General features: G+C 41.0%; 6 protein-coding genes across 6 annotated transcripts; all 6 read right to left on the bottom strand.

The window, feature by feature from the left end:
- Window positions 1-14,414: 14,414 nt before the first annotated feature.
- On the bottom strand, window positions 14,415-17,942 carry LOC306782659 (uncharacterized protein; the record flags this gene model as incomplete). Its single annotated transcript, XM_079276103.1, has 5 exons — window positions 14,415-15,223; window positions 15,595-15,874; window positions 16,295-16,449; window positions 16,904-17,189; window positions 17,882-17,942. 5 exons carry the CDS (start codon window positions 17,940-17,942, stop codon window positions 15,076-15,078), a joined length of 930 nt encoding a protein of 309 aa, XP_079132229.1. The 3' UTR covers window positions 14,415-15,075.
- Window positions 17,943-25,492: 7,550 nt separating this feature from the next.
- On the bottom strand, window positions 25,493-28,565 carry LOC306782657 (uncharacterized protein; the record flags this gene model as incomplete). The annotated part of the gene is made up of 5 exons (XM_079276101.1): window positions 28,304-28,565; window positions 27,320-27,605; window positions 26,711-26,865; window positions 26,012-26,291; window positions 25,493-25,640 (listed from the first exon to the last, which is right to left on the bottom strand). Exons 1-5 carry the CDS (start codon window positions 28,383-28,385, stop codon window positions 25,493-25,495), a joined length of 951 nt encoding a protein of 316 aa, XP_079132227.1. The 5' UTR covers window positions 28,386-28,565.
- A 1,464-nt stretch (window positions 28,566-30,029) lies between these two features.
- LOC306782656 (uncharacterized protein) lies at window positions 30,030-33,588 on the bottom strand (the record flags this gene model as incomplete). Its single annotated transcript, XM_079276100.1, has 5 exons — window positions 30,030-30,884; window positions 31,256-31,535; window positions 31,956-32,095; window positions 32,550-32,835; window positions 33,528-33,588. The coding sequence occupies 5 exons, from the start codon at window positions 33,586-33,588 to the stop codon at window positions 30,737-30,739; spliced, it is 915 nt and encodes a 304-aa protein (XP_079132226.1). The 3' UTR covers window positions 30,030-30,736.
- A 2,346-nt stretch (window positions 33,589-35,934) lies between these two features.
- Window positions 35,935-36,927, bottom strand: LOC306782655 (fucolectin-1-like; the record flags this gene model as incomplete). Its single annotated transcript, XM_079276099.1, has 3 exons — window positions 35,935-36,082; window positions 36,454-36,733; window positions 36,891-36,927. 3 exons carry the CDS (start codon window positions 36,925-36,927, stop codon window positions 35,935-35,937), a joined length of 465 nt encoding a protein of 154 aa, XP_079132225.1.
- Window positions 36,928-41,045: 4,118 nt separating this feature from the next.
- Window positions 41,046-42,038, bottom strand: LOC306782654 (fucolectin-1-like; the record flags this gene model as incomplete). The annotated part of the gene is made up of 3 exons (XM_079276098.1): window positions 41,046-41,193; window positions 41,565-41,844; window positions 42,002-42,038. The coding sequence occupies 3 exons, from the start codon at window positions 42,036-42,038 to the stop codon at window positions 41,046-41,048; spliced, it is 465 nt and encodes a 154-aa protein (XP_079132224.1).
- Window positions 42,039-51,485: 9,447 nt separating this feature from the next.
- Window positions 51,486-54,403, bottom strand: LOC306782653 (uncharacterized protein; the record flags this gene model as incomplete). Its single annotated transcript, XM_079276097.1, has 5 exons — window positions 54,297-54,403; window positions 53,313-53,598; window positions 52,704-52,858; window positions 52,005-52,284; window positions 51,486-51,633 (listed from the first exon to the last, which is right to left on the bottom strand). The coding sequence occupies exons 1-5, from the start codon at window positions 54,376-54,378 to the stop codon at window positions 51,486-51,488; spliced, it is 951 nt and encodes a 316-aa protein (XP_079132223.1). The 5' UTR covers window positions 54,379-54,403.
- Window positions 54,404-72,089: the final 17,686 nt, after the last annotated feature.

Genomic DNA, 72,089 nt, shown 5'->3' with positions numbered 1-72,089 from the left:
TTGGTTATCTTAACAGAAAACACTTTGTGGGTTTTGCGCAGGTCCAGTCGCCACCAGGGGTTGATGTCGTTCTTTGTGTGAGTGCAGGAGCCGTGCGCCCACTTGCTGCTGGGATTCCCATCATTGGCGTTAGATGCAATGCCAAACATGTACAGTGAGGACTGTGAGGCTTTTCCTCCGAGGGCCAGGTTCTCTCCTGCAAAAGACAATGCACATACAACATGTGTGACTTCTGATGCTGTTTTTGTTTTTCTTGCAATGTTCAATTTAACATCTCCAATGACTCGTCAAGAAAATGTGAATAAATTTGCAGACATAATATCGGACAAAAACAGATGACCCCCTTCACAGACTGTACTTGGTGGCGCAGACCCTCCCGGCCCCTCCCCATTCGCTGACTTTGGTCAAGCAAGATAACGTCTCGTAGCTTTCCTTATCGAGGGTCGCTACAATATGATTATTTTGAATGCAAATGTAGCCTATAAGCATTCAATGTGAATAACATGAAAAACATAAAAATAGTTTTCATATTTTAGGTTTTATCTACTGGCTGACACCACAGTGTATAGATGCGAGGTCACTGCATACTAATTCATGTAACAGCTCAAATGCTCACCAGTCGGGGCCCGGTACCCGTAGACTTCCACTTCACAGAGTGTGAGGTATTTCTGTGAACCCGGTAAAACCACAGTCACGTAACGTCCCTCCACACGTTCAGTGAAAGTCAGAGTAACCGATTCGCCTGCCGCCGTTCTAGTAATTTTACCAGCCCTAACAGAGAGAGAGGGAGAAAACAGCACATGAATCACATGTTAAACCTGGAGTCCTTTGACATGAAGATGAAAGAAACAAGCTTGTTTTTTGATTCTTGAAAGTTGAATTCTCCTCACGTATTAGCATAATGATACTTGGAAAAAACACTGACATTTATATACTGTATATATTTGTGGAAATAACATCTGAAGGTGCCACATATCTATCGCCTCCACATGGCGATAGCTGAGCCTGCAGCTTGCAGCTAACTGTGCTAACAGCGCAAACAGAGTCTTCGTGAGCGGGAACCAGAAAGTGGGCGCTACACTGCTGCGTCGTGAACGAGCCAGTGGCGCACGCTCACATGCACAAAAACACCGAGCGGAGGGGAAAATGAGCATGATTCACAGACGTACTTACAAGAAAAAAAGCAGAATAAAAGTATTTTTAATTGCGGGATATATTTTCTTACAGTGGGTTTGCGGCACCGTTGTTATCTAAAGAGTTGCCGATGTGAATCTTTGCCCCGTTGATCCTGTTCTCGCAGCAGTCTCCTCTGTTGGTGATGGTGACGGAGGTGACGATGTAGGACTCCAGCAGGTCCACTCTCCACCAGGGGTAGGACTCTTGGTTAGTGCAGCTGCATGATCCCGAGGCATAAGTACCCTCACGGTTTCCATCAATAGCATTGTAAGCAGCTCCAAACGAGTCCGTCCAACGGCTTGACTGGGTCGCCTTTCCACGCAAGGCCACGTTCTCTGGGAGAGAGACGGTTGAAAAACACAAGAGATATAAAGGAAGATCGTTTGTGAATTGTTCAGCATGAATCTGTGTCCAACAACGTATTACTCCATGGCTCAGTGTGATATAGACCATGTGTTTCAACATGATATACTCTAGGTTTATACTTAAACCATCAGCTCACTGTTATGTAGTCAACTATAGTGCGTTTGTGTATTTGGTTGTTTGCACGTGTTGCCAGATTGATGAATTAGTTCCTCTGTGATTAATTGTTGTGGAATTGGTGGAAAGATGTGTTGATTTGTTTGTGTCTCTTTGCATGTGTTTCCTTAAGTCTGATGAGCCACATGGCAACTTTTTGCTCATTGCTAAATCCTGCAGGAAGTTGTTGCAGACAAGTTTGCAGAAAAGAGGAAGTTGTTCTGCCAATGCAGTTTAATTTGAGGAGGGAAATTCATTTTTATGAACAACACAAGTACGATTTCAAAAACATAAACTGTATAAAAAACTCAAATTAAGTCCAAAAAAAAGTCTTGCTTCTTTTCACCACAACTCCAATGATTTTGGAGAAAAAAACTAAACTCCCGACAGTTAAAAAGTTAAGTTTTATAAATATACTATAAATGTACTTTCTTGCTAACAAAACAGACCTACGTGCACCTCCTGGTGATGATTGACAATAAAGACGTCACACATACTCTCAGATCGTACTCACCATGAGTGTAAGCTGAGCGTGTCTCCAGGAGCAGCAGGAGAACCAAAACGCTGAGTTTCATTCTTCTGTTTGAGAGAATCATTTATAAACCATATTATTTTAGATGACACGTCTTATTATTCATTATTACTTGTGTAATATGTGTCCGATTAGAATTCTGGAGGAGTGATTATAACAACAATCTTGAAATACTCAGAAAGTGATGCAGGAAGATGATCTGATGCAACAAAGAAATGAAAAGTGTGACCTGGAGTCCCCAACAGTCGGATGATTCAATGAAGAAGAAAAAAGCTTCCAAACACCTAAAACCTAAACAGTTCCCGTGCTCTTTATATGCGTCTCGGTGAAACCGTATCCAACCAATCATCAGAAATCATATTCATCTTCAACTCTGATCCAATCACATGCCATCGGTTGACTCCCATGCACATGTATTTCCCTTCCCTGAACTCGTGACTCAATTTCAGAAGTACATCTACAGAAGTGTGTCAAAGATCACACACATCAATTCATTACCGATGATATTGGTTCAAGACTTTGTACTGTACTTTCAATTTTGAGGTACTTTACATGATTTTTCCCATTTTATACTACTTTATACTTTAATATCTACACTACTCCTCAGAGGGAAATATTGCACTTTTGACTCCACTTAACTTGTATGAAAACTGAAGTTAATGTGCAGATTATGATTTCACAATCAAAACATGATCAACGTGATTAAACTGCTGTAATAATATTCTGTATGATAATAATAATATAACACTCTTATAAGGGGCTACTCTGTGACGTGTACTTTTGATACTTTAATTACATTTGCTTTTCGTACTTCCGTTCTTATATTTCAGTAACATTTTGAATGCAAGACTTTGACTTGTAACAGAGTGTTCTTCACAGAGTGGTGTTGTTACTTCACTGGAGTAACTCGTATGAGTTCTTTTTCTATCATTGCTTACTGGACATCCTGCACGACCTCTGCAGACCATGGCTTGATTAAAATGGACCGTTACAGCAGGAGGATTGGTTGAGAATGGATAAATAATCAGCACTTCATAAACTGCTGAAGTATAATACGGAGATACAACAACAACTTCAGTTCAGAGAAGCAAAGCTGTCGGTCCAGCCTGATGCTCCTCACTCAAGACTTCACTCTGTGATACTTTAAAGGTGTTTGTGTGGTTTTGGAGAGGTCTTTCGCGATGTGCTCTTGAACTGCCATCTGAGGAAAAATAGCTGGTGTCAGCCTTTTTCTATGTGCTTGTGACCTGAAGAATTTGACCGCTAATGCTGAAAATGCTTAGTTGCAGATCTTCTTTTTTTTGCGCAATGTGCTCATTCCCAAAAACGTCATTTTTTTTTGCCAGCATCACTTTAACTGTCTCTCTGTTTCAACATCTCAAATGCTCTGTGTCAGAGCCATTTTGTTGTTTTTGCTGTTGTACAACCTCCCACCACATGGGGGCGTAGTTCCGGTGTGAATCAGGGCACAGGTAATATAATCAGTGGGGTCAGTGGACACAGGTGCTTGCTAATAGGCAGAAGCAAACAGTTTTTGACCGTGCACATTTAAGGAATGTAAATGTGATGATTTATTGATTTATGGAGAAAATGGACAACTGGAGAGAAAGTGGTGGAACTCTGTTCATGTGAGAAATAAAATTCCTATATTGGAAACTGGACTTCGTTATTTATGGCACGCGTCAGAACAAACATTTCAGCAACCGTAGTGACTTTTTTTATTGGGAAGCAACGGTCACTACAATAACAGTTACACATTCAATGCATACCACATACAGTCAATGACTCATATAATCAGAGTAGTAAGCAGGATGATGGAAGACTAATAACAGCAGCAGTGGATATAATACAGTATTAATGATGATACCAGCATTGATGGTATCAGTAATAGCAACAGAAATGTGATTAATAATAACAATGATAGCAGCAGTAGGCGTCAGCAGGGCCATGGCAGGAGGTACGACCACGGTCCAGGTGTAACCACGATCCGTGGCGAAGAAGCAAAGTTAGTAATGTGCATGAATGGGACACAAATTCATTCAGAAGGAGGTAGAGAAGAGCAGAGAGGAGCTCAGTGCATCCTATGAAGTCCCCCAGCAGTCTAGGCCTACAGCATCATATCGAGCGGCTGGTCCAAGGCAAACCTGCGAGTGTGTCTGCCCCCAGGACTGAAACTTAGGGAAAAGTGGAGGCTGTGTTGATGATTTAATTGTATTTCAGTATTGATGACAGACAGTTCTATCATGCAGCAGGTAGTGACAGTAAACAAAAGGTTTGGTAAAAAACAACTCAACAGCATTAGAAATGAAAACATACGCACCAGGTAGTGCCCTAAATAAATCTCACAATGGAATCAATGTCATAGTTTACAAAAGAAGTGATTTTTGATGATTGTTTTTTATTGTGAACTTCTTCATATCTAATCCAGGGGAGAGCCATACACCTCCACCTCACACAGAGTCAGAAACTCTTCTCTTGGGATGACGACGGTGACATAACGACCGTCCATCCCATTACACTGGAACTCACCGACACCACCTGATGGGATACTTGTGATCACAGCACACCTGGCAGAAGAAACAGAAAGGTTGGTCTCTGTCGCTTTAACAAAGAGCACAAAGCAGTAATGTAAATGTACTTTACTACTGTAAAGTAAAGGGCTTGCTCGGTCAGAGGTGGAGCTTGGAGCGAAGCCGATTATGTTTTGTAAGTGATGGTCTCAAGTTTATTTTGTGATACCAGATGTTTTTTTCTAAAATACTTGATTTTCTGGCCACATGGGGGCAGCACAACAAAGTAAAATCAATACGTAGATATTATCACCTTAAAAAACAGATATTTGAGTCTGTAACAAAGAGCAGCTGTAAAGTAAATACAAATGTATCTCAAGATGTAAATGAAGAAACCATGGATTTTAAACGAACAGGTTGTAAACTACCTGGGGTTGTTGTTGCCGAAGTTGTCGAGGGAATCTCCAATGTGGATCTCGGCTCCATTGAGTCGGTCCGAGTCTTCCTCTCGGTTGGTTATCTTAACAGAAAACACTTTGTGGGTTTTGCGCAGGTCCAGTCGCCACCAGGGGTTGATGTCGTTCTTTGTGTGAGTGCAGGAGCCGTGCGCCCACTTGCTGCTGGGATTCCCATCATTGGCGTTAGATGCAATGCCAAACATGTACAGTGAGGACTGTGAGGCTTTTCCTCCGAGGGCCAGGTTCTCTCCTGCAAAAGACAATGCACATACAACATGTGTGACTTCTGATGCTGTTTTTGTTTTTCTTGCAATGTTCAATTTAACATCTCCAATGACTCGTCAAGAAAATGTGAATAAATTTGCAGACATAATATCGGACAAAAACAGATGACCCCCTTCACAGACTGTACTTGGTGGCGCAGACCCTCCCGGCCCCTCCCCATTCGCTGACTTTGGTCAAGCAAGATAACGTCTCGTAGCTTTCCTTATCGAGGGTCGCTACAATATGATTATTTTGAATGCAAATGTAGCCTATAAGCATTCAATGTGAATAACATGAAAAACATAAAAATAGTTTTCATATTTTAGGTTTTATCTACTGGCTGACACCACAGTGTATAGATGCGAGGTCACTGCATACTAATTCATGTAACAGCTCAAATGCTCACCAGTCGGGGCCCGGTACCCGTAGACTTCCACTTCACAGAGTGTGAGGTATTTCCGTGAACCCGGTAAAACCACAGTCACGTAACGTCCCTCCACACGTTTAGTGAAAGTCAGAGTAACCGTTCTAGTAATTTTACCAGCCCTAACAGAGAGAGAGGGAGAAAACAGCACATGAATCACATGTTAAACCTGTAGTCCTTCGACATGAAGATGAAAGAAACAAGCTTGTTTTTTGATTCTTGAAAGTTGAATTCTCCTCACGTATTAGCATAATGATACTTGGAAAAAACACTGACATTTATATACTGTATATATTTGTGGAAATAACATCTGAAGGTGCCACATATCTATCGCCTCCGCATGGCGATAGCTGAGCCTGCAGCTTGCAGCTAACTGTGCTAACAGCGCAAACAGAGTTTTCGTGAGGGGGAACCAGAAAGTGGGCGCTACACTGCTGCGTCGTGAACGAGCCAGTGGCGCACGCTCACATGCACAAAAACACCGAGCGGAGGGGAAAATGAGCATGATTCACAGACGTACTTACAAGAAAAAAAGCAGAATAAAAGTATTTTTAATTGCGGGATATATTTTCTTACAGTGGGTTTGCGGCACCGTTGTTATCTAAAGAGTTGCCGATGTGAATCTTTGCCCCGTTGATCCTGTTCTCGCAACAGTCTCCTCTGTTGGTGATGGTGACGGAGGTGACGATGTAGGACTCCAGCAGGTCCACTCTCCACCAGGGGTTGGACTCTTGGTTAGTGCAGCTGCATGATCCCGAGGCATAAGTACCCTCACGGTTTCCATCAATAGCATTGTAAGCAGCTCCAAACGAGTCCGTCCAACGGCTTGACTGGGTCGCCTTTCCACGCAAGGCCACGTTCTCTGGGAGAGAGACGGTTGAAAAACACAAGAGATATAAAGGAAGATCGTTTGTGAATTGTTCAGCATGAATCTGTGTCCAACAACGTATTACTCCATGGCTCAGTGTGATATAGACCATGTGTTTCAACATGATATACTCTAGGTTTATACTTAAACCATCAGCTCACTGTTATGTAGTCAACTATAGTGCGTTTGTGTATTTGGTTGTTTGCACGTGTTGCCAGATTGATGAATTAGTTCCTCTGTGATTAATTGTTGTGGAATTGGTGGAAAGATGTGTTGATTTGTTTGTGTCTCTTTGCATGTGTTTCCTTAAGTCTGATGAGCCACATGGCAACTTTTTGCTCATTGCTAAATCCTGCAGGAAGTTGTTGCAGACAAGTTTGCAGAAAAGAGGAAGTTGTTCTGCCAATGCAGTTTAATTTGAGGAGGGAAATTCATTTTTATGAACAACACAAGTACGATTTCAAAAACATAAACTGTATAAAAAACTCAAATTAAGTCCAAAAAAAAGTCTTGCTTCTTTTCACCACAACTCCAATGATTTTGGAGAAAAAAACTAAACTCCCGACAGTTAAAAAGTTAAGTTTTATAAATATACTATAAATGTACTTTCTTGCTAACAAAACAGACCTACGTGCACCTCCTGGTGATGATTGACAATAAAGACGTCACACATACTCTCAGATCGTACTCACCATGAGTGTAAGCTGAGCGTGTCTCCAGGAGCAGCAGGAGAACCAAAACGCTGAGTTTCATTCTTCTGTTTGAGAGAATCATTTATAAACCATATTATTTTAGATGACACGTCTTATTATTCATTATTACTTGTGTAATATGTGTCCGATTAGAATTCTGGAGGAGTGATTATAACAACAATCTTGAAATACTCAGAAAGTGATGCAGGAAGATGATCTGATGCAACAAAGAAATGAAAAGTGTGACCTGGAGTCCCCAACAGTCGGATGATTCAATGAAGAAGAAAAAAGCTTCCAAACACCTAAAACCTAAACAGTTCCCGTGCTCTTTATATGCGTCTCGGTGAAACCGTATCCAACCAATCATCAGAAATCATATTCATCTTCAACTCTGATCCAATCACATGCCATCGGTTGACTCCCATGCACATGTATTTCCCTTCCCTGAACTCGTGACTCAATTTCAGAAGTACATCTACAGAAGTGTGTCAAAGATCACACACATCAATTCATTACCGATGATATTGGTTCAAGACTTTGTACTGTACTTTCAATTTTGAGGTACTTTACATGATTTTTCCCATTTTATACTACTTTATACTTTAATATCTACACTACTCCTCAGAGGGAAATATTGCACTTTTGACTCCACTTAACTTGTATGAAAACTGAAGTTAATGTGCAGATTATGATTTCACAATCAAAACATGATCAACGTGATTAAACTGCTGTAATAATATTCTGTATGATAATAATAATATAACACTCTTATAAGGGGCTACTCTGTGACGTGTACTTTTGATACTTTAATTACATTTGCTTTTCGTACTTCCGTTCTTATATTTCAGTAACATTTTGAATGCAAGACTTTGACTTGTAACAGAGTGTTCTTCACAGAGTGGTGTTGTTACTTCACTGGAGTAACTCGTATGAGTTCTTTTTCTATCATTGCTTACTGGACATCACGACCTCTGCAGACCATGGCTTGATTAAAATGGACCGTTACAGCAGGAGGATTGGTTGAGAATGGATAAATAATCAGCACTTCATAAACTGCTGAAGTATAATACGGAGATACAACAACAACTTCAGTTCAGAGAAGCAAAGCTGTCGGTCCAGCCTGATGCTCCTCACTCAAGACTTCACTCTGTGATACTTTAAAGGTGTTTGTGTGGTTTTGGAGAGGTCTTTCGCGATGTGCTCTTGAACTGCCATCTGAGGAAAAATAGCTGGTGTCAGCCTTTTTCTATGTGCTTGTGACCTGAAGAATTTGACCGCTAATGCTGAAAATGCTTAGTTGCAGATCTTCTTTTTTTTTTTGCGGAATGTGCTCATTCCCAAAAACGTAATTTTTTTTTGCCAGCATCACTTTAACTGTCTCTCTGTTTCAACATCTCAAATGCTCTGTGTCAGAGCCATTTTGTTGTTTTTGCTGTTGTACAACCTCCCACCACATGGGGGCGTAGTGCCGGTGTGAATCAGGGCACAGGTAATATAATCAGTGGGGTCAGTGGACACAGGTGCTTGCTAATAGGCAGAAGCAAACAGTTTTTGACCGTGCACATTTAACGAATGTAAATGTGATGATTTATTGATTTATGGAGAAAATGGACAACTGGAGAGAAAGTGGTGGAACTCTGTTCATGTGAGAAATAAAATGCCTGTATTGGAAACTGGACTTCGTTATTTATGGCACGCGTCAGAACAAACATTTCAGCAACTGTCGTGACTTTTTTTATTGGGAAGCAACGGTCACTACAATAACAGTTCCACATTCAATGCATACGACATACAGTCAATGACGCATATAATCAGAGCAGTAAGCAGGATGATGGAAGAATAATAACAGCAGCAGTGGATATAATACAGTATTAATGATAATACCAGCATTGATGGTATCAGTAATAGCAACAGAAATGTGATTAATAATAACAATGATAGCAGCAGTAGGCGTCAGCAGGGCCATGGCAGGAGGTACGACCACGGTCCAGGTGTAACCACGATCCGTGGCGAAGAAGCAAAGTTAGTAATGTGCATGAATGGGACACAAATTCATTCAGAAGGAGGTAGAGAAGAGCAGAGAGGAGCTCAGTGCATCCTATGAAGTCCCCCAGCAGTCTAGGCCTACAGCATCATGTCGAGCGGCTGGTCCAAGGCAAACCTGCGAGTGTGTCTGCCCCCAGGACTGAAACTTAGGGAAAAGTGGAGGCTGTGTTGATGATTTAATTGTATTTCAGTATTGATGACAGACAGTTGTATCATGCAGCAGGTAGTGACAGTAAACAAAAGGTTTGGTAAAAAAACAACTCAACAGCATTAGAAATTAAAACTTACGCACCAGGTAGTGCCCGAAATAAATCTCACAATGGAATCAATGTCATAGTTTACAAAAGAAGTGATTTTTGATGATTGTTTTTTATTGTGAACTTCTTCATATCTAATCCAGGGGAGAGCCATACACCTCCACCTCACACAGAGTCAGAAACTCTTCTCTTGGGATGACGACGGTGACATAACGACCGTCCATCCCATTACACTGGAACTCACCGACACCACCTGATGGGATACTTGTGATCACAGCACACCTGGCAGAAGAAACAGAAAGGTTGGTCTCTGTCGCTTTAACAAAGAGCACAAAGCAGTAATGTAAATGTACTTTACTAATGTAAAGTAAAGGGCTTGCTCGGTCAGAGGTGGAGCTTGGAGCGAAGCCGATTATGTTTTGTAAGTGATGGTCTCAAGTTTATTTTGTGATACCAGATGTTTTTTTCTAAAATACTTGATTTTCTGGCCACATGGGGGCAGCACAACAAAGTAAAATCAATACGTAGATATTATCACCTTAAAAAACAGATATTTGAGTCTGTAACAAAGAGCAGCTGTAAAGTAAATACAAATGTATTTCAAGATGTAAATGAAGAAACCATGGATTTTAAACGAACAGGTTGTAAACTACCTGGGGTTGTTGTTGCCGAAGTTGTCGAGGGAATCTCCAATGCGGATCTCGGCTCCATTGAGTCGGTCCGAGTCTTCCTCTCGGTTGGTTATCTTAACAGAAAACACTTTGTGGGTTTTGCGCAGGTCCAGTCGCCACCAGGGGTTGATGTCGTTCTTTGTGTGAGTGCAGGAGCCGTGCGCCCACTTGCTGCTGGGATTCCCATCATTGGCGTTAGATGCAATGCCAAACATGTACAGTGAGGACTGTGAGGCTTTTCCTCCGAGGGCCAGGTTCTCTCCTGCAAAAGACAATGCACATACAACATGTGTGACTTCTGATGCTGTTTTTGTTTTTCTTGCAATGTTCAATTTAACATCTCCAATGACTCGTCAAGAAAATGTGAATAAATTTGCAGACATAATATCGGACAAAAACAGATGACCCCCTTCACAGACTGTACTTGGTGGCGCAGACCCTCCCGGCCCCTCCCCATTCGCTGACTTTGGTCAAGCAAGATAACGTCTCGTAGCTTTCCTTATCGAGGGTCGCTACAATATGATTATTTTGAATGCAAATGTAGCCTATAAGCATTCAATGTGAATAACATGAAAAACATAAAAATAGTTTTCATATTTTAGGTTTTATCTACTGGCTGACACCACAGTGTATAGATGCGAGGTCACTGCATACTAATTCATGTAACAGCTCAAATGCTCACCAGTCGGGGCCCGGTACCCGTAGACTTCCACTTCACAGAGTGTGAGGTATTTCTGTGAACCCGGTAAAACCACAGTCACGTAACGTCCCTCCACACGTTTAGTGAAAGTCAGAGTAACCGTTCTAGTAATTTTACCAGCCCTAACAGAGAGAGAGGGAGAAAACAGCACATGAATCACATGTTAAACCTGGAGTCCTTCGACATGAAGATGAAAGAAACAAGCTTGTTTTTTGATTCTTGAAAGTTGAATTCTCCTCACGTATTAGCATAATGATACTTGGAAAAAACACTGACATTTACATACTGTATATATTTGTGGAAATAACATCTGAAGGTGCCACATATCTATCGCCTCCGCATGGCGATAGCTGAGCCTGCAGCTTGCAGCTAACTGTGCTAACAGCGCAAACAGAGTCTTCGTGAGCGGGAACCAGAAAGTGGGCGCTACACTGCTGCGTCGTGAACGAGCCAGTGGCGCACGCTCACATGCACAAAAACACCGAGCGGAGGGGAAAATGAGGATGATTCACAGACGTACTTACAAGAAAAAAAGCAGAATAAAAGTATTTTTAATTGCGGGATATATTTTCTTACAGTGGGTTTGCGGCACCGTTGTTATCTAAAGAGTTGCCGATGTGAATCTTTGCCCCGTTGATCCTGTTCTCGCAACAGTCTCCTCTGTTGGTGATGGTGACGGAGGTGACGATGTAGGACTCCAGCAGGTCCACTCTCCACCAGGGGTTGGACTCTTGGTTAGTGTGGCTGCATGATCCCAAACCATAAGAACCCTCACGGTTTCCATCAATAGCATTGTAAGCAGCTCCAAACGAGTCCCCCCAACGGCTTGACTGGGTCGCCTTTCCACGCAAGGCCACGTTCTCTGGGAGAGAGACGGTTGAAAAACACAAGAGATATAAAGGAAGATCGTTTGTGAATTGTTCAGCATGAATCTGTGTCCAACAACGTATTACTCCATGGCTCAGTGTGATATAGACCATGTGTTTCAACATTCTATACTCTAGGTTTATACTTAAACCATCAGCTCACTGTTATGTAGTCAACTATTGTGCGTTTGTGTATTTGGTTGTTTGCACGTGTTGCCAGATTGATGAATTAGTTTCTCTGTGATTAATTGTTGTGGAATTGGTGGAAAGATGTGTTGATTTGTTTGTGTCTCTTTGCATGTGTTTCCTTAAGTCTGATGAGCCACATGGCAACTTTTTGCTCATTGCTAAATCCTGCAGGAAGTTGTTGCAGACAAGTTTGCAGAAAAGAGGAAGTTGTTCTGCCAATGCAGTTTAATTTTAGGAGGGAAATTCATTTTTATGAACACAAGTACGATATCAAAAACATAAAAACTGTATAAAAAACTAAAATTAAGTCCAAAAAAAAGTCTTGCTTCTTTTCACCACAACTCCAATAATTTTGGAGAAAAAAACTAAACTCCCGACAGTTAAAAAGTTCTATAAATATACTATAAATGTACTTTCTTGCTAACAAAACAGACCTACGTGCACCTCCTGGTGATGATTGACAATAAAGACGTCACACATACTCTCAGATCGTACTCACCATGAGTGTAAGCTGAGCGTGTCTCCAGGAGCAGCAGGAGAACCAAAACGCTGAGTTTCATTCTTCTGTTTGAGAGAATCATTTATAAACCATATTATTTTAGATGACACGTCTTATTATTCATTATTACTTGTGTAATATGTGTCCGATTAGAATTCTGGAGGAGTGATTATAACAACAATCTTGAAATACTCAGAAAGTGATGCAGGAAGATGATCTGATGCAACAAAGAAATGAAAAGTGTGACCTGGAGTCCCCAACAGTCGGATGGTTCAATGAAGAAGAAAAAAGCTTCCAAACACCTAAAACATAAACAGTTCCCGTGCTCTTTATATGCGTCTCGGTGAAACCGTATCCAACCAATCATCAGAAATCATATTCATCTTCAACTCTTATCCAATCACATGCCATCGGTTGACTCCCATGCACGTGTATTTCCCTTCCCTGAACTCGTGACTCAATTTCAGAAGTACATCTACAGAAGTGTGTCAAAGATCACACACATCAATTCATTACCGATGATATTGGTTCAAGACTTTGTACTGTACTTTCAATTTTGAGGTACTTTACATGATTTTTCCCATTTTATACTACTTTATACTTTAATATCTACACTACTCCTCAGAGGGAAATATTGCACTTTTGACTCCACTTAACTTGCATGAAAACTGAAGTTAATGTGCAGATTATGATTTCACAATCAAAACATGATCAACGTGATTAAACTGCTGTAATAATATTCTGTATGATAATAATAATATAACACTCTCATAAGGGGCTACTCTGTGACGTGTACTTTTGATACTTTAATTACATTTGCTTTTCGTACTTCCGTTCTTATATTTCAGTAACATTTTGAATGCAAGACTTTGACTTGTAACAGAGTGTTCTTCACAGAGTGGTGTTGTTACTTCACTGGAGTAACTCGTATGAGTTCTTTTTCTATCATTGCTTACTGGACATCCTGCACGACCTCTGCAGACCATGGCTTGATTAAAATGGACCGTTACAGCAGGAGGATTGGTTGAGAATGGATAAATAATCAGCACTTCATAAACTGCTGAAGTATAATACGGAGATACAACAACAACTTCAGTTCAGAGAAGCAAAGCTGTCGGTCCAGCCTGATGCTCCTCACTCAAGACTTCACTCTGTGATACTTTAAAGGTGTTTGTGTGGTTTTGGAGCGGTCTTTCGCAATGTGCTCTTGAACTGCCATCTGAGGAAAAATAGCTGGTGTCAGCCTTTTTCTATGTGCTTTTGACCTGAAGAATTTGACCGCTAATGCTGAAAATGCTTAGTTGCAGATATTTTTTTTTTGCGCAATGTGCTCATTCCCAAAAACGTAATTTTTTTTTGCCAGCATCACTTTAACTGTCTCTCTGCTTCAACATCTCAAATGCTCTGTGTCAGAGCCATTTTGTTGTTTTTGCTGTTGTACAACCTCCCACCACATGGGGGCGTAGTGCCGGTGTGAATCAGGGCACAGGTAATATAATCAGTGAGGTCAGTGGACACAGGTGCTTGCTAATAGGCAGAAGCAAACAGGTTTTGACCGTGCACATTTAACGAATGTAAATGTGATGATTTATTGATTTATGGAGAAAATGGACAACTGAAGAGAAAGTGCTGGAACTCTGTTCATGTGAGAAATAAAATGCCTGTATTGGAAACTGGACTTCGTTATTTATGGCACGCGTCAGAACAAACATTTCAGCAACTGTCGTGACTTTTTTTATTGAGAAGCAACGGTCACTACAATAACAGTTACACATTCAATGCATACGACATACAGTCAATGACTCATATAATCAGAGTAGTACGCAGGATGATGGAAGAATAATAACAGCAGCAGTGGATATAATACAGTATTAATGATGATACCAGCATTGATGGTATCAGTAATAGCAACAGAAATGTGATTAATAATAACAATGATAGCAGCAGTAGGCGTCAGCAGGGCCATGGCAGGAGGTACGACCACGGTCCAGGTGTAACCACGATCCGTGGCGAAGAAGCAAAGTTAGTAATGTGCATGAATGGGACACAAATTCATTCAGAAGGAGGTAGAGAAGAGCAGAGAGGAGCTCAGTACAGCATCATATCGAGCGGCTGGTCCAAGGCAAACCTGCGAGTGTGTCTGCCCCCAGGACTGAAACTTAGGGAAAAGTGGAGGCTGTGTTGATGATTTAATTGTATTTCAGTATTGATGACAGACAGTTCTATCATGCAGCAGGTAGTGACAGTAAACAAAAGGTTTGGTAAAAAAACAACTCAACAGCATTAGAAATTAAAACTTACGCACCAGGTAGTGCCGGAAATAAATCTCACAATGGAATCAATGTCATAGTTTACAAAAGAAGTGATTTTTGATGATTGTTTTTTATTGTGAACTTCTTCATATCTAATCCAGGGGAGAGCCATACACCTCCACCTCACACAGAGTCAGAAACTCTTCTCTTGGGATGACGACGGTGACATAACGACCGTCCATCCCATTACACTGGAACTCACCGACACCACCTGATGGGATACTTGTGATCACAGCACACCTGGCAGAAGAAACAGAAAGGTTGGTCTCTGTCGCTTTAACAAAGAGCACAAAGCAGTAATGTAAATGTACTTTACTAATGTAAAGTAAAGGGCTTGCTCGGTCAGAGGTGGAGCTTGGAGCGAAGCCGATTATGTTTTGTAAGTGATGGTCTCAAGTTTATTTTGTGATACCAGATGTTTTTTTCTAAAATACTTGATTTTCTGGCCACATGGGGGCAGCACAACAAAGTAAAATCAATACGTAGATATTATCACCTTAAAAAACAGATATTTGAGTCTGTAACAAAGAGCAGCTGTAAAGTAAATACAAATGTATCTCAAGATGTAAATGAAGAAACCATGGATTTTAAACGAACAGGTTGTAAACTACCTGGGGTTGTTGTTGCCGAAGTTGTCGAGGGAATCTCCAATGCGGATCTCGGCTCCATTGAGTCGGTCCGAGTCTTCCTCTCGGTTGGTTATCTTAACAGAAAACACTTTGTGGGTTTTGCGCAGGTCCAGTCGCCACCAGGGGTTGATGTCGTTCTTTGTGTGAGTGCAGGAGCCGTGCGCCCACTTGCTGCTGGGATTCCCATCATTGGCGTTAGATGCAATGCCAAACATGTACAGCGAGGACTGTGAGGCTTTTCCTCCGAGGGCCAGGTTCTCTCCTGCAAAAGACAATGCACATACAACATGTGTGACTTCTGATGCTGTTTTTGTTTTTCTTGCAATGTTCAATTTAACATCTCCAATGACTCGTCAAGAAAATGTGAATAAATTTGCAGACATAATACAGGACAAAAACAGATGACCCCCTTCACAGACTGTACTTGGTGGCGCAGACCCTCCCGGCCCCTCCCCATTCGCTGACTTTGGTCAAGCAAGATAACGTCTCGTAGCTTTCCTTATCGAGGGTCGCTACAATATGATTATTTTGAATGCAAATGTAGCCTATAAGCATTCAATGTGAATAACATGAAAAACATAAAAATAGTTTTCATATTTTAGGTTTTATCTACTGGCTGACACCACAGTGTATAGATGCGAGGTCACTGCATACTAATTCATGTAACAGCTCAAATGCTCACCAGTCGGGGCCCGGTACCCGTAGACTTCCACTTCACAGAGTGTGAGGTATTTCTGTGAACCCGGTAAAACCACAGTCACGTAACGTCCCTCCACACGTTTAGTGAAAGTCAGAGTAACCGATTCGCCTGCCGCCGTTCTAGTAATTTTACCAGCCCTAACAGAGAGAGAGGGAGAAAACAGCACATGAATCACATGTTAAACCTGTAGTCCTTTGACATGAAGATGAAAGAAACAAGCTTGTTTTTTGATTCTTGAAAGTTGAATTCTCCTCACGTATTAGCATAATGATACTTGGAAAAAACACTGACATTTATATACTGTATATATTTGTGGAAATAACATCTGAAGGTGCCACATATCTATCGCCTCCGCATGGCGATAGCTGAGCCTGCAGCTTGCAGCTAACTGTGCTAACAGCGCAAACAGAGTCTTCGTGAGCGGGAACCAGAAAGTGGGCGCTACACTGCTGCGTCGTGAACGAGCCAGTGGCGCACGCTCACATGCACAAAAACACCGAGCGGAGGGGAAAATGAGCATGATTCACAGACGTACTTACAAGAAAAAAAGCAGAATAAAAGTATTTTTAATTGCGGGATATATTTTCTTACAGTGGGTTTGCGGCACCGTTGTTATCTAAAGAGTTGCCGATGTGAATCTTTGCCCCGTTGATCCTGTTCTCGCAGCAGTCTCCTCTGTTGGTGATGGTGACGGAGGTGACGATGTAGGACTCCAGCAGGTCCACTCTCCACCAGGGGTTGGACTCTTGGTTAGTGCAGCTGCATGATCCCGAGGCATAAGTACCCTCACGGTTTCCATCAATAGCATTGTAAGCAGCTCCAAACGAGTCCGTCCAACGGCTTGACTGGGTCGCCTTTCCACGCAAGGCCACGTTCTCTGGGAGAGAGACGGTTGAAAAACACAAGAGATATAAAGGAAGATCGTTTGTGAATTGTTCAGCATGAATCTGTGTCCAACAACGTATTACTCCATGGCTCAGTGTGATATAGACCATGTGTTTCAACATTCTATACTCTAGGTTTATACTTAAACCATCAGCTCACTGTTATGTAGTCAACTATCGTGCGTTTGTGTATTTGGTTGTTTGCACGTGTTGCCAGATTGATGAATTAGTTTCTCTGTGATTAATTGTTGTGGAATTGGTGGAAAGATGTGTTGATTTGTTTGTGTCTCTTTGCATGTGTTTCCTTAAGTCTGATGAGCCACATGGCAACTTTTTGCTCATTGCTAAATCCTGCAGGAAGTTGTTGCAGACAAGTTTTCAGAAAAGAGGAAGTTGTTCTGCCAATGCAGTTTAATTTGAGGAGGGAAATTCATTTTTATGAACACAAGTACGATTTCAAAAACATAAAAACTGTATAAAAAACTCAAATTAAGTCCAAAAAAAAGTCTTGCTTCCTTTCACCACAACTCAAATAATTTTGGAGAAAAAAACTAAACTCCCGACAGTTAAAAAGTTCTATAAATATACTATAAATGTACTTTCTTGCTAACAAAACAGACCTACGTGCACCTCCTGGTGATGATTGACAATAAAGACGTCACACATACTCTCAGATCGTACTCACCATAAGTGTAAGCTGAGCGTGTCTCCAGGAGCAGCAGGAGAACCAAAACGCTGAGTTTCATTCTTCTGTTTGAGAGAATCATTTATAAACCATATTATTTTAGATGACACGTCTTATTATTCATTATTACTTGTGTAATATGTGTCCGATTAGCATTCTGGAGGAGTGATTATAACAACAATCTTGAAATACTCAGAAAGTGATGCAGGAAGATGATCTGATGCAACAAAGAAATGAAAAGTGTGACCTGGAGTCCCCAACAGTCGGATGATTCAATGAAGAAGAAAAAAGCTTCCAAACACCTAAAACCTAAACAGTTCCCGTGCTCTTTATATGCGTCTCGGTGAAACCGTATCCAACCAATCATCAGAAATCATATTCATCTTCAACTCTGATCCAATCACATGCCATCGGTTGACTCCCATGCACATGTATTTCCCTTCCCTGAACTCGTGACTCAATTTCAGAAGTACATCTACAGAAGTGTGTCAAAGATCACACACATCAATTCATTACCGATGATATTGGTTCAAGACTTTGTACTGTACTTTCAATTTTGAGGTACTTTACATGATTTTTCCCATTTTATACTACTTTGTACTTTAATATCTACACTACTCCTCAGAGGGAAATATTGCACTTTTGACTCCACTTAACTTGTATGAAAACTGAAGTTAATGTGCAGATTATGATTTCACAATCAAAACATGATCAACGTGATTAAACTGCTGTAATAATATTCTGTATGATAATAATAATATAACACTCTTATAAGGGGCTACTCTGTGACGTGTACTTTTGATACTTTAATTACATTTGCTTTTCGTACTTCCGTTCTTATATTTCAGTAACATTTTGAATGCAAGACTTTGACTTGTAACAGAGTGTTCTTCACAGAGTGGTGTTGTTACTTCACTGGAGTAACTCGTATGAGTTCTTTTTCTATCATTGCTTACTGGACATCCTGCACGACCTCTGCAGACCATGGCTTGATTAAAATGGACCGTTACAGCAGGAGGATTGGTTGAGAATGGATAAATAATCAGCACTTCATAAACTGCTGAAGTATAATACGGAGATACAACAACAACTTCAGTTCAGAGAAGCAAAGCTGTCGGTCCAGCCTGATGCTCCTCACTCAAGACTTCACTCTGTGATACTTTAAAGGTGTTTGTGTGGTTTTGGAGAGGTCTTTCGCGATGTGCTCTGGAACTGCCATCTGAGGAAAAATAGCTGGTGTCAGCCTTTTTCTATGTGCTTTTGACCTGAAGAATTTGACCGCTAATGCTGAAAATGCTTAGTTGCAGATCTTTTTTTTTTGCGCAATGTGCTCATTCTCAAAAACGTCATTTTTTTTTGCCAGCATCACTTTAACTGTCTCTCTGTTTCAACATCTCAAATGTTGTTGTTTTTGCTGTTGTACAACCTCCCACCACATGGGGGCGTAGCAGGTGTGAATCAGGGCACAGGTAATATAATCAGTGGGGTCAGTGGACACAGGTGCTTGCTAATAGGCAGAAGCAAACAGGTTTTGACCGTGCACATTTAAGGAATGTAAATGTGATGATTTATTGATTTATGGAGAAAATGGACAACTGGAGAGAAAGTGGTGGAACTCTGTTCATGTGAGAAATAAAATGCCTGTATTGGAAACTGGACTTCGTTATTTATGGCACGCGTCAGAACAAACATTTCAGCAACCGTCGTGACTTTTTTTATTGGGAAGCAACGGTCACTACAATAACAGTTACACATTCAATGCATACCACATACAGTCAATGACTCATAATCAGAGTAGTAAGCAGGATGATGGAAGAATAATAACAGCAGCAGTGGATAAAATACAGTATTAATGATGATACCAGCATTGATGGTATCAGTAATAGCAACAGAAATGTGATTAATAATAACAATGATAGCAGCAGTAGGCGTCAGCAGGGCCATGGCAGGAGGTACGACCACGGTCCAGGTGTAACCACGATCCGTGGCGAAGAAGCAAAGTTAGTAATGTGCATGAATGGGACACAAATTCATTCAGAAGGAGGTAGAGAAGAGCAGAGAGGAGCTCAGTACAGCATCATATCGAGCGGCTGGTCCAAGGCAAACCTGCGAGTGTGTCTGCCCCCAGGACTGAAACTTAGGGAAAAGTGGAGGCTGTGTTGATGATTTAATTGTATTTCAGTATTGATGACAGACAGTTTTATCATGCAGCAGGTAGTGACAGTAAACAAAAGGTTTGGTAAAAAACAACTCAACAGCATTAGAAATTAAAACTTACGCACCAGGTAGTGCCCGAAATAAATCTCACAATGGAATCAATGTCATAGTTTACAAAAGAAGTGATTTTTGATGATTGTTTTTTATTGTGAACTTCTTCATATCTAATCCAGGGGAGAGCCATACACCTCCACCTCACACAGAGTCAGAAACTCTTCTCTTGGGATGACGACGGTGACATAACGACCGTCCATCCCATTACACTGGAACTCACCGACACCACCTGATGGGATACTTGTGATCACAGCACACCTGGCAGAAGAAACAGAAAGGTTGGTCTCTGTCGCTTTAACAAAGAGCACAAAGCAGTAATGTAAATGTACTTTACTAATGTAAAGTAAAGGGCTTGCTCGGTCAGAGGTGGAGCTTGGAGCGAAGCCGATTATGTTTTGTAAGTGATGGTCTCAAGTTTATTTTGTGATACCAGATGTTTTTTTCTAAAATACTTGATTTTCTGGCCACATGGGGGCAGCACAACAAAGTAAAATCAATACGTAGATATTATCACCTTAAAAAACAGATATTTGAGTCTGTAACAAAGAGCAGCTGTAAAGTAAATAGAAATGTATCTCAAGATGTAAATGAAGAAACCATGGATTTTAAACGAACAGGTTGTAAACTACCTGGGGTTGTTGTTGCCGAAGTTGTCGAGGGAATCTCCAATGTGGATCTCGGCTCCATTGAGTCGGTCCGAGTCTTCCTCTCGGTTGGTTATCTTAACAGAAAACACTTTGTGGGTTTTGCGCAGGTCCAGTCGCCACCAGGGGTTGATGTCGTTCTTTGTGTGAGTGCAGGAGCCGTGCGCCCACTTGCTGCTGGGATTCCCATCATTGGCGTTAGATGCAATGCCAAACATGTACAGTGAGGACTGTGAGGCTTTTCCTCCGAGGGCCAGGTTCTCTCCTGCAAAAGACAATGCACATACAACATGTGTGACTTCTGATGCTGTTTTTGTTTTTCTTGCAATGTTCAATTTAACATCTCCAATGACTCGTCAAGAAAATGTGAATAAATTTGCAGACATAATACAGGACAAAAACAGATGACCCCCTTCACAGACTGTACTTGGTGGCGCAGACCCCCCCGGCCCCTCCCCATTCGCTGACTTTGGTCAAGCAAGATAACGTCTCGTAGCTTTCCTTATCGAGGGTCGCTACAATATGATTATTTTGAATGCAAATGTAGCCTATAAGCATTCAATGTGAATAACATGAAAAACATAAAAATAGTTTTCATATTTTAGGTTTTATCTACTGGCTGACACCACAGTGTATAGATGCGAGGTCACTGCATACTAATTCATGTAACAGCTCAAATGCTCACCAGTCGGGGCCCGGTACCCGTAGACTTCCACTTCACAGAGTGTGAGGTATTTCTGTGAACCCGGTAAAACCACAGTCACGTAACGTCCCTCCACACGTTTAGTGAAAGTCAGAGTAACCGTTCTAGTAATTTTACCAGCCCTAACAGAGAGAGAGGGAGAAAACAGCACATGAATCACATGTTAAACCTGGAGTCCTTCGACATGAAGATGAAAGAAACAAGCTTGTTTTTTGATTCTTGAAAGTTGAATTCTCCTCACGTATTAGCATAATGATACTTGGAAAAAACACTGACATTTACATACTGTATATATTTGTGGAAATAACATCTGAAGGTGCCACATATCTATCGCCTCCACATGGCGATAGCTGAGCCTGCAGCTTGCAGCTAACTGTGCTAACAGCGCAAACAGAGTCTTCGTGAGGGGGAACCAGAAAGTGGGCGCTACACTGCTGCGTCGTGAACGAGCCAGTGGCGCACGCTCACATGCACAAAAACACAGAGCGGAGGGGAAAATGAGCATGATTCACAGACGTACTTACAAGAAAAAAAGCAGAATAAAAGTATTTTTAATTGCGGGATATATTTTCTTACAGTGGGTTTGCGGCACCGTTGTTATCTAAAGAGTTGCCGATGTGAATCTTTGCCCCGTTGATCCTGTTCTCGCAGCAGTCTCCTCTGTTGGTGATGGTGACGGAGGTGACGATGTAGGACTCCAGCAGGTCCACTCTCCACCAGGGGTAGGACTCTTGGTTAGTGCAGCTGCATGATCCCGAGGCATAAGTACCCTCACGGTTTCCATCAATAGCATTGTAAGCAGCTCCAAACGAGTCCGTCCAACGGCTTGACTGGGTCGCCTTTCCACGCAAGGCCACGTTCTCTGGGAGAGAGACGGTTGAAAAACACAAGAGATATAAAGGAAGATCGTTTGTGAATTGTTCAGCATGAATCTGTGTCCAACAACGTATTACTCCATGGCTCAGTGTGATATAGACCATGTGTTTCAACATTATGTACTCTAGGTTTATACTTAAACCATCAGCTCACTGTTATGTAGTCAACTATAGTGCGTTTGTGTATTTGGTTGTTTGCACGTGTTGCCAGATTGATGAATTAGTTCCTCTGTGATTAATTGTTGTGGAATTGGTGGAAAGATGTGTTGATTTGTTTGTGTCTCTTTGCATGTGTTTCCTTAAGTCTGATGAGCCACATGGCAACTTTTTGCTCATTGCTAAATCCTGCAGGAAGTTGTTGCAGACAAGTTTGCAGAAAAGAGGAAGTTGTTCTGCCAATGCAGTTTAATTTGAGGAGGGAAATTCATTTTTATGAACAACACAAGTACGATTTCAAAAACATAAACTGTATAAAAAACTCAAATTAAGTCCAAAAAAAAGTCTTGCTTCTTTTCACCACAACTCCAATGATTTTGGAGAAAAAAACTAAACTCCCGACAGTTAAAAAGTTAAGTTTTATAAATATACTATAAATGTACTTTCTTGCTAACAAAACAGACCTACGTGCACCTCCTGGTGATGATTGACAATAAAGACGTCACACATACTCTCAGATCGTACTCACCATAAGTGTAAGCTGAGCGTGTCTCCAGGAGCAGCAGGAGAACCAAAACGCTGAGTTTCATTCTTCTGTTTGAGAGAATCATTTATAAACCATATTATTTTAGATGACACGTCTTATTATTCATTATTACTTGTGTAATATGTGTCCGATTAGAATTCCGGAGGAGTGATTATAACAACAATCTTGAAATACTCAGAAAGTGATGCAGGAAGATGATCTGATGCAACAAAGAAATGAAAAGTGTGACCTGGAGTCCCCAACAGTCGGATGATTCAATGAAGAAGAAAAAAGCTTCCAAACACCTAAAACCTAAACAGTTCCCGTGCTCTTTATATGCGTCTCGGTGAAACCGTATCCAACCAATCATCAGAAATCATATTCATCTTCAACTCTTATCCAATCACATGCCATCGGTTGACTCCCATGCACATGTATTTCCCTTCCCTGAACTCGTGACTCAATTTCAGAAGTACATCTACAGAAGTGTGTCAAAGATCACACACATCAATTCATTACCGATGATATTGGTTCAAGACTTTGTACTGTACTTTCAATTTTGAGGTACTTTACATGATTTTTCCCATTTTATACTACTTTATACTTTAATATCTACACTACTCCTCAGAGGGAAATATTGCACTTTTGACTCCACTTAACTTGCATGAAAACTGAAGTTAATGTGCAGATTATGATTTCACAATCAAAACATGATCAACGTGATTAAACTGCTGTAATAATATTCTGTATGATAATAATAATATAACACTCTTATAAGGGGCTACTCTGTGACGTGTACTTTTGATACTTTAATTACATTTGCTTTTCGTACTTCCGTTCTTATATTTCAGTAACATTTTGAATGCAAGACTTTGACTTGTAACAGAGTGTTCTTCACAGAGTGGTGTTGTTACTTCACTGGAGTAACTCGTATGAGTTCTTTTTCTATCATTGCTTACTGGACATCACGACCTCTGCAGACCATGGCTTGATTAAAATGGACCGTTACAGCAGGAGGATTGGTTGAGAATGGATAAATAATCAGCACTTCATAAACTGCTGAAGTATAATACGGAGATACAACAACAACTTCAGTTCAGAGAAGCAAAGCTGTCGGTCCAGCCTGATGCTCCTCACTCAAGACTTCACTCTGTGATACTTTAAAGGTGTTTGTGTGGTTTTGGAGAGGTCTTTCGCGATGTGCTCTTGAACTGCCATCTGAGGAAAAATAGCTGGTGTCAGCCTTTTTCTATGTGCTTGTGACCTGAAGAATTTGACCGCTAATGCTGAAAATGCTTAGTTGCAGATCTTCTTTTTTTTGCGCAATGTGCTCATTCCCAAAAACGTCATTTTTTTTTGCCAGCATCACTTTAACTGTCTCTCTGTTTCAACATCTCAAATGCTCTGTGTCAGAGCCATTTTGTTGTTTTTGCTTTTGTACAACCTCCCACCACATGGGGGCGTAGTGCCGGTGTGAATCAGGGCACAGGTAATATAATCAGTGGGGTCAGTGGACACAGGTGCTTGCTAATAGGCAGAAGCAAACAGTTTTTGACCGTGCACATTTAAGGAATGTAAATGTGATGATTTATTGATTTATGGAGAAAATGGACAACTGGAGAGAAAGTGGTGGAACTCTGTTCATGTGAGAAATAAAATGCCTGTATTGGAAACTGGACTTCGTTATTTATGGCACGCGTCAGAACAAACATTTCAGCAACTGTCGTGACTTTTTTTATTGGGAAGCAACGGTCACTACAATAACAGTTACACATTCAATGCATACGACATACAGTCAATGACTCATATAATCAGAGTAGTAAGCAGGATGATGGAAGACTAATAACAGCAGCAGTGGATATAATACAGTATTAATGATGATACCAGCATTGATGGTATCAGTAATAGCAACAGAAATGTGATTAATAATAACAATGATAGCAGCAGTAGGCGTCAGCAGGGCCATGGCAGGAGGTACGACCACGGTCCAGGTGTAACCACGATCCGTGGCGAAGAAGCAAAGTTAGTAATGTGCATGAATGGGACACAAATTCATTCAGAAGGAGGTAGAGAAGAGCAGAGAGGAGCTCAGTGCATCCTATGAAGTCCCCCAGCAGTCTAGGCCTACAGCATCATATCGAGCAGCTGGTCCAAGGCAAACCTGCGAGTGTGTCTGCCCCCAGGACTGAAACTTAGGGAAAAGTGGAGGCTGTGTTGATGATTTAATTGTATTTCAGTATTGATGACAGACAGTTCTATCATGCAGCAGGTAGTGACAGTAAACAAAAGGTTTGGTAAAAAACAACTCAACAGCATTAGAAATGAAAACTTACGCAGCAGGTAGTGCCCTAAATAAATCTCACAATGGAATCAATGTCATAGTTTACAAAAGAAGTGATTTTTGATGATTGTTTTTTATTGTGAACTTCTTCATATCTAATCCAGGGGAGAGCCATACACCTCCACCTCACACAGAGTCAGAAACTCTTCTCTTGGGATGACGACGGTGACATAACGACCGTCCATCCCATTACACTGGAACTCACCGACACCACCTGATGGGATACTTGTGATCACAGCACACCTGGCAGAAGAAACAGAAAGGTTGGTCTCTGTCGCTTTAACAAAGAGCACAAAGCAGTAATGTAAATGTACTTTACTAATGTAAAGTAAAGGGCTTGCTCGGTCAGAGGTGGAGCTTGGAGCGAAGCCGATTATGTTTTGTAAGTGATGGTCTCAAGTTTATTTTGTGATACCAGATGTTTTTTTCTAAAATACTTGTTTTTCTGGCCACATGGGGGCAGCACAACAAAGTAAAATCAATACGTAGATATTATCACCTTAAAAAACAGATATTTGAGTCTGTAACAAAGAGCAGCTGTAAAGTAAATACAAATGTATCTCAAGATGTAAATGAAGAAACCATGGATTTTAAACGAACAGGTTGTAAACTACCTGGGGTTGTTGTTGCCGAAGTTGTCGAGGGAATCTCCAATGTGGATCTCGGCTCCATTGAGTCGGTCCGAGTCTTCCTCTCGGTTGGTTATCTTAACAGAAAACACTTTGTGGGTTTTGCGCAGGTCCAGTCGCCACCAGGGGTTGATGTCGTTCTTTGTGTGAGTGCAGGAGCCGTGCGCCCACTTGCTGCTGGGATTCCCATCATTGGCGTTAGATGCAATGCCAAACATGTACAGTGAGGACTGTGAGGCTTTTCCTCCGAGGGCCAGGTTCTCTCCTGCAAAAGACAATGCACATACAACATGTGTGACTTCTGATGCTGTTTTTGTTTTTCTTGCAATGTTCAATTTAACATCTCCAATGACTCGTCAAGAAAATGTGAATAAATTTGCAGACATAATACAGGACAAAGACAGATGACCCCCTTCACAGACTGTACTTGGTGGCGCAGACCCCCCCGGCCCTCCCCATTCGCTGACTTTGGTCAAGCAAGATAACGTCTCGTAGCTTTCCTTATCGAGGGTCGCTACAATATGATTATTTTGAATGCAAATGTAGCCTATAAGCATTCAATGTGAATAACATGAAAAACATAAAAATAGTTTTCATATTTTAGGTTTTATCTACTGGCTGACACCACAGTGTATAGATGCGAGGTCACTGCATACTAATTCATGTAACAGCTCAAATGCTCACCAGTCGGGGCCCGGTACCCGTAGACTTCCACTTCACAGAGTGTGAGGTATTTCTGTGAACCCGGTAAAACCACAGTCACGTAACGTCCCTCCACACGTTCAGTGAAAGTCAGAGTAACCGATTCGCCTGCCGCCGTTCTAGTAATTTTACCAGCCCTAACAGAGAGAGAGGGAGAAAACAGCACATGAATCACATGTTAAACCTGGAGTCCTTTGACATGAAGATGAAAGAAACAAGCTTGTTTTTTGATTCTTGAAAGTTGAATTCTCCTCACGTATTAGCATAATGATACTTGGAAAAAACACTGACATTTATATACTGTATATATTTGTGGAAATAACATCTGAAGGTGCCACATATCTATCGCCTCCACATGGCGATAGCTGAGCCTGCAGCTTGCAGCTAACTGTGCTAACAGCGCAAACAGAGTCTTCGTGAGGGGGAACCAGAAAGTGGGCGCTACACTGCTGCGTCGTGAACGAGCCAGTGGCGCACGCTCACATGCACAAAAACACCGAGCGGAGGGGAAAATGAGCATGATTCACAGACGTACTTACAAGAAAAAAAGCAGAATAAAAGTATTTTTAATTGCGGGATATATTTTCTTACAGTGGGTTTGCGGCACCGTTGTTATCTAAAGAGTTGCCGATGTGAATCTTTGCCCCGTTGATCCTGTTCTCGCAGCAGTCTCCTCTGTTGGTGATGGTGACGGAGGTGACGATGTAGGACTCCAGCAGGTCCACTCTCCACCAGGGGTAGGACTCTTGGTTAGTGCAGCTGCATGATCCCGAGGCATAAGTACCCTCACGGTTTCCATCAATAGCATTGTAAGCAGCTCCAAACGAGTCCGTCCAACGGCTTGACTGGGTCGCCTTTCCACGCAAGGCCACGTTCTCTGGGAGAGAGACGGTTGAAAAACACAAGAGATATAAAGGAAGATCGTTTGTGAATTGTTCAGCATGAATCTGTGTCCAACAACGTATTACTCCATGGCTCAGTGTGATATAGACCATGTGTTTCAACATGATATACTCTAGGTTTATACTTAAACCATCAGCTCACTGTTATGTAGTCAACTATAGTGCGTTTGTGTATTTGGTTGTTTGCACGTGTTGCCAGATTGATGAATTAGTTCCTCTGTGATTAATTGTTGTGGAATTGGTGGAAAGATGTGTTGATTTGTTTGTGTCTCTTTGCATGTGTTTCCTTAAGTCTGATGAGCCACATGGCAACTTTTTGCTCATTGCTAAATCCTGCAGGAAGTTGTTGCAGACAAGTTTGCAGAAAAGAGGAAGTTGTTCTGCCAATGCAGTTTAATTTGAGGAGGGAAATTCATTTTTATGAACAACACAAGTACGATTTCAAAAACATAAACTGTATAAAAAACTCAAATTAAGTCCAAAAAAAAGTCTTGCTTCTTTTCACCACAACTCCAATGATTTTGGAGAAAAAAACTAAACTCCCGACAGTTAAAAAGTTAAGTTTTATAAATATACTATAAATGTACTTTCTTGCTAACAAAACAGACCTACGTGCACCTCCTGGTGATGATTGACAATAAAGACGTCACACATACTCTCAGATCGTACTCACCATGAGTGTAAGCTGAGCGTGTCTCCAGGAGCAGCAGGAGAACCAAAACGCTGAGTTTCATTCTTCTGTTTGAGAGAATCATTTATAAACCATATTATTTTAGATGACACGTCTTATTATTCATTATTACTTGTGTAATATGTGTCCGATTAGAATTCTGGAGGAGTGATTATAACAACAATCTTGAAATACTCAGAAAGTGATGCAGGAAGATGATCTGATGCAACAAAGAAATGAAAAGTGTGACCTGGAGTCCCCAACAGTCGGATGATTCAATGAAGAAGAAAAAAGCTTCCAAACACCTAAAACCTAAACAGTTCCCGTGCTCTTTATATGCGTCTCGGTGAAACCGTATCCAACCAATCATCAGAAATCATATTCATCTTCAACTCTGATCCAATCACATGCCATCGGTTGACTCCCATGCACATGTATTTCCCTTCCCTGAACTCGTGACTCAATTTCAGAAGTACATCTACAGAAGTGTGTCAAAGATCACACACATCAATTCATTACCGATGATATTGGTTCAAGACTTTGTACTGTACTTTCAATTTTGAGGTACTTTACATGATTTTTCCCATTTTATACTACTTTATACTTTAATATCTACACTACTCCTCAGAGGGAAATATTGCACTTTTGACTCCACTTAACTTGTATGAAAACTGAAGTTAATGTGCAGATTATGATTTCACAATCAAAACATGATCAACGTGATTAAACTGCTGTAATAATATTCTGTATGATAATAATAATATAACACTCTTATAAGGGGCTACTCTGTGACGTGTACTTTTGATACTTTAATTACATTTGCTTTTCGTACTTCCGTTCTTATATTTCAGTAACATTTTGAATGCAAGACTTTGACTTGTAACAGAGTGTTCTTCACAGAGTGGTGTTGTTACTTCACTGGAGTAACTCGTATGAGTTCTTTTTCTATCATTGCTTACTGGACATCACGACCTCTGCAGACCATGGCTTGATTAAAATGGACCGTTACAGCAGGAGGATTGGTTGAGAATGGATAAATAATCAGCACTTCATAAACTGCTGAAGTATAATACGGAGATACAACAACAACTTCAGTTCAGAGAAGCAAAGCTGTCGGTCCAGCCTGATGCTCCTCACTCAAGACTTCACTCTGTGATACTTTAAAGGTGTTTGTGTGGTTTTGGAGAGGTCTTTCGCGATGTGCTCTTGAACTGCCATCTGAGGAAAAATAGCTGGTGTCAGCCTTTTTCTATGTGCTTGTGACCTGAAGAATTTGACCGCTAATGCTGAAAATGCTTAGTTGCAGATCTTCTTTTTTTTGCGCAATGTGCTCATTCCCAAAAACGTCATTTTTTTTTGCCAGCATCACTTTAACTGTCTCTCTGTTTCAACATCTCAAATGCTCTGTGTCAGAGCCATTTTGTTGTTTTTGCTGTTGTACAACCTCCCACCACATGGGGGCGTAGTGCCGGTGTGAATCAGGGCACAGGTAATATAATCAGTGGGGTCAGTGGACACAGGTGCTTGCTAATAGGCAGAAGCAAACAGTTTTTGACCGTGCACATTTAAGGAATGTAAATGTGATGATTTATTGATTTATGGAGAAAATGGACAACTGGAGAGAAAGTGGTGGAACTCTGTTCATGTGAGAAATAAAATTCCTATATTGGAAACTGGACTTCGTTATTTATGGCACGCGTCAGAACAAACATTTCAGCAACTGTCGTGACTTTTTTTATTGGGAAGCAACGGTCACTACAATAACAGTTACACATTCAATGCATACCACATACAGTCAATGACTCATATAATCAGAGTAGTAAGCAGGATGATGGAAGACTAATAACAGCAGCAGTGGATATAATACAGTATTAATGATGATACCAGCATTGATGGTATCAGTAATAGCAACAGAAATGTGATTAATAATAACAATGATAGCAGCAGTAGGCGTCAGCAGGGCCATGGCAGGAGGTACGACCACGGTCCAGGTGTAACCACGATCCGTGGCGAAGAAGCAAAGTTAGTAATGTGCATGAATGGGACACAAATTCATTCAGAAGGAGGTAGAGAAGAGCAGAGAGGAGCTCAGTGCATCCTATGAAGTCCCCCAGCAGTCTAGGCCTACAGCATCATATCGAGCAGCTGGTCCAAGGCAAACCTGCGAGTGTGTCTGCCCCCAGGACTGAAACTTAGGGAAAAGTGGAGGCTGTGTTGATGATTTAATTGTATTTCAGTATTGATGACAGACAGTTCTATCATGCAGCAGGTAGTGACAGTAAACAAAAGGTTTGGTAAAAAACAACTCAACAGCATTAGAAATGAAAACTTACGCAGCAGGTAGTGCCCTAAATAAATCTCACAATGGAATCAATGTCATAGTTTACAAAAGAAGTGATTTTTGATGATTGTTTTTTATTGTGAACTTCTTCATATCTAATCCAGGGGAGAGCCATACACCTCCACCTCACACAGAGTCAGAAACTCTTCTCTTGGGATGACGACGGTGACATAACGACCGTCCATCCCATTACACTGGAACTCACCGACACCACCTGATGGGATACTTGTGATCACAGCACACCTGGCAGAAGAAACAGAAAGGTTGGTCTCTGTCGCTTTAACAAAGAGCACAAAGCAGTAATGTAAATGTACTTTACTAATGTAAAGTAAAGGGCTTGCTCGGTCAGAGGTGGAGCTTGGAGCGAAGCCGATTATGTTTTGTAAGTGATGGTCTCAAGTTTATTTTGTGATACCAGATGTTTTTTTCTAAAATACTTGATTTTCTGGCCACATGGGGGCAGCACAACAAAGTAAAATCAATACGTAGATATTATCACCTTAAAAAACAGATATTTGAGTCTGTAACAAAGAGCAGCTGTAAAGTAAATACAAATGTATCTCAAGATGTAAATGAAGAAACCATGGATTTTAAACGAACAGGTTGTAAACTACCTGGGGTTGTTGTTGCCGAAGTTGTCGAGGGAATCTCCAATGTGGATCTCGGCTCCATTGAGTCGGTCCGAGTCTTCCTCTCGGTTGGTTATCTTAACAGAAAACACTTTGTGGGTTTTGCGCAGGTCCAGTCGCCACCAGGGGTTGATGTCGTTCTTTGTGTGAGTGCAGGAGCCGTGCGCCCACTTGCTGCTGGGATTCCCATCATTGGCGTTAGATGCAATGCCAAACATGTACAGTGAGGACTGTGAGGCTTTTCCTCCGAGGGCCAGGTTCTCTCCTGCAAAAGACAATGCACATACAACATGTGTGACTTCTGATGCTGTTTTTGTTTTTCTTGCAATGTTCAATTTAACATCTCCAATGACTCGTCAAGAAAATGTGAATAAATTTGCAGACATAATACAGGACAAAAACAGATGACCCCCTTCACAGACTGTACTTGGTGGCGCAGACCCTCCCGGCCCCTCCCCATTCGCTGACTTTGGTCAAGCAAGATAACGTCTCGTAGCTTTCCTTATCGAGGGTCGCTACAATATGATTATTTTGAATGCAAATGTAGCCTATAAGCATTCAATGTGAATAACATGAAAAACATAAAAATAGTTTTCATATTTTAGGTTTTATCTACTGGCTGACACCACAGTGTATAGATGCGAGGTCACTGCATACTAATTCATGTAACAGCTCAAATGCTCACCAGTCGGGGCCCGGTACCCGTAGACTTCCACTTCACAGAGTGTGAGGTATTTCTGTGAACCCGGTAAAACCACAGTCACGTAACGTCCCTCCACACGTTCAGTGAAAGTCAGAGTAACCGTTCTAGTAATTTTACCAGCCCTAACAGAGAGAGAGGGAGAAAACAGCACATGAATCACATGTTAAACCTGTAGTCCTTCAACATGAAGATGAAAGAAACAAGCTTGTTTTTTGATTCTTGAAAGTTGAATTCTCCTCACGTATTAGCACAATGATACTTGGAAAAAACACTGACATTTATATACTGTATATATTTGTGGAAATAACATCTGAAGGTGCCACATATCTATCGCCTCCACATGGCGATAGCTGAGCCTGCAGCTTGCAGCTAACTGTGCTAACAGCGCAAACAGAGTCTTCGTGAGGGGGAACCAGAAAGTGGGCGCTACACTGCTGCGTCGTGAACGAGCCAGTGGCGCACGCTCACATGCACAAAAACACCGAGCGGAGGGGAAAATGAGCATGATTCACAGACGTACTTACAAGAAAAAAAGCAGAATAAAAGTATTTTTAATTGCGGGATATATTTTCTTACAGTGGGTTTGCGGCACCGTTGTTATCTAAAGAGTTGCCGATGTGAATCTTTGCCCCGTTGATCCTGTTCTCGCAGCAGTCTCCTCTGTTGGTGATGGTGACGGAGGTGATGATGTAGGACTCCAGCAGGTCCACTCTCCACCAGGGGTTGGACTCTTGGTTAGTGTGGCTGCATGATCCCAAACCATAAGAACCCTCACGGTTTCCATCAATAGCATTGTAAGCAGCTCCAAACGAGTCCCCCCAACGGCTTGACTGGGTCGCCTTTCCACGCAAGGCCACGTTCTCTGGGAGAGAGACGGTTGAAAAACACAAGAGATATAAAGGAAGATCGTTTGTGAATTGTTCAGCATGAATCTGTGTCCAACAACGTATTACTCCATGGCTCAGTGTGATATAGACCATGTGTTTCAACATTCTATACTCTAGGTTTATACTTAAACCATCAGCTCACTGTTATGTAGTCAACTATTGTGCGTTTGTGTATTTGGTTGTTTGCACGTGTTGCCAGATTGATGAATTAGTTCCTCTGTGATTAATTGTTGTGGAATTGGTGGAAAGATGTGTTGATTTGTTTGTGTCTCTTTGCATGTGTTTCCTTAAGTCTGATGAGCCACATGGCAACTTTTTGCTCATTGCTAAATCCTGCAGGAAGTTGTTGCAGACAAGTTTGCAGAAAAGAGGAAGTTGTTCTGCCAATGTAGTTTAATTTTAGGAGGGAAATTCATTTTTATGAACACAAGTACGATATCAAAAACATAAAAACTGTATAAAAAACTAAAATTAAGTCCAAAAAAAAGTCTTGCTTCTTTTCACCACAACTCCAATAATTTTGGAGAAAAAAACTAAACTCCCGACAGTTAAAAAGTTCTATAAATATACTATAAATGTACTTTCTTGCTAACAAAACAGACCTACGTGCACCTCCTGGTGATGATTGACAATAAAGACGTCACACATACTCTCAGATCGTACTCACCATAAGTGTAAGCTGAGCGTGTCTCCAGGAGCAGCAGGAGAACCAAAACGCTGAGTTTCATTCTTCTGTTTGAGAGAATCATTTATAAACCATATTATTTTAGATGACACGTCTTATTATTCATTATTACTTGTGTAATATGTGTCCGATTAGAATTCTGGAGGAGTGATTATAACAACAATCTTGAAATACTCAGAAAGTGATGCAGGAAGATGATCTGATGCAACAAAGAAATGAAAAGTGTGACCTGGAGTCCCCAACAGTCGGATGATTCAATGAAGAAGAAAAAAGCTTCCAAACACCTAAAACATAAACAGTTCCCGTGCTCTTTATATGCGTCTCGGTGAAACCGTATCCAACCAATCATCAGAAATCATATTCATCTTCAACTCTTATCCAATCACATGCCATCGGTTGACTCCCATGCACGTGTATTTCCCTTCCCTGAACTCGTGACTCAATTTCAGAAGTACATCTACAGAAGTGTGGCAAAGATCACACATCAATTCATTACCGATGATATTGGTTCAAGACTTTGTACTGTACTTTCAATTTTGAGGTACTTTACATGATTTTTCCCATTTTATACTACTTTGTACTTTAATATCTACACGACTCCTCAGAGGGAAATATTGCACTTTTGACTCCACTTAACTTGTATGAAAACTGAAGTTAATGTGCAGATTATGATTTCACAATCAAAACATGATCAACGTGATTAAACTGCTGCTTATCTGTAATAATATTCTGTATGATAATAATAATATAACACTCTCATAAGGGGCTACTCTGTGACGTGTACTTTTGATACTTTAATTACATTTGCTTTTCGTACTTCCGTTCTTATATTGAAGTAACATTTTGAATGCAAGACTTTGACTTGTAACAGAGTGTTCTTCACAGAGTGGTGTTGTTACTTCACTGGAGTAACTCGTATGAGTTCTTTTTCTATCATTGCTTACTGGACATCCTGCACGACCTCTGCAGACCATGGCTTGATTAAAATGGACCGTTACAGCAGGAGGATTGGTTGAGAATGGATAAATAATCAGCACTTCATAAACTGCTGAAGTATAATACGGAGATACAACAACAACTTCAGTTCAGAGAAGCAAAGCTGTCGGTCCAGCCTGATGCTCCTCACTCAAGACTTCATGTGATACTTTAAAGGTGTTTGTGTGGTTTTGGAGAGGTCTTTCGCAATGTGCTCTGGAACTGCCATCTGAGGAAAAATAGCTGGTGTCAGCCTTTTTCTATGTGCTTTTGACCTGAAGAATTTGACCGCTAATGCTGAAAATGCTTAGTTGCAGATATTTGTTTTTTGCGCAATGTGCTCATTCCCAAAAACGTAATTTTTTTTTGCCAGCATCACTTTAACTGTCTCTCTGTTTCAACATCTCAAATGCTCTGTGTCAGAGCCATTTTGTTGTTTTTGCTGTTGTACAACCTCCCACCACATGGGGGCGTAGTGCCGGTGTGAATCAGGGCACAGGTAATATAATCAGTGGGGTCAGTGGACACAGGTGCTTGCTAATAGGCAGAAGCAAACAGGTTTTGACCGTGCACATTTAACGAATGTAAATGTGATGATTTATTGATTTATGGAGAAAATGAACAACTGAAGAGAAAGTGGTGGAACTCTGTTCATGTGAGAAATAAAATGCCTGTATTGGAAACTGGACTTCATTATTTATGGCACGCGTCAGAACAAACATTTCAGCAACTGTCGTGACTTTTTTTATTGGGAAGCAACGGTCACTACAATAACAGTTACACATTCAATGCATACGACATACAGTCAATGACTCATATAATCAGAGCAGTAAGCAGGATGATGGAAGAATAATAACAGCAGCAGTGGATAAAATACAGTATTAATGATAATACCAGCATTGATGGTATCAGTAATAGCAACAGAAATGTGATTAATAATAACAATGATAGCAGCAGTAGGCGTCAGCAGGGCCATGGCAGGAGGTACGACCACGGTCCAGGTGTAACCACGATCCGTGGCGAAGAAGCAAAGTTAGTAATGTGCATGAATGGGACACAAATTCATTCAGAAGGAGGTAGAGAAGAGCAGAGAGGAGCTCAGTACAGCATCATATCTATAGCGGCTGGTCCAAGGCAAACCTGCGAGTGTGTCTGCCCCCAGGACTGAAACTTAGGGAAAAGTGGAGGCTGTGTTGATGATTTAATTGTATTTCAGTATTGATGACAGACAGTTTTATCATGCAGCAGGTAGTGACAGTAAACAAAAGGTTTGGTAAACAACAACTCAACAGCATTAGAAATTAAAACTTACGCACCAGGTAGTGCCCGAAATAAATCTCACAATGGAATCAATGTCATAGTTTACAAAAGAAGTGATTTTTGATGATTGTTTTTTTTGTGAACTTCTTCATATCTAATCCAGGGGAGAGCCATACACCTCCACCTCACACAGAGTCAGAAACTCTTCTCTTGGGATGACGACGGTGACATAACGACCGTCCATCCCATTACACTGGAACTCACCGACACCACCTGATGGGATACTTGTGATCACAGCACACCTGGCAGAAGAAACAGAAAGGTTGGTCTCTGTCGCTTTAACAAAGAGCACAAAGCAGTAATGTAAATGTACTTTACTAATGTAAAGTAAAGGGCTTGCTCGGTCAGAGGTGGAGCTTGGAGCGAAGCCGATTATGTTTTGTAAGTGATGGTCTCAAGTTTATTTTGTGATACCAGATGTTTTTTTCTAAAATACTTGTTTTTCTGGCCACATGGGGGCAGCACAACAAAGTAAAATCAATACGTAGATATTATCACCTTAAAAAACAGATATTTGAGTCTGTAACAAAGAGCAGCTGTAAAGTAAATACAAATGTATCTCAAGATGTAAATGAAGAAACCATGGATTTTAAACGAACAGGTTGTAAACTACCTGGGGTTGTTGTTGCCGAAGTTGTCGAGGGAATCTCCGATGTGGATCTCGGCTCCATTGAGTCGGTCCGAGTCTTCCTCTCGGTTGGTTATCTTAACAGAAAACACTTTGTGGGTTTTGCGCAGGTCCAGTCGCCACCAGGGGTTGATGTCGTTCTTTGTGTGAGTGCAGGAGCCGTGCGCCCACTTGCTGCTGGGATTCCCATCATTGGCGTTAGATGCAATGCCAAACATGTACAGCGAGGACTGTGAGGCTTTTCCTCCGAGGGCCAGGTTCTCTCCTGCAAAAGACAATGCACATACAACATGTGTGACTTCTGATGCTGTTTTTGTTTTTCTTGCAATGTTCAATTTAACATCTCCAATGACTCATCAAGAAAATGTGAATAAATTTTCAGACATAATACAGGACAAAAACAGATGACCCCCTTCACAGACTGTACTTGGTGGCGCAGACCCTCCCGGCCCTCCCCATTCGCTGACTTTGGTCAAGCAAGATAACGTCTCGTAGCTTTCCTTATCGAGGGTCGCTACAATATGATTATTTTGAATGCAAATGTAGCCTATAAGCATTCAATGTGAATAACATGAAAAACATAAAAATAGTTTTCATATTTTAGGTTTTATCTACTGGCTGACACCACAGTGTATAGATGCGAGGTCACTGCATACTAATTCATGTAACAGCTCAAATGCTCACCAGTCGGGGCCCGGTACCCGTAGACTTCCACTTCACAGAGTGTGAGGTATTTCTGTGAACCCGGTAAAACCACAGTCACGTAACGTCCCTCCACACGTTTAGTGAAAGTCAGAGTAACCGATTCGCCTGCCGCCATTCTAGTAATTTTACCAGCCCTAACAGAGAGAGAGGGAGAAAACAGCACATGAATCACATGTTAAACCTGGAGTCCTTTGACATGAAGATGAAAGAAACAAGCTTGTTTTTTGATTCTTGAAAGTTGAATTCTCCTCACGTATTAGCATAATGATACTTGGAAAAAAACACTGACATTTACATACTGTATATATTTGTGGAAATAACATCTGAAGGTGCCACATATCTATCGCCTCCACATGGCGATAGCTGAGCCTGCAGCTTGCAGCTAACTGTGCTAACAGCGCAAACAGAGTCTTCGTGAGGGGGAACCAGAAAGTGGGCGCTACACTGCTGCGTCGTGAACGAGCCAGTGGCGCACGCTCACATGCACAAAAACACCGAGTGGAGGGGAAAATGAGCATGATTCACAGACGTACTTACAAGAAAAAAAGCAGAATAAAAGTATTTTTAATTGCGGGATATATTTTCTTACAGTGGGTTTGCGGCACCGTTGTTATCTAAAGAGTTGCCGATGTGAATCTTTGCCCCGTTGATCCTGTTCTCGCAGCAGTCTCCTCTGTTGGTGATGGTGACGGAGGTGACGATGTAGGACTCCAGCAGGTCCACTCTCCACCAGGGGTTGGACTCTTGGTTAGTGCAGCTGCATGATCCCGAGGCATAAGTACCCTCACGGTTTCCATCAATAGCATTGTAAGCAGCTCCAAACGAGTCCCCCCAACGGCTTGACTGGGTCGCCTTTCCACGCAAGGCCACGTTCTCTGGGAGAGAGACGGTTGAAAAACACAAGAGATATAAAGGAAGATCGTTTGTGAATTGTTCAGCATGAATCTGTGTCCAACAACGTATTACTCCATGGCTCAGTGTGATATAGACCATGTGTTTCAACATTCTATACTCTAGGTTTATACTTAAACCATCAGCTCACTGTTATGTAGTCAACTATCGTGCGTTTGTGTATTTGGTTGTTTGCACGTGTTGCCAGATTGATGAATTAGTTCCTCTGTGATTAATTGTTGTGGAATTGGTGGAAAGATGTGTTGATTTGTTTGTGTCTCTTTGCATGTGTTTCCTTAAGTCTGATGAGCCACATGGCAACTTTTTGCTCATTGCTAAATCCTGCAGGAAGTTGTTGCAGAACAATTTGATTTGAGGAGGGAAATTCATTTTTATGAACAACACAAGTACGATTTCAAAATCAACACAATCATATTACCGGATAAAAAACTCAAATTAAGCCAAAAAAAAAAGTCTTGCTTCCTTTCACCACAACTCCAATGATTTTGGAGAAAAAAACTAAACTCCCGACAGTTAAAAAGTTTTATAAATATACTATAAATGTACTTTCTTGCTGACAAAACAGACCTACGTGCACCTCCTGGTGATGATTGACAATAAAGACGTCACACATACTCTCAGATCGTACTCACCATGAGTGTAAGCTGAGCGTGTCTCCAGGAGCAGCAGGAGAACCAAAACGCTGAGTTTCATTCTTCTGTTTGAGAGAATCATTTATAAACCATATTATTTTAGATGACACGTCTTATTATTCATTATTACTTGTGTAATATGTGTCCGATTAGAATTCTGGAGGAGTGATTATAACAACAATCTTGAAATACTCAGAAAGTGATGCAGGAAGATGATCTGATGCAACAAAGAAATGAAAAGTGTGACCTGGAGTCCCCAACAGTCGGATGATTCAATGAAGAAGAAAAAAGCTTCCAAACACCTAAAACCTAAACAGTTCCCGTGCTCTTTATATGCGTCTCGGTGAAACCGTATCCAACCAATCATCAGAAATCATATTCATCTTCAACTCTTAACCAATCACATGCCATCGGTTGACTCCCATGCACATGTATTTCCCTTCCCTGAACTCGTGACTCAATTTCAGAAGTACATCTACAGAAGTGTGTCAAAGATCACACATCAATTCATTACCGATGATATTGGTTCAAGACTTTGTACTGTACTTTCAATTTTGAGGTACTTTACATGATTTTTCCCATTTTATACTACTTTATACTTTAATATCTACACTACTCCTCAGAGGGAAATATTGCACTTTTGACTCCACTTAACTTGTATGAAAACTGAAGTTAATGTGCAGATTATGATTTCACAATCAAAACATGATCAACGTGATTAAACTGCTGTAATAATATTCTGTATGATAATAATAATATAACACTCTTATAAGGGGCTACTCTGTGACGTGTACTTTTGATACTTTAATTACATTTGCTTTTCGTACTTCCGTTCTTATATTTCAGTAACATTTTGAATGCAAGACTTTGACTTGTAACAGAGTGTTCTTCACAGAGTGGTGTTGTTACTTCACTGGAGTAACTCGTATGAGTTCTTTTTCTATCATTGCTTACTGGACATCCTGCACGACCTCTGCAGACCATGGCTTGATTAAAATGGACCGTTACAGCAGGAGGATTGGTTGAGAATGGATAAATAATCAGCACTTCATAAACTGCTGAAGTATAATACGGAGATACAACAACAACTTCAGTTCAGAGAAGCAAAGCTGTCGGTCCAGCCTGATGCTCCTCACTCAAGACTTCACTCTGTGATACTTTAAAGGTGTTTGTGTGGTTTTGGAGAGGTCTTTCGCAATGTGCTCTGGAACTGCCATCTGAGGAAAAATAGCTGGTGTCAGCCTTTTTCTATGTGCTTGTGACCTGAAGAATTTGACCGCTAATGCTGAAAATGCTTAGTTGCAGATCTTTTTTTTTTTTTGCGCAATGTGCTCATTCCCAAAAACGTAATTTTTTGCTGTTGTACAACCTCCCACCACATGGGGGCGTAGTGCCGGTGTGAATCAGGGCACAGGTAATATAATCAGTGGGGTCAGTGGACACAGGTGCTTGCTAATAGGCAGAAGCAAACAGGTTTTGACCGTGCACATTTAAGGAATGTAAATGTGATGATTTATTGATTTATGGAGAAAATGGACAACTGGAGAGAAAGTGGTGGAACTCTGTTCATGTGAGAAATAAAATGCCTGTATTGGAAACTGGACTTCGTTATTTATGGCACGCGTCAGAACAAACATTTCAGCAACCGTAGTGACTTTTTTTATTGAGAAGCAACGGTCACTACAATAACAGTTACACATTCAATGCATACGACATACAGTCAATGACTCATATAATCAGAGTAGCAAGCAGGATGATGGAAGACTAATAACAGCAGCAGTGGATATAATACAGTATTAATGATGATACCAGCATTGATGGTATCAGTAATAGCAACAGAAATGTGATTAATAATAACAATGATAGCAGCAGTAGGCGTCAGCAGGGCCATGGCAGGAGGTACGACCACGGTCCAGGTGTAACCACGATCCGTGGCGAAGAAGCAAAGTTAGTAATGTGCATGAATGGGACACAAATTCATTCAGAAGGAGGTAGAGAAGAGCAGAGAGGAGCTCAGTACAGCATCATATCGAGCGGCTGGTCCAAGGCAAACCTGCGAGTGTGTCTGCCCCCAGGACTGAAACTTAGGGAAAAGTGGAGGCTGTGTTGATGATTTAATTGTATTTCAGTATTGATGACAGACAGTTCTATCATGCAGCAGGTAGTGACAGTAAACAAAAGGTTTGGTAAAAAACAACTCAACAGCATTAGAAATTAAAACTTACGCACCAGGTAGTGCCGGAAATAAATCTCACAATGGAATCAATGTCATAGTTTACAAAAGAAGTGATTTTTGATGATTGTTTTTTATTGTGAACTTCTTCATATCTAATCCAGGGGAGAGCCATACACCTCCACCTCACACAGAGTCAGAAACTCTTCTCTTGGGATGACGACGGTGACATAACGACCGTCCATCCCATTACACTGGAACTCACCGACACCACCTGATGGGATACTTGTGATCACAGCACACCTGGCAGAAGAAACAGAAAGGTTGGTCTCTGTCGCTTTAACAAAGAGCACAAAGCAGTAATGTAAATGTACTTTACTAATGTAAAGTAAAGGGCTTGCTCGGTCAGAGGTGGAGCTTGGAGCGAAGCCGATTATGTTTTGTAAGTGATGGTCTCAAGTTTATTTTGTGATACCAGATGTTTTTTTCTAAAATACTTGATTTTCTGGCCACATGGGGGCAGCACAACAAAGTAAAATCAATACGTAGATATTATCACCTTAAAAAACAGATATTTGAGTCTGTAACAAAGAGCAGCTGTAAAGTAAATAGAAATGTATCTCAAGATGTAAATGAAGAAACCATGGATTTTAAACGAACAGGTTGTAAACTACCTGGGGTTGTTGTTGCCGAAGTTGTCGAGGGAATCTCCAATGTGGATCTCGGCTCCATTGAGTCGGTCCGAGTCTTCCTCTCGGTTGGTTATCTTAACAGAAAACACTTTGTGGGTTTTGCGCAGGTCCAGTCGCCACCAGGGGTTGATGTCGTTCTTTGTGTGAGTGCAGGAGCCGTGCGCCCACTTGCTGCTGGGATTCCCATCATTGGCGTTAGATGCAATGCCAAACATGTACAGTGAGGACTGTGAGGCTTTTCCTCCGAGGGCCAGGTTCTCTCCTGCAAAAGACAATGCACATACAACATGTGTGACGTCTGATGCTGTTTTTGTTTTTCTTGCAATGTTCAATTTAACATCTCCAATGACTCGTCAAGAAAATGTGAATAAATTTGCAGACATAATACAGGACAAAAACAGATGACCCCCTTCACAGACTGTACTTGGTGGCGCAGACCCCCCCGGCCCTCCCCATTCGCTGACTTTGGTCAAGCAAGATAACGTCTCGTAGCTTTCCTTATCGAGGGTCGCTACAATATGATTATTTTGAATGCAAATGTAGCCTATAAGCATTCAATGTGAATAACATGAAAAACATAAAAATAGTTTTCATATTTTAGGTTTTATCTACTGGCTGACACCACAGTGTATAGATGCGAGGTCACTGCATACTAATTCATGTAACAGCTCAAATGCTCACCAGTCGGGGCCCGGTACCCGTAGACTTCCACTTCACAGAGTGTGAGGTATTTCTGTGAACCCGGTAAAACCACAGTCACGTAACGTCCCTCCACACGTTCAGTGAAAGTCAGAGTAACCGATTCGCCTGCCGCCGTTCTAGTAATTTTACCAGCCCTAACAGAGAGAGAGGGAGAAAACAGCACATGAATCACATGTTAAACCTGGAGTCCTTCGACATGAAGATGAAAGAAACAAGCTTGTTTTTTGATTCTTGAAAGTTGAATTCTCCTCACGTATTAGCATAATGATACTTGGAAAAAACACTGACATTTATATACTGTATATATTTGTGGAAATAACATCTGAAGGTGCCACATATCTATCGCCTCCACATGGCGATAGCTGAGCCTGCAGCTTGCAGCTAACTGTGCTAACAGCGCAAACAGAGTTTTCGTGAGGGGGAACCAGAAAGTGGGCGCTACACTGCTGCGTCGTGAACGAGCCAGTGGCGCACGCTCACATGCACAAAAACACCGAGTGGAGGGGAAAATGAGCATGATTCAAAGACGTACTTACAAGAAAAAAAGCAGAATAAAAGTATTTTTAATTGCGGGATATATTTTCTTACAGTGGGTTTGCGGCACCGTTGTTATCTAAAGAGTTGCCGATGTGAATCTTTGCCCCGTTGATCCTGTTCTCGCAGCAGTCTCCTCTGTTGGTGATGGTGACGGAGGTGACGATGTAGGACTCCAGCAGGTCCACTCTCCACCAGGGGTAGGACTCTTGGTTAGTGCAGCTGCATGATCCCGAGGCATAAGTACCCTCACGGTTTCCATCAATAGCATTGTAAGCAGCTCCAAACGAGTCCGTCCAACGGCTTGACTGGGTCGCCTTTCCACGCAAGGCCACGTTCTCTGGGAGAGAGACGGTTGAAAAACACAAGAGATATAAAGGAAGATCGTTTGTGAATTGTTCAGCATGAATCTGTGTCCAACAACGTATTACTCCATGGCTCAGTGTGATATAGACCATGTGTTTCAACATGATATACTCTAGGTTTATACTTAAACCATCAGCTCACTGTTATGTAGTCAACTATAGTGCGTTTGTGTATTTGGTTGTTTGCACGTGTTGCCAGATTGATGAATTAGTTCCTCTGTGATTAATTGTTGTGGAATTGGTGGAAAGATGTGTTGATTTGTTTGTGTCTCTTTGCATGTGTTTCCTTAAGTCTGATGAGCCACATGGCAACTTTTTGCTCATTGCTAAATCCTGCAGGAAGTTGTTGCAGACAAGTTTGCAGAAAAGAGGAAGTTGTTCTGCCAATGCAGTTTAATTTGAGGAGGGAAATTCATTTTTATGAACAACACAAGTACGATTTCAAAAACATAAACTGTATAAAAAACTCAAATTAAGTCCAAAAAAAAGTCTTGCTTCTTTTCACCACAACTCCAATGATTTTGGAGAAAAAAACTAAACTCCCGACAGTTAAAAAGTTAAGTTTTATAAATATACTATAAATGTACTTTCTTGCTAACAAAACAGACCTACGTGCACCTCCTGGTGATGATTGACAATAAAGACGTCACACATACTCTCAGATCGTACTCACCATAAGTGTAAGCTGAGCGTGTCTCCAGGAGCAGCAGGAGAACCAAAACGCTGAGTTTCATTCTTCTGTTTGAGAGAATCATTTATAAACCATATTATTTTAGATGACACGTCTTATTATTCATTATTACTTGTGTAATATGTGGCCGATTAGCATTCTGGAGGAGTGATTATAACAACAATCTTGAAATACTCAGAAAGTGATGCAGGAAGATGATCTGATGCAACAAAGAAATGAAAAGTGTGACCTGGAGTCCCCAACAGTCGGATGATTCAATGAAGAAGAAAAAAGCTTCCAAACACCTAAAACCTAAACAGTTCCCGTGCTCTTTATATGCGTCTCGGTGAAACCGTATCCAACCAATCATCAGAAATCATATTCATCTTCAACTCTTATCCAATCACATGCCATCGGTTGACTCCCATGCACATGTATTTCCCTTCCCTGAACTCGTGACTCAATTTCAGAAGTACATCTACAGAAGTGTGTCAAAGATCACACACATCAATTCATTACCGATGATATTGGTTCAAGACTTTGTACTGTACTTTCAATTTTGAGGTACTTTACATGATTTTTCCCATTTTATACTACTTTATACTTTAATATCTACACTACTCCTCAGAGGGAAATATTGCACTTTTGACTCCACTTAACTTGCATGAAAACTGAAGTTAATGTGCAGATTATGATTTCACAATCAAAACATGATCAACGTGATTAAACTGCTGTAATAATATTCTGTATGATAATAATAATATAACACTCTCATAAGGGGCTACTCTGTGACGTGTACTTTTGATACTTTAATTACATTTGCTTTTCGTACTTCCGTTCTTATATTTCAGTAACATTTTGAATGCAAGACTTTGACTTGTAACAGAGTGTTCTTCACAGAGTGGTGTTGTTACTTCACTGGAGTAACTCGTATGAGTTCTTTTTCTATCATTGCTTACTGGACATCCTGCACGACCTCTGCAGACCATGGCTTGATTAAAATGGACCGTTACAGCAGGAGGATTGGTTGAGAATGGATAAATAATCAGCACTTCATAAACTGCTGAAGTATAATACGGAGATACAACAACAACTTCAGTTCAGAGAAGCAAAGCTGTCGGTCCAGCCTGATGCTCCTCACTCAAGACTTCACTCTGTGATACTTTAAAGGTGTTTGTGTGGTTTTGGAGAGGTCTTTCGCAATGTGCTCTTGAACTGCCATCTGAGGAAAAATAGCTGGTGTCAGCCTTTTTCTATGTGCTTTTGACCTGAAGAATTTGACCGCTAATGCTGAAAATGCTTAGTTGCAGATATTTTTTTTTTGCGCAATGTGCTCATTCCCAAAAACGTAATTTTTTTTTGCCAGCATCACTTTAACTCTCTCTCTGTTTCAACATCTCAAATTTTGTTGTTTTTGCTTTTGTACAACCTCCCACCACATGGGGGCGTAGTGCCGGTGTGAATCAGGGCACAGGTAATATAATCAGTGGGGTCAGTGGACACAGGTGCTTGCTAATAGGCAGAAGCAAACAGGTTTTGACCGTGCACATTTAAGGAATGTAAATGTGATGATTTATTGATTTATGGAGAAAATGGACAACTGGAGAGAAAGTGCTGGAACTCTGTTCATGTGAGAAATAAAATGCCTGTATTGGAAACTGGACTTCGTTATTTATGGCACGCGTCAGAACAAACATTTCAGCAACCGTAGTGACTTTTTTTATTGAGAAGCAACGGTCACTACAATAACAGTTACACATTCAATGCATACCACATACAGTCAATGACTCATATAATCAGAGTAGTAAGCAGGATGATGGAAGAATAATAACAGCAGCAGTGGATATAATACAGTATTAATGATGATACCAGCATTGATGGTATCAGTAATAGCAACAGAAATGTGATTAATAATAACAATGATAGCAGCAGTAGGCGTCAGCAGGGCCATGGCAGGAGGTACGACCACGGTCCAGGTGTAACCACGATCCGTGGCGAAGAAGCAAAGTTAGTAATGTGCATGAATGGGACACAAATTCATTCAGAAGGAGGTAGAGAAGAGCAGAGAGGAGCTCAGTGCATCCTATGAAGTCCCCCAGCAGTCTAGGCCTACAGCATCATATCGAGCGGCTGGTCCAAGGCAAACCTGCGAGTGTGTCTGCCCCCAGGACTGAAACTTAGGGAAAAGTGGAGGCTGTGTTGATGATTTAATTGTATTTCCGTATTGATGACAGACAGTTTTATCATGCAGCAGGTAGTGACAGTAAACAAAAGGTTTGGTAAAAAACAACTCAACAGCATTAGAAATTAAAACTTACGCACCAGGTAGTGCCGGAAATAAATCTCACAATGGAATCAATGTCATAGTTTACAAAATAAGTGATTTTTGATGATTGTTTTTTATTGTGAACTTCTTCATATCTAATCCAGGGGAGAGCCATACACCTCCACCTCACACAGAGTCAGAAACTCTTCTCTTGGGATGACGACGGTGACATAACGACCGTCCATCCCATTACACTGGAACTCACCGACACCACCTGATGGGATACTTGTGATCACAGCACACCTGGCAGAAGAAACAGAAAGGTTGGTCTCTGTCGCTTTAACAAAGAGCACAAAGCAGTAATGTAAATGTACTTTACTAATGTAAAGTAAAGGGCTTGCTCGGTCAGAGGTGGAGCTTGGAGCGAAGCCGATTATGTTTTGTAAGTGATGGTCTCAAGTTTATTTTGTGATACCAGATGTTTTTTTCTAAAATACTTGTTTTTCTGGCCACATGGGGGCAGCACAACAAAGTAAAATCAATACGTAGATATTATCACCTTAAAAAACAGATATTTGAGTCTGTAACAAAGAGCAGCTGTAAAGTAAATACAAATGTATCTCAAGATGTAAATGAAGAAACCATGGATTTTAAACGAACAGGTTGTAAACTACCTGGGGTTGTTGTTGCCGAAGTTGTCGAGGGAATCTCCAATGCGGATCTCGGCTCCATTGAGTCGGTCCGAGTCTTCCTCTCGGTTGGTTATCTTAACAGAAAACACTTTGTGGGTTTTGCGCAGGTCCAGTCGCCACCAGGGGTTGATGTCGTTCTTTGTGTGAGTGCAGGAGCCGTGCGCCCACTTGCTGCTGGGATTCCCATCATTGGCGTTAGATGCAATGCCAAACATGTACAGTGAGGACTGTGAGGCTTTTCCTCCGAGGGCCAGGTTCTCTCCTGCAAAAGACAATGCACATACAACATGTGTGACTTCTGATGCTGTTTTTGTTTTTCTTGCAATGTTCAATTTAACATCTCCAATGACTCGTCAAGAAAATGTGAATAAATTTGCAGACATAATACAGGACAAAAACAGATGACCCCCTTCACAGACTGTACTTGGTGGCGCAGACCCTCCCGGCCCCTCCCCATTCGCTGACTTTGGTCAAGCAAGATAACGTCTCGTAGCTTTCCTTATCGAGGGTCGCTACAATATGATTATTTTGAATGCAAATGTAGCCTATAAGCATTCAATGTGAATAACATGAAAAACATAAAAATAGTTTTCATATTTTAGGTTTTATCTACTGGCTGACACCACAGTGTATAGATGCGAGGTCACTGCATACTAATTCATGTAACAGCTCAAATGCTCACCAGTCGGGGCCCGGTACCCGTAGACTTCCACTTCACAGAGTGTGAGGTATTTCTGTGAACCCGGTAAAACCACAGTCACGTAACGTCCCTCCACACGTTTAGTGAAAGTCAGAGTAACCGATTCGCCTGCCGCCGTTCTAGTAATTTTACCAGCCCTAACAGAGAGAGAGGGAGAAAACAGCACATGAATCACATGTTAAACCTGGAGTCCTTCGACATGAAGATGAAAGAAACAAGCTTGTTTTTTGATTCTTGAAAGTTGAATTCTCCTCACGTATTAGCATAATGATACTTGGAAAAAACACTGACATTTATATACTGTATATATTTGTGGAAATAACATCTGAAGGTGCCACATATCTATCGCCTCCACATGGCGATAGCTGAGCCTGCAGCTTGCAGCTAACTGTGCTAACAGCGCAAACAGAGTCTTCGTGAGCGGGAACCAGAAAGTGGGCGCTACACTGCTGCGTCGTGAACGAGCCAGTGGCGCACGCTCACATGCACAAAAACACCGAGCGGAGGGGAAAATGAGGATGATTCACAGACGTACTTACAAGAAAAAAAGCAGAATAAAAGTATTTTTAATTGCGGGATATATTTTCTTACAGTGGGTTTGCGGCACCGTTGTTATCTAAAGAGTTGCCGATGTGAATCTTTGCCCCGTTGATCCTGTTCTCGCAACAGTCTCCTCTGTTGGTGACGGTGACGGAGGTGACGATGTAGGACTCCAGCAGGTCCACTCTCCACCAGGGGTTGGACTCTTGGTTAGTGTGGCTGCATGATCCCAAACCATAAGAACCCTCACGGTTTCCATCAATAGCATTGTAAGCAGCTCCAAACGAGTCCCCCCAACGGCTTGACTGGGTCGCCTTTCCACGCAAGGCCACGTTCTCTGGGAGAGAGACGGTTGAAAAACACAAGAGATATAAAGGAAGATCGTTTGTGAATTGTTCAGCATGAATCTGTGTCCAACAACGTATTACTCCATGGCTCAGTGTGATATAGACCATGTGTTTCAACATTCTATACTCTAGGTTTATACTTAAACCATCAGCTCACTGTTATGTAGTCAACTATTGTGCGTTTGTGTATTTGGTTGTTTGCACGTGTTGCCAGATTGATGAATTAGTTTCTCTGTGATTAATTGTTGTGGAATTGGTGGAAAGATGTGTTGATTTGTTTGTGTCTCTTTGCATGTGTTTCCTTAAGTCTGATGAGCCACATGGCAACTTTTTGCTCATTGCTAAATCCTGCAGGAAGTTGTTGCAGACAAGTTTGCAGAAAAGAGGAAGTTGTTCTGCCAATGCAGTTTAATTTTAGGAGGGAAATTCATTTTTATGAACACAAGTACGATATCAAAAACATAAAAACTGTATAAAAAACTAAAATTAAGTCCAAAAAAAAGTCTTGCTTCTTTTCACCACAACTCCAATAATTTTGGAGAAAAAAACTAAACTCCCGACAGTTAAAAAGTTCTATAAATATACTATAAATGTACTTTCTTGCTAACAAAACAGACCTACGTGCACCTCCTGGTGATGATTGACAATAAAGACGTCACACATACTCTCAGATCGTACTCACCATGAGTGTAAGCTGAGCGTGTCTCCAGGAGCAGCAGGAGAACCAAAACGCTGAGTTTCATTCTTCTGTTTGAGAGAATCATTTATAAACCATATTATTTTAGATGACACGTCTTATTATTCATTATTACTTGTGTAATATGTGTCCGATTAGAATTCTGGAGGAGTGATTATAACAACAATCTTGAAATACTCAGAAAGTGATGCAGGAAGATGATCTGATGCAACAAAGAAATGAAAAGTGTGACCTGGAGTCCCCAACAGTCGGATGGTTCAATGAAGAAGAAAAAAGCTTCCAAACACCTAAAACCTAAACAGTTCCCGTGCTCTTTATATGCGTCTCGGTGAAACCGTATCCAACCAATCATCAGAAATCATATTCATCTTCAACTCTTATCCAATCACATGCCATCGGTTGACTCCCATGCACATGTATTTCCCTTCCCTGAACTCGTGACTCAATTTCAGAAGTACATCTACAGAAGTGTGTCAAAGATCACACACATCAATTCATTACCGATGATATTGGTTCAAGACTTTGTACTGTACTTTCAATTTTGAGGTACTTTACATGATTTTTCCCATTTTATACTACTTTATACTTTAATATCTACACTACTCCTCAGAGGGAAATATTGCACTTTTGACTCCACTTAACTTGTATGAAAACTGAAGTTAATGTGCAGATTATGATTTCACAATCAAAACATGATCAACGTGCTTAAACTGCTGTAATAATATTCTGTATGATAATAATAATATAACACTCTCATAAGGGGCTACTCTGTGACGTGTACTTTTGATACTTTAATTACATTTGCTTTTCGTACTTCCGTTCTTATATTTCAGTAACATTTTGAATGCAAGACTTTGACTTGTAACAGAGTGTTCTTCACAGAGTGGTGTTGTTACTTCACTGGAGTAACTCGTATGAGTTCTTTTTCTATCATTGCTTACTGGACATCCTGCACGACCTCTGCAGACCATGGCTTGATTAAAATGGACCGTTACAGCAGGAGGATTGGTTGAGAATGGATAAATAATCAGCACTTCATAAACTGCTGAAGTATAATACGGAGATACAACAACAACTTCAGTTCAGAGAAGCAAAGCTGTCGGTCCAGCCTGATGCTCCTCACTCAAGACTTCACTCTGTGATACTTTAAAGGTGTTTGTGTGGTTTTGGAGAGGTCTTTCGCGATGTGCTCTTGAACTGCCATCTGAGGAAAAATAGCTGGTGTCAGCCTTTTTCTATGTGCTTGTGACCTGAAGAATTTGACCGCTAATGCTGAAAATGCTTAGTTGCAGATCTTCTTTTTTTTGCGCAATGTGCTCATTCCCAAAAACGTCATTTTTTTTTGCCAGCATCACTTTAACTGTCTCTCTGTTTCAACATCTCAAATGCTCTGTGTCAGAGCCATTTTGTTGTTTTTGCTGTTGTACAACCTCCCACCACATGGGGGCGTAGTTCCGGTGTGAATCAGGGCACAGGTAATATAATCAGTGGGGTCAGTGGACACAGGTGCTTGCTAATAGGCAGAAGCAAACAGTTTTTGACCGTGCACATTTAAGGAATGTAAATGTGATGATTTATTGATTTATGGAGAAAATGGACAACTGGAGAGAAAGTGGTGGAACTCTGTTCATGTGAGAAATAAAATTCCTATATTGGAAACTGGACTTCGTTATTTATGGCACGCGTCAGAACAAACATTTCAGCAACTGTCGTGACTTTTTTTATTGGGAAGCAACGGTCACTACAATAACAGTTACACATTCAATGCATACCACATACAGTCAATGACTCATATAATCAGAGTAGTAAGCAGGATGATGGAAGACTAATAACAGCAGCAGTGGATATAATACAGTATTAATGATGATACCAGCATTGATGGTATCAGTAATAGCAACAGAAATGTGATTAATAATAACAATGATAGCAGCAGTAGGCGTCAGCAGGGCCATGGCAGGAGGTACGACCACGGTCCAGGTGTAACCACGATCCGTGGCGAAGAAGCAAAGTTAGTAATGTGCATGAATGGGACACAAATTCATTCAGAAGGAGGTAGAGAAGAGCAGAGAGGAGCTCAGTACAGCATCATATCTATAGCGGCTGGTCCAAGGCAAACCTGCGAGTGTGTCTGCCCCCAGGACTGAAACTTAGGGAAAAGTGGAGGCTGTGTTGATGATTTAATTGTATTTCAGTATTGATGACAGACAGTTTTATCATGCAGCAGGTAGTGACAGTAAACAAAAGGTTTGGTAAAAAACAACTCAACAGCATTAGAAATTAAAACTTACGCACCAGGTAGTGCCCGAAATAAATCTCACAATGGAATCAATGTCATAGTTTACAAAAGAAGTGATTTTTGATGATTGTTTTTTTTGTGAACTTCTTCATCCCTAATCCAGGGGAGAGCCATACACCTCCACCTCACACAGAGTCAGAAACTCTTCTCTTGGGATGACGACGGTGACATAACGACCGTCCATCCCATTACACTGGAACTCACCGACACCACCTGATGGGATACTTGTGATCACAGCACACCTGGCAGAAGAAACAGAAAGGTTGGTCTCTGTCGCTTTAACAAAGAGCACAAAGCAGTAATGTAAATGTACTTTACTAATGTAAAGTAAAGGGCTTGCTCGGTCAGAGGTGGAGCTTGGAGCGAAGCCGATTATGTTTTGTAAGTGATGGTCTCAAGTTTATTTTGTGATACCAGATGTTTTTTTCTAAAATACTTGATTTTCTGGCCACATGGGGGCAGCACAACAAAGTAAAATCAATACGTAGATATTATCACCTTAAAAAACAGATATTTGAGTCTGTAACAAAGAGCAGCTGTAAAGTAAATACAAATGTATCTCAAGATGTAAATGAAGAAACCATGGATTTTAAACGAACAGGTTGTAAACTACCTGGGGTTGTTGTTGCCGAAGTTGTCGAGGGAATCTCCGATGCGGATCTCGGCTCCATTGAGTCGGTCCGAGTCTTCCTCTCGGTTGGTTATCTTAACAGAAAACACTTTGTGGGTTTTGCGCAGGTCCAGTCGCCACCAGGGGTTGATGTCGTTCTTTGTGTGAGTGCAGGAGCCGTGCGCCCACTTGCTGCTGGGATTCCCATCATTGGCGTTAGATGCAATGCCAAACATGTACAGTGAGGACTGTGAGGCTTTTCCTCCGAGGGCCAGGTTCTCTCCTGCAAAAGACAATGCACATACAACATGTGTGACTTCTGATGCTGTTTTTGTTTTTCTTGCAATGTTCAATTTAACATCTCCAATGACTCGTCAAGAAAATGTGAATAAATTTGCAGACATAATACAGGACAAAAACAGATGACCCCCTTCACAGACTGTACTTGGTGGCGCAGACCCCCCCGGCCCTCCCCATTCGCTGACTTTGGTCAAGCAAGATAACGTCTCGTAGCTTTCCTTATCGAGGGTCGCTACAATATGATTATTTTGAATGCAAATGTAGCCTATAAGCATTCAATGTGAATAACATGAAAAACATAAAAATAGTTTTCATATTTTAGGTTTTATCTACTGGCTGACACCACAGTGTATAGATGCGAGGTCACTGCATACTAATTCATGTAACAGCTCAAATGCTCACCAGTCGGGGCCCGGTACCCGTAGACTTCCACTTCACAGAGTGTGAGGTATTTCTGTGAACCCGGTAAAACCACAGTCACGTAACGTCCCTCCACACGTTCAGTGAAAGTCAGAGTAACCGATTCGCCTGCCGCCGTTCTAGTAATTTTACCAGCCCTAACAGAGAGAGAGGGAGAAAACAGCACATGAATCACATGTTAAACCTGGAGTCCTTCGACATGAAGATGAAAGAAACAAGCTTGTTTTTTGATTCTTGAAAGTTGAATTCTCCTCACGTATTAGCATAATGATACTTGGAAAAAACACTGACATTTATATACTGTATATATTTGTGGAAATAACATCTGAAGGTGCCACATATCTATCGCCTCCACATGGCGATAGCTGAGCCTGCAGCTTGCAGCTAACTGTGCTAACAGCGCAAACAGAGTCTTCGTGAGGGGGAACCAGAAAGTGGGCGCTACACTGCTGCGTCGTGAACGAGCCAGTGGCGCACGCTCACATGCACAAAAACACCGAGCGGAGGGGAAAATGAGCATGATTCAAAGACGTACTTACAAGAAAAAAAGCAGAATAAAAGTATTTTTAATTGCGGGATATATTTTCTTACAGTGGGTTTGCGGCACCGTTGTTATCTAAAGAGTTGCCGATGTGAATCTTTGCCCCGTTGATCCTGTTCTCGCAGCAGTCTCCTCTGTTGGTGATGGTGACGGAGGTGACGATGTAGGACTCCAGCAGGTCCACTCTCCACCAGGGGTAGGACTCTTGGTTAGTGCAGCTGCATGATCCCGAGGCATAAGTACCCTCACGGTTTCCATCAATAGCATTGTAAGCAGCTCCAAACGAGTCCGTCCAACGGCTTGACTGGGTCGCCTTTCCACGCAAGGCCACGTTCTCTGGGAGAGAGACGGTTGAAAAACACAAGAGATATAAAGGAAGATCGTTTGTGAATTGTTCAGCATGAATCTGTGTCCAACAACGTATTACTCCATGGCTCAGTGTGATATAGACCATGTGTTTCAACATGATATACTCTAGGTTTATACTTAAACCATCAGCTCACTGTTATGTAGTCAACTATAGTGCGTTTGTGTATTTGGTTGTTTGCACGTGTTGCCAGATTGATGAATTAGTTCCTCTGTGATTAATTGTTGTGGAATTGGTGGAAAGATGTGTTGATTTGTTTGTGTCTCTTTGCATGTGTTTCCTTAAGTCTGATGAGCCACATGGCAACTTTTTGCTCATTGCTAAATCCTGCAGGAAGTTGTTGCAGACAAGTTTGCAGAAAAGAGGAAGTTGTTCTGCCAATGCAGTTTAATTTGAGGAGGGAAATTCATTTTTATGAACAACACAAGTACGATTTCAAAAACATAAACTGTATAAAAAACTCAAATTAAGTCCAAAAAAAAGTCTTGCTTCTTTTCACCACAACTCCAATGATTTTGGAGAAAAAAACTAAACTCCCGACAGTTAAAAAGTTAAGTTTTATAAATATACTATAAATGTACTTTCTTGCTAACAAAACAGACCTACGTGCACCTCCTGGTGATGATTGACAATAAAGACGTCACACATACTCTCAGATCGTACTCACCATGAGTGTAAGCTGAGCGTGTCTCCAGGAGCAGCAGGAGAACCAAAACGCTGAGTTTCATTCTTCTGTTTGAGAGAATCATTTATAAACCATATTATTTTAGATGACACGTCTTATTATTCATTATTACTTGTGTAATATGTGTCCGATTAGAATTCTGGAGGAGTGATTATAACAACAATCTTGAAATACTCAGAAAGTGATGCAGGAAGATGATCTGATGCAACAAAGAAATGAAAAGTGTGACCTGGAGTCCCCAACAGTCGGATGGTTCAATGAAGAAGAAAAAAGCTTCCAAACACCTAAAACCTAAACAGTTCCCGTGCTCTTTATATGCGTCTCGGTGAAACCGTATCCAACCAATCATCAGAAATCATATTCATCTTCAACTCTTATCCAATCACATGCCATCGGTTGACTCCCATGCACATGTATTTCCCTTCCCTGAACTCGTGACTCAATTTCAGAAGTACATCTACAGAAGTGTGTCAAAGATCACACACATCAATTCATTACCGATGATATTGGTTCAAGACTTTGTACTGTACTTTCAATTTTGAGGTACTTTACATGATTTTTCCCATTTTATACTACTTTATACTTTAATATCTACACTACTCCTCAGAGGGAAATATTGCACTTTTGACTCCACTTAACTTGTATGAAAACTGAAGTTAATGTGCAGATTATGATTTCACAATCAAAACATGATCAACGTGCTTAAACTGCTGTAATAATATTCTGTATGATAATAATAATATAACACTCTCATAAGGGGCTACTCTGTGACGTGTACTTTTGATACTTTAATTACATTTGCTTTTCGTACTTCCGTTCTTATATTTCAGTAACATTTTGAATGCAAGACTTTGACTTGTAACAGAGTGTTCTTCACAGAGTGGTGTTGTTACTTCACTGGAGTAACTCGTATGAGTTCTTTTTCTATCATTGCTTACTGGACATCCTGCACGACCTCTGCAGACCATGGCTTGATTAAAATGGACCGTTACAGCAGGAGGATTGGTTGAGAATGGATAAATAATCAGCACTTCATAAACTGCTGAAGTATAATACGGAGATACAACAACAACTTCAGTTCAGAGAAGCAAAGCTGTCGGTCCAGCCTGATGCTCCTCACTCAAGACTTCACTCTGTGATACTTTAAAGGTGTTTGTGTGGTTTTGGAGAGGTCTTTCGCGATGTGCTCTTGAACTGCCATCTGAGGAAAAATAGCTGGTGTCAGCCTTTTTCTATGTGCTTGTGACCTGAAGAATTTGACCGCTAATGCTGAAAATGCTTAGTTGCAGATCTTCTTTTTTTTGCGCAATGTGCTCATTCCCAAAAACGTCATTTTTTTTTGCCAGCATCACTTTAACTGTCTCTCTGTTTCAACATCTCAAATGCTCTGTGTCAGAGCCATTTTGTTGTTTTTGCTGTTGTACAACCTCCCACCACATGGGGGCGTAGTTCCGGTGTGAATCAGGGCACAGGTAATATAATCAGTGGGGTCAGTGGACACAGGTGCTTGCTAATAGGCAGAAGCAAACAGTTTTTGACCGTGCACATTTAAGGAATGTAAATGTGATGATTTATTGATTTATGGAGAAAATGGACAACTGGAGAGAAAGTGGTGGAACTCTGTTCATGTGAGAAATAAAATTCCTATATTGGAAACTGGACTTCGTTATTTATGGCACGCGTCAGAACAAACATTTCAGCAACTGTCGTGACTTTTTTTATTGGGAAGCAACGGTCACTACAATAACAGTTACACATTCAATGCATACCACATACAGTCAATGACTCATATAATCAGAGTAGTAAGCAGGATGATGGAAGACTAATAACAGCAGCAGTGGATATAATACAGTATTAATGATGATACCAGCATTGATGGTATCAGTAATAGCAACAGAAATGTGATTAATAATAACAATGATAGCAGCAGTAGGCGTCAGCAGGGCCATGGCAGGAGGTACGACCACGGTCCAGGTGTAACCACGATCCGTGGCGAAGAAGCAAAGTTAGTAATGTGCATGAATGGGACACAAATTCATTCAGAAGGAGGTAGAGAAGAGCAGAGAGGAGCTCAGTACAGCATCATATCTATAGCGGCTGGTCCAAGGCAAACCTGCGAGTGTGTCTGCCCCCAGGACTGAAACTTAGGGAAAAGTGGAGGCTGTGTTGATGATTTAATTGTATTTCAGTATTGATGACAGACAGTTTTATCATGCAGCAGGTAGTGACAGTAAACAAAAGGTTTGGTAAAAAACAACTCAACAGCATTAGAAATTAAAACTTACGCACCAGGTAGTGCCCGAAATAAATCTCACAATGGAATCAATGTCATAGTTTACAAAAGAAGTGATTTTTGATGATTGTTTTTTTTGTGAACTTCTTCATCCCTAATCCAGGGGAGAGCCATACACCTCCACCTCACACAGAGTCAGAAACTCTTCTCTTGGGATGACGACGGTGACATAACGACCGTCCATCCCATTACACTGGAACTCACCGACACCACCTGATGGGATACTTGTGATCACAGCACACCTGGCAGAAGAAACAGAAAGGTTGGTCTCTGTCGCTTTAACAAAGAGCACAAAGCAGTAATGTAAATGTACTTTACTAATGTAAAGTAAAGGGCTTGCTCGGTCAGAGGTGGAGCTTGGAGCGAAGCCGATTATGTTTTGTAAGTGATGGTCTCAAGTTTATTTTGTGATACCAGATGTTTTTTTCTAAAATACTTGATTTTCTGGCCACATGGGGGCAGCACAACAAAGTAAAATCAATACGTAGATATTATCACCTTAAAAAACAGATATTTGAGTCTGTAACAAAGAGCAGCTGTAAAGTAAATACAAATGTATCTCAAGATGTAAATGAAGAAACCATGGATTTTAAACGAACAGGTTGTAAACTACCTGGGGTTGTTGTTGCCGAAGTTGTCGAGGGAATCTCCAATGCGGATCTCGGCTCCATTGAGTCGGTCCGAGTCTTCCTCTCGGTTGGTTATCTTAACAGAAAACACTTTGTGGGTTTTGCGCAGGTCCAGTCGCCACCAGGGGTTGATGTCGTTCTTTGTGTGAGTGCAGGAGCCGTGCGCCCACTTGCTGCTGGGATTCCCATCATTGGCGTTAGATGCAATGCCAAACATGTACAGTGAGGACTGTGAGGCTTTTCCTCCGAGGGCCAGGTTCTCTCCTGCAAAAGACAATGCACATACAACATGTGTGACGTCTGATGCTGTTTTTGTTTTTCTTGCAATGTTCAATTTAACATCTCCAATGACTCATCAAGAAAATGTGAATAAATTTGCAGACATAATACAGGACAAAAACAGATGACCCCCTTCACAGACTGTACTTGGTGGCGCAGACCCTCCCGGCCCTCCCCATTCGCTGACTTTGGTCAAGCAAGATAACGTCTCGTAGCTTTCCTTATCGAGGGTCGCTACAATATGATTATTTTGAATGCAAATGTAGCCTATAAGCATTCAATGTGAATAACATGAAAAACATAAAAATAGTTTTCATATTTTAGGTTTTATCTACTGGCTGACACCACAGTGTATAGATGCGAGGTCACTGCATACTAATTCATGTAACAGCTCAAATGCTCACCAGTCGGGGCCCGGTACCCGTAGACTTCCACTTCACAGAGTGTGAGGTATTTCTGTGAACCCGATAAAACCACAGTCACGTAACGTCCCTCCACACGTTTAGTGAAAGTCAGAGTAACCGATTCGCCTGACGCTGTTCTAGTAATTTTACCAGCCCTAACAGAGAGAGAGGGAGAAAACAGCACATGAATCACATGTTAAACCTGGAGTCCTTCGACATGAAGATGAAAGAAACAAGCTTGTTTTTTGATTCTTGAAAGTTGAATTCTCCTCACGTATTAGCATAATGATACTTGGAAAAAACACTGACATTTATATACTGTATATATTTGTGGAAATAACATCTGAAGGTGCCACATATCTATCGCCTCCACATGGCGATAGCTGAGCCTGCAGCTTGCAGCTAACTGTGCTAACAGCGCAAACAGAGTCTTCGTGAGGGGGAACCAGAAAGTGGGCGCTACACTGCTGCGTCGTGAACGAGCCAGTGGCGCACGCTCACATGCACAAAAACACCGAGCGGAGGGGAAAATGAGCATGATTCACAGACGTACTTACAAGAAAAAAAGCAGAATAAAAGTATTTTTAATTGCGGGATATATTTTCTTACAGTGGGTTTGCGGCACCGTTGTTATCTAAAGAGTTGCCGATGTGAATCTTTGCCCCGTTGATCCTGTTCTCGCAGCAGTCTCCTCTGTTGGTGATGGTGACGGAGGTGACGATGTAGGACTCCAGCAGGTCCACTCTCCACCAGGGGTAGGACTCTTGGTTAGTGCAGCTGCATGATCCCGAGGCATAAGTACCCTCACGGTTTCCATCAATAGCATTGTAAGCAGCTCCAAACGAGTCCGTCCAACGGGTTGACTGGGTCGCCTTTCCACGCAAGGCCACGTTCTCTGGGAGAGAGACGGTTGAAAAACACAAGAGATATAAAGGAAGATCGTTTGTGAATTGTTCAGCATGAATCTGTGTCCAACAACGTATTACTCCATGGCTCAGTGTGATATAGACCATGTGTTTCAACATTCTATACTCTAGGTTTATACTTAAACCATCAGCTCACTGTTATGTAGTCAACTATAGTGCGTTTGTGTATTTGGTTGTTTGCACGTGTTGCCAGATTGATGAATTAGTTCCTCTGTGATTAATTGTTGTGGAATTGGTGGAAAGATGTGTTGATTTGTTTGTGTCTCTTTGCATGTGTTTCCTTAAGTCTGATGAGCCACATGGCAACTTTTTGCTCATTGCTAAATCCTGCAGGAAGTTGTTGCAGACAAGTTTGCAGAAAAGAGGAAGTTGTTCTGCCAATGCAGTTTAATTTGAGGAGGGAAATTCATTTTTATGAACAACACAAGTACGATTTCAAAAACATAAACTGTATAAAAAACTCAAATTAAGTCCAAAAAAAAGTCTTGCTTCTTTTCACCACAACTCCAATGATTTTGGAGAAAAAAACTAAACTCCCGACAGTTAAAAAGTTAAGTTTTATAAATATACTATAAATGTACTTTCTTGCTAACAAAACAGACCTACGTGCACCTCCTGGTGATGATTGACAATAAAGACGTCACACATACTCTCAGATCGTACTCACCATAAGTGTAAGCTGAGCGTGTCTCCAGGAGCAGCAGGAGAACCAAAACGCTGAGTTTCATTCTTCTGTTTGAGAGAATCATTTATAAACCATATTATTTTAGATGACACGTCTTATTATTCATTATTACTTGTGTAATATGTGTCCGATTAGCATTCTGGAGGAGTGATTATAACAACAATCTTGAAATACTCAGAAAGTGATGCAGGAAGATGATCTGATGCAACAAAGAAATGAAAAGTGTGACCTGGAGTCCCCAACAGTCGGATGATTCAATGAAGAAGAAAAAAGCTTCCAAACACCTAAAACATAAACAGTTCCCGTGCTCTTTATATGCGTCTCGGTGAAACCGTATCCAACCAATCATCAGAAATCATATTCATCTTCAACTCTTATCCAATCACATGCCATCGGTTTACTCCCATGCACATGTATTTCCCTTCCCTGAACTCGTGACTCAATTTCAGAAGTACATCTACAGAAGTGTGTCAAAGATCACACACATCAATTCATTACCGATGATATTGGTTCAAGACTTTGTACTGTACTTTCAATTTTGAGGTACTTTACATGATTTTTCCCATTTTATACTACTTTGTACTTTAATATCTACACGACTCCTCAGAGGGAAATATTGCACTTTTGACTCCACTTAACTTGTATGAAAACTGAAGTTAATGTGCAGATTATGATTTCACAATCAAAACATGATCAACGTGATTAAACTGCTGTAATAATATTCTGTATGATAATAATAATATAACACTCTTATAAGGGGCTACTCTGTGACGTGTACTTTTGATACTTTAATTACATTTGCTTTTCGTACTTCCGTTCTTATATTTCAGTAACATTTTGAATGCAAGACTTTGACTTGTAACAGAGTGTTCTTCACAGAGTGGTGTTGTTACTTCACTGGAGTAACTCTTATGAGTTCTTTTTCTATCATTGCTTACTGGACATCACGACCTCTGCAGACCATGGCTTGATTAAAATGGACCGTTACAGCAGGAGGATTGGTTGAGAATGGATAAATAATCAGCACTTCATAAACTGCTGAAGTATAATACGGAGATACAACAACAACTTCAGTTCAGAGAAGCAAAGCTGTCGGTCCAGCCTGATGCTCCTCACTCAAGACTTCACTCTGTGATACTTTAAAGGTGTTTGTGTGGTTTTGGAGAGGTCTTTCGCAATGTGCTCTGGAACTGCCATCTGAGGAAAAATAGCTGGTGTCAGCCTTTTTCTATGTGCTTTTGACCTGAAGAATTTGACCGCTAATGCTGAAAATGCTTAGTTGCAGATCTTCTTTTTTTTTTTGCGGAATGTGCTCATTCCCAAAAACGTAATTTTTTTTTGCCAGCATCACTTTAACTGTCTCTCTGTTTCAACATCTCAAATGCTCTGTGTCAGAGCCATTTTGTTGTTTTTGCTGTTGTACAACCTCCCACCACATGGGGGCGTAGTGCCGGTGTGAATCAGGGCACAGGTAATATAATCAGTGGGGTCAGTGGACACAGGTGCTTGCTAATAGGCAGAAGCAAACAGTTTTTGACCGTGCACATTTAACGAATGTAAATGTGATGATTTATTGATTTATGGAGAAAATGGACAACTGGAGAGAAAGTGGTGGAACTCTGTTCATGTGAGAAATAAAATGCCTGTATTGGAAACTGGACTTCGTTATTTATGGCACGCGTCAGAACAAACATTTCAGCAACTGTCGTGACTTTTTTTATTGGGAAGCAACGGTCACTACAATAACAGTTCCACATTCAATGCATACGACATACAGTCAATGACTCATATAATCAGAGTAGTAAGCAGGATGATGGAAGAATAATAACAGCAGCAGTGGATATAATACAGTATTAATGATAATACCAGCATTGATGGTATCAGTAATAGCAACAGAAATGTGATTAATAATAACAACGATAGCAGCAGTAGGCGTCAGCAGGGCCATGGCAGGAGGTACGACCACGGTCCAGGTGTAACCACGATCCGTGGCGAAGAAGCAAAGTTAGTAATGTGCATGAATGGGACACAAATTCATTCAGAAGGAGGTAGAGAAGAGCAGAGAGGAGCTCAGTGCATCCTATGAAGTCCCCCAGCAGTCTAGGCCTACAGCATCATATCGAGCGGCTGGTCCAAGGCAAACCTGCGAGTGTGTCTGCCCCCAGGACTGAAACTTAGGGAAAAGTGGAGGCTGTGTTGATGATTTAATTGTATTTCAGTATTGATGACAGACAGTTTTATCATGCAGCAGGTAGTGACAGTAAACAAAAGGTTTGGTAAAAAAACAACTCAACAGCATTAGAAATTAAAACTTACGCACCAGGTAGTGCCCTAAATAAATCTCACAATGGAATCAATGTCATAGTTTACAAAAGAAGTGATTTTTGATGATTGTTTTCTTTGTGAACTTCTTCATATCTAATCCAGGGGAGAGCCATACACCTCCACCTCACACAGAGTCAGAAACTCTTCTCTTGGGATGACGACGGTGACATAACGACCGTCCATCCCATTACACTGGAACTCACCGACACCACCTGATGGGATACTTGTGATCACAGCACACCTGGCAGAAGAAACAGAAAGGTTGGTCTCTGTCGCTTTAACAAAGAGCACAAAGCAGTAATGTAAATGTACTTTACTAATGTAAAAGTAAAGGGCTTGCTCGGTCAGAGGTGGAGCTTGGAGCGAAGCCGATTATGTTTTGTAAGTGATGGTCTCAAGTTTATTTTGTGATACCAGATGTTTTTTTCTAAAATACTTGATTTTCTGGCCACATGGGGGCAGCACAACAAAGTAAAATCAATACGTAGATATTATCACCTTAAAAAACAGATATTTGAGTCTGTAACAAAGAGCAGCTGTAAAGTAAATACAAATGTATCTCAAGATGTAAATGAAGAAACCATGGATTTTAAACGAACAGGTTGTAAACTACCTGGGGTTGTTGTTGCCGAAGTTGTCGAGGGAATCTCCAATGTGGATCTCGGCTCCATTGAGTCGGTCCGAGTCTTCCTCTCGGTTGGTTATCTTAACAGAAAACACTTTGTGGGTTTTGCGCAGGTCCAGTCGCCACCAGGGGTTGATGTCGTTCTTTGTGTGAGTGCAGGAGCCGTGCGCCCACTTGCTGCTGGGATTCCCATCATTGGCGTTAGATGCAATGCCAAACATGTACAGCGAGGACTGTGAGGCTTTTCCTCCGAGGGCCAGGTTCTCTCCTGCAAAAGACAATGCACATACAACATGTGTGACTTCTGATGCTGTTTTTGTTTTTCTTGCAATGTTCAATTTAACATCTCCAATGACTCGTCAAGAAAATGTGAATAAATTTGCAGACATAATACAGGACAAAAACAGATGACCCCCTTCACAGACTGTACTTGGTGGCGCAGACCCTCCCGGCCCCTCCCCATTCGCTGACTTTGGTCAAGCAAGATAACGTCTCGTAGCTTTCCTTATCGAGGGTCGCTACAATATGATTATTTTGAATGCAAATGTAGCCTATAAGCATTCAATGTGAATAACATGAAAAACATAAAAATAGTTTTCATATTTTAGGTTTTATCTACTGGCTGACACCACAGTGTATAGATGCGAGGTCACTGCATACTAATTCATGTAACAGCTCAAATGCTCACCAGTCGGGGCCCGGTACCCGTAGACTTCCACTTCACAGAGTGTGAGGTATTTCTGTGAACCCGGTAAAACCACAGTCACGTAACGTCCCTCCACACGTTTAGTGAAAGTCAGAGTAACCGATTCGCCTGCCGCCGTTCTAGTAATTTTACCAGCCCTAACAGAGAGAGAGGGAGAAAACAGCACATGAATCACATGTTAAACCTGGAGTCCTTTGACATGAAGATGAAAGAAACAAGCTTGTTTTTTGATTCTTGAAAGTTGAATTCTCCTCACGTATTAGCATAATGATACTTGGAAAAAACACTGACATTTATATACTGTATATATTTGTGGAAATAACATCTGAAGGTGCCACATATCTATCGCCTCCGCATGGCGATAGCTGAGCCTGCAGCTTGCAGCTAACTGTGCTAACAGCGCAAACAGAGTTTTCGTGAGGGGGAACCAGAAAGTGGGCGCTACACTGCTGCGTCGTGAACGAGCCAGTGGCGCACGCTCACATGCACAAAAACACCGAGCGGAGGGGAAAATGAGCATGATTCACAGACGTACTTACAAGAAAAAAAGCAGAATAAAAGTATTTTTAATTGCGGGATATATTTTCTTACAGTGGGTTTGCGGCACCGTTGTTATCTAAAGAGTTGCCGATGTGAATCTTTGCCCCGTTGATCCTGTTCTCGCAGCAGTCTCCTCTGTTGGTGATGGTGACGGAGGTGACGATGTAGGACTCCAGCAGGTCCACTCTCCACCAGGGGTTGGACTCTTGGTTAGTGTGGCTGCATGATCCCAAACCATAAGAACCCTCACGGTTTCCATCAATAGCATTGTAAGCAGCTCCAAACGAGTCCCCCCAACGGCTTGACTGGGTCGCCTTTCCACGCAAGGCCACGTTCTCTGGGAGAGAGACGGTTGAAAAACACAAGAGATATAAAGGAAGATCGTTTGTGAATTGTTCAGCATGAATCTGTGTCCAACAACGTATTACTCCATGGCTCAGTGTGATATAGACCATGTGTTTCAACATGATATACTCTAGGTTTATACTTAAACCATCAGCTCACTGTTATGTAGTCAACTATCGTGCGTTTGTGTATTTGGTTGTTTGCACGTGTTGCCAAATTGATGAATTAGTTCCTCTGTGATTAATTGTTGTGGAATTGGTGGAAAGATGTGTTGATTTGTTTGTGTCTCTTTGCATGTGTTTCCTTAAGTCTGATGAGCCACATGGCAACTTTTTGCTCATTGCTAAATCCTGCAGGAAGTTGTTGCAGACAAGTTTGCAGAAAAGAGGAAGTTGTTCTGCCAATGCAGTTTAATTTGAGGAGGGAAATTCATTTTTATGAACACAAGTACGATTTCAAAAACATAAAAACTGTATAAAAAACTCAAATTAAGTCCAAAAAAAAGTCTTGCTTCTTTTCACCACAACTCCAATGATTTTGGAGAAAAAAACTAAACTCCCGACAGTTAAAAAGTTCTATAAATATACTATAAATGTACTTTCTTGCTAACAAAACAGACCTACGTGCACCTCCTGGTGATGATTGACAATAAAGACGTCACACATACTCTCAGATCGTACTCACCATAAGTGTAAGCTGAGCGTGTCTCCAGGAGCAGCAGGAGAACCAAAACGCTGAGTTTCATTCTTCTGTTTGAGAGAATCATTTATAAACCATATTATTTTAGATGACACGTCTTATTATTCATTATTACTTGTGTAATATGTGTCCGATTAGCATTCCGGAGGAGTGATTATAACAACAATCTTGAAATACTCAGAAAGTGATGCAGGAAGATGATCTGATGCAACAAAGAAATGAAAAGTGTGACCTGGAGTCCCCAACAGTCGGATGATTCAATGAAGAAGAAAAAAGCTTCCAAACACCTAAAACCTAAACAGTTCCCGTGCTCTTTATATGCGTCTCGGTGAAACCGTATCCAACCAATCATCAGAAATCATATTCATCTTCAACTCTTATCCAATCACATGCCATCGGTTTACTCCCATGCACATGTATTTCCCTTCCCTGAACTCGTGACTCAATTTCAGAAGTACATCTACAGAAGTGTGTCAAAGATCACACACATCAATTCATTACCGATGATATTGGTTCAAGACTTTGTACTGTACTTTCAATTTTGAGGTACTTTACATGATTTTTCCCATTTTATACTACTTTATACTTTAATATCTACACTACTCCTCAGAGGGAAATATTGCACTTTTGACTCCACTTAACTTGTATGAAAACTGAAGTTAATGTGCAGATTATGATTTCACAATCAAAACATGATCAACGTGATTAAACTGCTGTAATAATATTCTGTATGATAATAATAATATAACACTCTTATAAGGGGCTACTCTGTGACGTGTACTTTTGATACTTTAATTACATTTGCTTTTCGTACTTCCGTTCTTATATTTCAGTAACATTTTGAATGCAAGACTTTGACTTGTAACAGAGTGTTCTTCACAGAGTGGTGTTGTTACTTCACTGGAGTAACTCGTATGAGTTCTTTTTCTATCATTGCTTACTGGACATCCTGCACGACCTCTGCAGACCATGGCTTGATTAAAATGGACCGTTACAGCAGGAGGATTGGTTGAGAATGGATAAATAATCAGCACTTCATAAACTGCTGAAGTATAATACGGAGATACAACAACAACTTCAGTTCAGAGAAGCAAAGCTGTCGGTCCAGCCTGATGCTCCTCACTCAAGACTTCACTCTGTGATACTTTAAAGGTGTTTGTGTGGTTTTGGAGAGGTCTTTCGCAATGTGCTCTGGAACTGCCATCTGAGGAAAAATAGCTGGTGTCAGCCTTTTTCTATGTGCTTTTGACCTGAAGAATTTGACCGCTAATGCTGAAAATGCTTAGTTGCAGATCTTCTTCTTTTTTTGCGCAATGTGCTCATTCCCAAAAACGTAATTTTTTGCTGTTGTACAACCTCCCACCACATGGGGGCGTAGTGCCGGTGTGAATCAGGGCACAGGTAATATAATCAGTGAGGTCAGTGGACACAGGTGCTTGCTAATAGGCAGAAGCAAACAGGTTTTGACCGTGCACATTTAAGGAATGTAAATGTGATGATTTATTGATTTATGGAGAAAATGGACAACTGAAGAGAAAGTGCTGGAACTCTGTTCATGTGAGAAATAAAATGCCTGTATTGGAAACTGGACTTTGTTATTTATGGCACGCGTCAGAACAAACATTTCAGCAACCGTAGTGACTTTTTTTATTGGGAAGCAACGGTCACTACAATAACAGTTACACATTCAATGCATACGACATACAGTCAATGACTCATATAATCAGAGTAGTAAGCAGGATGATGGAAGAATAATAACAGCAGCAGTGGATATAATACAGTATTAATGATGATACCAGCATTGATGGTATCAGTAATAGCAACAGAAATGTGATTAATAATAACAATGATAGCAGCAGTAGGCGTCAGCAGGGCCATGGCAGGAGGTACGACCACGGTCCAGGTGTAACCACGATCCGTGGCGAAGAAGCAAAGTTAGTAATGTGCATGAATGGGACACAAATTCATTCAGAAGGAGGTAGAGAAGAGCAGAGAGGAGCTCAGTGCATCCTATGAAGTCCCCCAGCAGTCTAGGCCTACAGCATCATATCGAGCGGCTGGTCCAAGGCAAACCTGCGAGTGTGTCTGCCCCCAGGACTGAAACTTAGGGAAAAGTGGAGGCTGTGTTGATGATTTAATTGTATTTCAGTATTGATGACAGACAGTTTTATCATGCAGCAGGTAGTGACAGTAAACAAAAGGTTTGGTAAACAACAACTCAACAGCATTAGAAATTAAAACTTACGCACCAGGTAGTGCCCGAAATAAATCTCACAATGGAATCAATGTCATAGTTTACAAAAGAAGTGATTTTTGATGATTGTTTTTTATTGTGAATTTCTTCATCCCTAATCCAGGGGAGAGCCATACACCTCCACCTCACACAGAGTCAGAAACTCTTCTCTTGGGATGACGACGGTGACATAACGACCGTCCATCCCATTACACTGGAACTCACCGACACCACCTGATGGGATACTTGTGATCACAGCACACCTGGCAGAAGAAACAGAAAGGTTGGTCTCTGTCGCTTTAACAAAGAGCACAAAGCAGTAATGTAAATGTACTTTACTAATGTAAAGTAAAGGGCTTGCTCGGTCAGAGGTGGAGCTTGGAGCGAAGCCGATTATGTTTTGTAAGTGATGGTCTCAAGTTTATTTTGTGATACCAGATGTTTTTTTCTAAAATACTTGATTTTCTGGCCACATGGGGGCAGCACAACAAAGTAAAATCAATACGTAGATATTATCACCTTAAAAAACAGATATTTGAGTCTGTAACAAAGAGCAGCTGTAAAGTAAATAGAAATGTATCTCAAGATGTAAATGAAGAAACCATGGATTTTAAACGAACAGGTTGTAAACTACCTGGGGTTGTTGTTGCCGAAGTTGTCGAGGGAATCTCCAATGCGGATCTCGGCTCCATTGAGTCGGTCCGAGTCTTCCTCTCGGTTGGTTATCTTAACAGAAAACACTTTGTGGGTTTTGCGCAGGTCCAGTCGCCACCAGGGGTTGATGTCGTTCTTTGTGTGAGTGCAGGAGCCGTGCGCCCACTTGCTGCTGGGATTCCCATCATTGGCGTTAGATGCAATGCCAAACATGTACAGTGAGGACTGTGAGGCTTTTCCTCCGAGGGCCAGGTTCTCTCCTGCAAAAGACAATGCACATACAACATGTGTGACTTCTGATGCTGTTTTTGTTTTTCTTGCAATTGTAAGAAATTTGAGTAAAAAACTGTAGTTAGTAGATATAATAAAAGTGTTTAATAATTCATAATTAATAATTCATAGTTAGTCATAATCATAAGGGTTTTGAGAATGCATAATTAAGATAAACATAAGCATGAAACTTCTGCCAAGTGCAGAAGTATAACTTTTATTTTGAAGGATTATTATAGAAGGGTTTAAAACGTAACTGACAGTCATTGAATGTGATGATGAACTCAGAGCCAGACAGTAGAATACACTCCTGGAGGATAGCCAATAGGAATCGAGATAAATGGAGAGGAGGTGTTATCGAACAGATGTGGGAGGTTTAATTTAAGCCTTTTTCCTCTCTCGTGTCATGGCTCTCGGAGGACGGACGTGTTTTTCACCTGAGAAGCTGAGTTGAGGTTTTTTGCAAATGGGGTTTTATTGTTTTAATATGTCATAGGAGTGTACACTCCAATGTATAACTGTAATCGTGCTTACATCAGTGGAATTAAATTCCTTATAATTGTAAACCAGTTTTGGTAGCGTTATTTTAGCAGCGTGTGTGTCGACGGCACAAAGCCGGCCACATGGCAGTTACATGTGCTCTGGCCTTCTCTCTTGTTGTGAGGTAAAATTCTTCCATAACAAATTGTTCAATTTAACATCTCCAATGACTCGTCAAGAAAATGTGAATAAATTTGCAGACATAATACAGGACAAAAACAGATGACCCCCTTCACAGACTGTACTTGGTGGCGCAGACCCTCCCCGCCCCTCCCCATTCGCTGACTTTGGTCAAGCAAGATAACGTCTCGTAGCTTTCCTTATCGAGGGTCGCTACAATATGATTATTTTGAATGCAAATGTAGCCTATAAGCATTCAATGTGAATAACATGAAAAACATAAAAATAGTTTTCATATTTTAGGTTTTATCTACTGGCTGACACCACAGTGTATAGATGCGAGGTCACTGCATACTAATTCATGTAACAGCTCAAATGCTCACCAGTCGGGGCCCGGTACCCGTAGACTTCCACTTCACAGAGTGTGAGGTATTTCTGTGAACCCGGTAAAACCACAGTCACGTAACGTCCCTCCACACGTTTAGTGAAAGTCAGAGTAACCGTTCTAGTAATTTTACCAGCCCTAACAGAGAGAGAGGGAGAAAACAGCACATGAATCACATGTTAAACCTGTAGTCCTTTGACATGAAGATGAAAGAAACAAGCTTGTTTTTTGATTCTTGAAAGTTGAATTCTCCTCACGTATTAGCATAATGATACTTGGAAAAAACACTGACATTTATATACTGTATATATTTGTGGAAATAACATCTGAAGGTGCCACATATCTATCGCCTCCGCATGGCGATAGCTGAGCCTGCAGCTTGCAGCTAACTGTGCTAACAGCGCAAACAGAGTTTTCGTGAGCGGGAACCAGAAAGTGGGCGCTACACTGCTGCGTCGTGAACGAGCCAGTGGCGCACGCTCACATGCACAAAAACACCGAGCGGAGGGGAAAATGAGCATGATTCACAGACGTACTTACAAGAAAAAAAAAGCAGAATAAAAGTATTTTTAATTGCGGGATATATTTTCTTACAGTGGGTTTGCGGCACCGTTGTTATCTAAAGAGTTGCCGATGTGAATCTTTGCCCCGTTGATCCTGTTCTCGCAGCAGTCTCCTCTGTTGGTGATGGTGACGGAGGTGACGATGTAGGACTCCAGCAGGTCCACTCTCCACCAGGGGTTGGACTCTTGGTTAGTGTGGCTGCATGATCCCAAACCATAAGAACCCTCACGGTTTCCATCAATAGCATTGTAAGCAGCTCCAAACGAGTCCCCCCAACGGCTTGACTGGGTCGCCTTTCCACGCAAGGCCACGTTCTCTGGGAGAGAGACGGTTGAAAAACACAAGAGATATAAAGGAAGATCGTTTGTGAATTGTTCAGCATGAATCTGTGTCCAACAACGTATTACTCCATGGCTCAGTGTGATATAGACCATGTGTTTCAACATTCTATACTCTAGGTTTATACTTAAACCATCAGCTCACTGTTATGTAGTCAACTATTGTGCGTTTGTGTATTTGGTTGTTTGCACGTGTTGCCAGATTGATGAATTAGTTCCTCTGTGATTAATTGTTGTGGAATTGGTGGAAAGATGTGTTGATTTGTTTGTGTCTCTTTGCATGTGTTTCCTTAAGTCTGATGAGCCACATGGCAACTTTTTGCTCATTGCTAAATCCTGCAGGAAGTTGTTGCAGACAAGTTTGCAGAAAAGAGGAAGTTGTTCTGCCAATGCAGTTTAATTTTAGGAGGGAAATTCATTTTTATGAACACAAGTATGATATCAAAAACATAAAAACTGTATAAAAAACTAAAATTAAGTCCAAAAAAAAGTCTTGCTTCTTTTCACCACAACTCCAATAATTTTGGAGAAAAAAACTAAACTCCCGACAGTTAAAAAGTTCTATAAATATACTATAAATGTACTTTCTTGCTAACAAAACAGACCTACGTGCACCTCCTGGTGATGATTGGCAATAAAGACGTCACACATACTCTCAGATCGTACTCACCATGAGTGTAAGCTGAGCGTGTCTCCAGGAGCAGCAGGAGAACCAAAACGCTGAGTTTCATTCTTCTGTTTGAGAGAATCATTTATAAACCATATTATTTTAGATGACACGTCTTATTATTCATTATTACTTGTGTAATATGTGTCCGATTAGCATTCTGGAGGAGTGATTATAACAACAATCTTGAAATACTCAGAAAGTGATGCAGGAAGATGATCTGATGCAACAAAGAAATGAAAAGTGTGACCTGGAGTCCCCAACAGTCGGATGATTCAATGAAGAAGAAAAAAGCTTCCAAACACCTAAAACCTAAACAGTTCCCGTGCTCTTTATATGCGTCTCGGTGAAACCGTATCCAACCAATCATCAGAAATCATATTCATCTTCAACTCTTAACCAATCACATGCCATCGGTTGACTCCCATGCACATGTATTTCCCTTCCCTGAACTCGTGACTCAATTTCAGAAGTACATCTACAGAAGTGTGTCAAAGATCACACACATCAATTCATTACCGATGATATTGGTTCAAGACTTTGTACTGTACTTTCAATTTTGAGGTACTTTACATGATTTTTCCCATTTTATACTACTTTATACTTTAATATCTGCACTACTCCTCAGAGGGAAATATTGCACTTTTGACTCCACTTAACTTGTATGAAAACTGAAGTTAATGTGCAGATTATGATTTCACAATCAAAACATGATCAACGTGATTAAACTGCTGTAATAATATTCTGTATGATAATAATAATATAACACTCTTATAAGGGGCTACTCTGTGACGTGTACTTTTGATACTTTAATTACATTTGCTTTTCGTACTTCCGTTCTTATATTTCAGTAACATTTTGAATGCAAGACTTTGACTTGTAACAGAGTGTTCTTCACAGAGTGGTGTTGTTACTTCACTGGAGTAACTCGTATGAGTTCTTTTTCTATCATTGCTTACTGGACATCACGACCTCTGCAGACCATGGCTTGATTAAAATGGACCGTTACAGCAGGAGGATTGGTTGAGAATGGATAAATAATCAGCACTTCATAAACTGCTGAAGTATAATACGGAGATACAACAACAACTTCAGTTCAGAGAAGCAAAGCTGTCGGTCCAGCCTGATGCTCCTCACTCAAGACTTCACTCTGTGATACTTTAAAGGTTTTGTGTGGTTTTGGAGAGGACTTTCGCAATGTGCTCTTGAACTGCCATCTGAGGAAAAATAGCTGGTGTCAGCCTTTTTCTATGTGCTTTTGACCTGAGGAATTTGACCGCTAATGCTGGAAATGCTTAGTTGCAGATTTATTCTTTTTTTTTTTTTGCGCAATGTGCCTACTCCCTCTTTGATAATGCAACCCATGAAGCAACTTGTAATAATTAAAGCAACAGTGCGCAGCAGAACTGTAATATAATAATATTAAGTATGTTTTCTTATATATATACTGCATATAAGAAGTGGATTTTAATGGTGCAATCTGATTTAGTAAATGACTCCATTGAAACTAATTTCTACTTGCTAAAAAACTTGGAATTTTAAAAATGG

This window comes from Melanostigma gelatinosum (genome assembly GCF_949748355.1).
Source record: "Melanostigma gelatinosum genome assembly, chromosome: 9".
NCBI classification, from domain to species: domain Eukaryota; kingdom Metazoa; phylum Chordata; class Actinopteri; order Perciformes; family Zoarcidae; genus Melanostigma; species Melanostigma gelatinosum.
This window is presented reverse-complemented; position numbering and strand designations above follow the sequence as displayed.